Here is a 72,089-nt window from a genome sequence, read left to right as displayed (position 1 = left end):
TCCCTCCCGGTCCTACTCCATGGCCACTCATCGGAAACATTCCCGAAATGATCCGGTACAGACCGACTTTTCGGTGGATTCACCAACTCATGAAGGACATGAACACTGATATTTGTCTCATTCGTTTTGGAAGAACTAACGTTGTTCCTGTTAGCTGTCCTGTCCTTGCTCGCGAAATACTGAAAAAGAATGATGCTGTCTTCTCTAACAGGCCAACGACTCTATCTGCTAAATCAATGAGCGGAGGATACTTGACGACGATTGTGGTGCCCTATAATGACCAATGGAAGAAAATGAGGAAGATCCTAACCTCAGAGATCATTTCTCCTGCTAGGCACAAGTGGCTCCACGATAAGAGAGCTGAGGAAGCAGATAATCTTGTGTTCTATATCCATAACCAGTACAAGAGCAACAAGAATGTGAATTTGAGAATTGCCACCAGGCATTACTGTGGGAATGTGATCAGAAAGATGGTGTTTAGCAAGAGATACTTCGGGAAGGGAATGCCTGATGGAGGACCAGGGCGTGAAGAAATCGAACACATTGATGCAATTTTCATTGCTCTTAAATACTTGTATGGATTTTGCATATCTGATTACATGCCTTTCTTGCTGGGGCTTGACCTCGATGGCCAGGAAAAGTTCGTACTCGATGCAAATAAGATCATAAGGAATTATCAGAACCCTATAGTAGATGAGAGGATCCAACAATGGAGGAGTGGTGAAAGGAAGGAAATGGAAGACTTGCTTGATGTTTTCATAACTCTCCAGGATTCAGATGGCAAGCCGTTGCTGACACCAGACGAGATCAAGAATCAAATCGCTGTAAGACCAAATCTTTCTCCTTCAATTTTCACCAAATCTTACTCCTTCAATTTTCACCTGTATATGTCTATTTTTCTTTCCATATGTATTGTCACAGCATAAACCCACTATCTTAATCCTTTCAAATAGGGATAGGAAAAAGCGGGAAAATTAAATCATAATCACAACTGATTTCGAATTCGATGAAGAAACGGAAAAATAACAAAAAATAGTTAGTTGGCTAGACAGTGATAGTCCTATCCTCCCACACTTGCCCCGAGAGGGTAAAGCAGTTCTTTTGCAATTTTGTTTGCATATAAAAATTTGTCGAAGAAAACAAAATAAATCACTCAAGGCACTGCTCACAGCATCAAAAAAAAAAAAAATCTTTTAGAATCAAGGATACAACTATTTTCTCTTATTTTTGTTAATTTATGTTTTATTTGGAAATTAGACATAAGGGACACGATTTGCAAAATAAACAGAAAAGATTTAATATAATATGTGAAAGTTGATTTTGATACTATCAAATTGTCATAATTGGAGAAAAAAATTGAGTGAGGTAACATTTAATTTATCTTTTTACCTTTTTTTGAGAAAAAAAAAATTTCTACATATTTTGACTTTCAACACAAAATAAAAAGTTCAATTTTCATAAAAGCTCATATTGGATCCCACTTCAAACAATTTGAGCAATATTTCATTATAAATTCAGTAGATATATATATTTAAGAAACTAACATAGATACATGGTTGCAGGAAATTATGATAGCAACAGTGGATAACCCATCAAACGCAATCGAATGGGCAATGGGGGAGATGCTAAATCAACCTGAAATCCTGGCAAAGGCCACAGAGGAACTTGACAGGGTGGTTGGCAAAGATAGGCTTGTGCAAGAATCTGATATCCCCAACCTTAATTACGTCAAAGCCTGTGCAAGAGAGGCCTTTAGACTCCATCCCGTTGCACACTTCAATGTCCCTCATGTAGCTATGGAAGACACTGTTATTGGTGATTACTTTATTCCAAAGGGTAGCTGGGCCATTCTTAGCCGCTACGGGCTTGGCAGGAACCCAAAGACATGGCCTGATCCACTCAAGTACGACCCAGAAAGACATTTGAATGAGGGAGAGGTGGTGCTAACTGAGCACGACTTAAGGTTCGTAACTTTCAGCACTGGAAGGCGAGGGTGCGTAGCAGCTTTGCTTGGAAGTGCCATGATTACGATGTTGCTAGCCAGGATGCTTCAGTGCTTCACATGGACTCCACCAGCGAATGTTACCGAGATTGATCTCACTGAGACCCTCGATGAGCTTACTCCTGCTACACCCATCTCTGCATTTGCTATGCCCCGTTTGGCTACTCATCTCTACCCTACTTCACCTTGAAAGAGAGTGATGAATCTGAGTTCTTAGAACCTTTATGATTTGCAAAACAATAAAAATAAAAATCATTTGGTTATATGTAATTAGGAGGTAACCTTACAGACTGCTTGTTATTGAGAGTTTTAAACTCTCAAAATAATATTTGTGTGGCCACTTCTTCATCTTGTATCTTTTGCAATTGCTCCTTTTGCTATATAAAATTGCCTTATATGAAGTCTTATTTCCTACCTATATACTGTTTTCCACTTATCTTAGAAGTATAGATAGAGACCCTAATAAAGGTAAAATTATTGAGTGAAATCAATGCATTTATAATGAATTTATTAAAATTATTAATTATTACAAAATTCACTTAAAAGAAGTTTTTCGAAATGAAAAACACATATTATTCTTTCTATCATAACCTAGTATGAAATAATCATCTAATGAATCTCATGAAATAATATTTCATGTGCTTATTTAAATTATTAAATTGCTTATATGGTATAGATTCTTTATTTTAAAAAATTTACACATGAATATTTAACAGGTTATTTTTTTTTAGGTGTTAAATAATAATTCAAAATTTTAAAAATATAACTACTATCATTACAAGAAATATTGAATTTAATAATAAAAATTTTTATTATTAAAAATATAAAATTTGCTATCATAAATTTATTACAACAATATATAAATTACTATACGTTAATGTGAAAAAATTATAATCACAAATATTTTATAATAAAATTATAATTACTATAAAATAAAATTATTAGCAGTACTGCTAAAAATTTAATAAAAATAAATAATAATTATTATTATATTTTTTATATACTATTAGCTATAAATATTTATATCTCTGTTATATATTAACTTTATAGCAATAAAATTAATATTATTGCTAATTATAGTGTAATTTTTTTAAGAAATTATTCATTGAAAGATAGCATATAATTAGATAATAGTATGAATTTCATATACATAAACAGTTAGAGGATTTTAATTGTATATTTTGATACAACTGACACATATTAAAAATTTATATACATAATTGATAAAATTAATATATTTAATTAAATTTTTTTTATCATTAATCCAAAAGAATAATAATGAATGTATAAAACAATTAATAAAAAAAATATAGACAAAAAACATAGGAAACGTTTTCAGAGGAAACGTGCGACCACAGCATCTGCCTGCCAACAGAGGATTTTTATGGGCTCAATTCACCCGCTCAATTTAGAAAAAAAAAATCTTATTATTTTTTTAAAAAAATACTTCTTACTTTATATAATCCCTTAAAATAAATTTTTTATTAAAATCTTTTAAAATATTATTATATTTAATAAATTTAAATTTATTAGATACATCACTTATAAACATTTATTATTTTAATTTTTAAAATAAATAATAAAATATAAAAAAATTAAAATTTATTTAATAATTATAATTAATCCCTTCTTAATAGACCTCTTAACTCGGCCATTGTTCCCATCAAATCTGTAATACCCCAAAAATTTTAAATTTATGAGCATTTTTGGTATTTTAATTTTATTTAAATTTTAGAAATTTTTTTGAGATTTTTCGAATTTTAAAAATCGGGTTCGATTTTCCGAAAATATAAACTTTGATGAATTTAAAAATTAATTTAAAGACCACGTGGTAAAACTAAAAATATATTTGGAGTCTAAGTATTTTTCTGAGTTTTCTGAAATTTTTTCGGAATTTTTGGACCTCGTTTTCGGTCTCGAGGCAGAGTAAAAAATTCAAAATTTTGTATTTCGAATCAAACCGACCGAATCGAACCGAACCGGATCGGACCTGTCGAATCGGACCGGCTCCCTTCCCTTTTTCTTCCTCCTGCGCGCGTCCCTTCCCCCTTCTCTCTTCCTCCCGTTTTCTCTCTCCTCCCTCGCCTGCCGCCACCACCTCCCACTGCCACCGACGGCCGCCCCACCACCGGCCGCAACCCCAACGGCCAAAACGCGAACTCCCTTTCTCAAGGCGTTTCGACTTCCCCGGCCAAAATCCGGCCGATCCGGCCACCAATTGGACCGGGTCTTGTGTCTAAAATCATCTACTCGGCGAGAGCTTTCCATAGACACCAAGAACGCCGAAATCCATCGAGCGGTTTGTCCAATTTTTGCTAGGGAAGTTTTTAGCCCATTTCGACTTTTGGGCTAGATTTCTCGAAAACCGTGAATCCCACGAGAAAACCGAGGGTACCAGCACGCTCCACACGTCGAGAGCTTCGCGGAGACATAAATTTCAAATTTTTCCGACACCGTTTTTCGGTGGGTCCCACGAAACTTCGCAGTATTTTTTCGAGCATTTAATGAGCTTAGAAAATTCTAAAAAATTTATGTACTAACCCCCGTGTTATGGGCTTCGTGTAGGTATCCTCAATTCGCGGAAATTCGACAGTTGACCTGGATGCGAAATTAGGCGCATGCACTGTTCTGGAAAAGTCTCCGAATTGGACCGAGGTTTTGGCTAGCCACCCATTGTCAGACGTTCCGAGCGCGTTCCCGAAGTCGGAATTGGCAAAGGTAAACCCGAACCTTGCTTTTTCGTAATTTTCTAGTGCTTAAATAGGATTAAAAATCCATAAAATATTCGTGGTAGCTTAGAAAATTATGATTCTTTTTGCAATAGCCTATTAATATTGCTAAGGACCGCGGGGCAAAGTTTTAGAATTTTTAGAGCTTATTTGGGCAGTTTTTGCAAAAATGGTCAATTATAGAGACTAAATTGAAATTTTACATGTTGTGATGGATGATTGATTTGGTGGGCCCAGGAGGGGCTGTGTGATGTGATTGAGTTGTGGACATATGGATTGTGAATATAGAAGTGTGTTTTGAGCCCTTTTGCAGGTTGGGTAGGTCCTAGGTATAGGGGAGACACTGCCGGATTTTCGGCACGACTTAGGACGTATTGGTCTTTTTCTTTGTTTGTATTGAGTCAAATTTATTAAATAATTGTAATAAAATTGTCAGGTGAGCCGGGACAGCCTTCTTCCTCCGCCCAGCCGCCTCAGTGACCATCGTCAAGTCTGTGAGTAAAATATTAATTTTAATTGTAATTTCACTATTATTATATGTTCAAGCATGCCCATGCATCACTTATATGCATATATTTATGTAGTTAAACTCTAGGCACGATTTATGTTGCATTGATAACTGTTAAAGTGCCATGATGTTGTTGTGGTAATTTGGAGCAGTGAGCGTGTGATGTGGTGTGGACTATGGACAGGACGTAGTCACGCTTGAGTTCTTCATTGGGACCCGATCCTTCTGGGGTAGTCACGCTTGAGTTCTTCATTGGGACCCCGATTTGGTTTATTAAGCGAAAGTCCGCTTGAGTTCTTCATCGGCACCAGTTGGATTTAAGAGAGTCAGATAGGGATCAGCTCCCATATATTATGATTGATGCTACAGGGTGCGAGAGTGCTCCAAATTACCTTTTTTATGTTATGATGTGAGAATATTGTTGATGTTGCATTTCACTCTACAGGGTGCATTAGTTTTAGATAGTTATAAAGATTATGGTTAAAATTGATATTTTACTCTCTGAGTCGAACGCTCACTCCTGTTCAAAAATTTTTCCAGGCCACAGGAGGATATTTTTTAGGTTAACCTGCTTTCTCCCTCGCAGGTCGATTACTAATGTTTGTATAAACTTGTTAAATCTTAGAATTTCCGCATGTGTTAGAAATGTTTATTTGATTTGGGTCTGTAAATTAAATTATTATTTTGGATCTGTAAACTTAATATTCTATGCATGTTTGATGGATTGGATGAGGGAGCTGAGCTTCCATTTATTTTTATGCTGATGAGTATGTGGAGGGTGAGCTGAGCTCCCCAATTGAGTATTTATTGTGTTTACAGGTCGGGTGAGTCGAAAACTCCCCGTTGGAAAGTCCATTTTATGGCCGGACTCTATCCGTTTAGTTTCTTGAAATTGGGCCCAAATGGGCCTTATAATTGGGTAAATGAACAGTTAGGCTTACTACGGGCCTCGAGGGCTTTAGGCTGGCCCAGGTCCTGGTGCCGGTCCAGCCCATAGGTTGGGTCGTGACAAAATCATATTGATAAACTCCATCATTTCATATGTTTAGACATTATTCGTTAAATTAACTGTTGTGGTAACCGAAAAACCCCTTGGACGGTAATAATTTTTTTTTTTTTTTTAATTTTGCATACACCAAATCTACAGCTCGAAATCATTTTGTACTTCTTCTCTTCAATTGATAATGAAGAGAAACTTGCTGAAATCACATTGGAAGAAAACTTGTAATGTAATTATAGTCCACATCAGCATCAAGAAAAGATTCATTATACAAAATGTGATTACACAAAAATGCAAATTTGAAATGAAACGAAGGGCGAAAGCGGAGATTTTCTCACTTTTAATACATAATTGCTATAGTGAAGGAAAACATCAAAACTAACCCAAGAAAACGAATTGCATGCTTCAAATGGAATGTGCAAATCTGCTACCCTCATCTTCCGCGAGATATCTTACTAGCATCCCGCTTATATGATGAATCTTCTCCCCAGTCAAATCTTCTCCTCATTCTTACATCTTCTTGCCTGCGTGTAACCTCAACGTGCTGCCATTCTTCCCATCTCTCATCCAGACCCTCCCCTTCCAGCATTCGTACAATCTTTGACATTGCCGGATAGTCTTTTGGTGATGCTTGCATACAGAGTAATGCAACTTGGATCATCATATTCACTTCCCAAATGTCGTAATTTTTATGAAGGTTACGATCTACAATAGCATCCTGTCTTTTTCCCTCTCCAGACCTTCATAAGAAAATAGATGAGGAGCAGAACAATCAGCGAACAAGAACATGGAAGATTGTGAAACATGAAATTCATAATAATAATAATAATAATAATAATAACCAGAAACCAGGATGACACATGTCAATGGCATATCATGATCCAGACTTAACAAAATAACAAACACTGAAAAATGGAAGCTGAAAATCTGCTTCTTCTTATTGATTGGCTCACTGTTTATAGAATATCTTTGTAACACCCCCGTTGTATAGCCTGGTATATTTCACTGTTCCGGTGACCGGTGTTGGTCCGGACAATTAATGGGATTAGGGCCACACTTAAGACAATTTGAGAAGCCATAAACACAAATAATTAGTAATGTTTAATTAGTTAAATATAAATAAGAAAAACAAAACATAAGAGGTTAAACAAGCCGAGAGTCACAGCGATGAGTGACCTCCTCGGGAACGACTGCGAAGTCGTTTTAAACTCAAATTTCGAACCATAAAAAGTGACGCTGCGGTCCTTAGGACCCTTATGAACACAGTGGAAAAGAGAAAATCATGAAAAAGAACTGTTAAGCCAGTCAAATAATTAGGTCAGAGAGCCGGAAGAAATATTAGATTATTTGCAAACCGGGATGAACCGGCGAGGGGCAATTTGGTCAATTGACCCCGAGAGCTGACTCCTGACCTAACTGTCAAATAAAATCAGAGAAAAGAAAATTTCGGAATCGACAATTAAATTAAAGAACTAATAGAAAAATAAAGAAAAAAAAAAGAAGAGAAAATAAAAAAGTTGAAAAGTTGATGACATCATCATGATGATGTAACTATGACTTCATAATTAATTTTAATTTAATTAACTAGTTGACTAAGTCAAATTAAAGACTAAAAACAAAATTGAAAAGCCAAATTTTTTACTTCTTCTTCTTTCTTTTTTCTCTCTTTCCCGTAGCTCTCTCCTCTCCCTCTCTTTTTATTTTGTTTCACCATTAAAACTTAGATTTAAGCTTCTTAAACTTTAGATTTCACCCCCTAATCCTTGAAAATAATTATAGAAACCATTAAATTGACCCTCAAGAAGAAGATTTGGAGCAAGAAATTAAAAGAATTTGAAGATTTGAGGAAGATTGAAATTCAAAGTTTAAGGTTAGTGAATTTAAAATTGAAAATTATGTTTAATATTTGTGTTCTTGTTGTATATAACTTAGATCTTAACTTAAAATAAAATGAAATTAATTGTAGGAGGACTAAACCTGGATTTTGATCAGCTAGGGTTTGATATGTAAGTGCATGAATTTGATTAGATTATAAGTGTAGGCAAGCTTATATGAAGGTAGATGTGATGTTGGTATGCTTAAATGTGATTAAATGAAATAATTTAGTGTGATTAGGGTTTCAATGCTAGGGTTAGTGAACCAAAATTTGGAGAAATGCATAAATGGCATGTTTGACCTATTATGAAGTGAAATAATGGTCAATTATGATCAAATGGATTGTGTGGGAATGGTAGGAAATTAAACCAAATTCGTAGGTTAATGGTCATGCTGCTGGCAGCATGACCAAACCCACTTTGAAGGACCAAAACTCAAATTTTACAAGTCCAATTGATATGCCACCAATTGGAGATGAAAATAGACATAAAAGAGCACAATTTTCATTAAGGAACCATAGCCAAAAACTGACCAAAACTTGGTGAAACAATTGACCAAAGTGAGTTGATAGCAGGCTGCCACTGCACTAAACTGACCAAATGAACAGTAACTGTTCATTTAGTCATAACTCGAGCTAGGTAGGTCAAATTGACCTGAAATTTTACCAGCAATTAGATATGATATAGACCTAAAACTTTCATGAAGAACACCAACCCAAATTAGGCCATTAACTCATTCAAATCATTGAGCAAAGTTAAATTTACTGTACTGAGATTCTGCAGAATTTTCATTGAGCAGCAATGTTTGGATGGCTATAACTCTATCTAGAAAACTCAGATTTAGGCGATTATTGAACCGATGGAAACCTAAGACATAGTACAACATTTCATATGAAGAAAGTGAGACCAAATTATGAACTTAACTTGATCAAATTATTAACCAAAATTGGACCAAAAATCTGCCAGCACCAAAATCTCAGTATGAGCGATTACACGTGAACAGTAAACTTATTTTGGCCATAACTTGAGCTACAAAACTCCGATTGAGGTGATCCAAAAATGAGAATATACTTAAGACAATAAGGAAGATTTTCTATGAATGAAGTTTTGTCAAATTTCAACAGTAGACCGACCAATAAAACGGTGCAACTTCGGAGAACCAAAACCGAAAATTGGCAATTTTGCCAAAATGACCAAAGCTTTAAACAAATGACCAAAACCAACAAGTTTGGTGACCAAAATGTGGTATGTGGGTGAAGTTGGAGTTCCCATACCTATTAAGCCTTAGAAAGTCAATAATTTGACTTGAATAGTGCAGTGAATAGTAACCCGAAACACAAAATTTTGAGAACGTCGAATTTAACACGTTAGAGCTAGCTAAATATGAAGTTAAGTTTATTTTGGATTTATTTTAAGTTTTAGTACTGAAACATTGGAAAATTTCGTGTTTCAGTGGAAAAAAATACCGGGACAGAACCCGAGGAGTCGAGTCAAGGCCAACAGGCGACTCGTTTGAGGTTTGTGCACAACATATACTTTTATAATCATCTTTTGCATAATGTTTTGAATAATGTGCAATATTGGATTATAGCATTTTTATGATGTTTGATTTAAATTGTGAAAGTTATTGTGTATATTTGAAATGACAATATTTAGCAAATTGTTAAGATAAGTTTTGAAACCACAGTTTCATGACCATATATTTGAACACCTCACTAGCACGACTAGTGGGGGTAATTAGTTTCGAATTTTGATTCCTTCTCTGGAGAAGTGTTGAGGTGTGCCAGTAGAAGAGGATGTGAATGGATATCCATATATTTGAGCTAGCTAGCCTTGTGATATGATTTCTCTTTAGCCTCTGGCTATTGAGATTCTATTTGTTTCGAATGGCGTGATCTAACTGTGGGTTTTATGAAATGTGTTTTGATACTTTGAAATGAACTTGGTTTACATGTAAAATCTTACAATGCATGATTGTATTAAATTTTCATGTTTAGCCAAATTTTTGAATGAATGTGCTTTAAGTTTTGCATAAAGATTATTTTAGTATATTGTGCACCACTGAGTCCTAGTACTCAGCGATAGCTTTATTCTTGTCGCAGAATCTGAGACTAGAGGAGCAGCGTGACGGCTCTTGAGGTGTGTGAAGTCATCAGCTTAAAGCCTTCGGGTATAATTTATACCCTAACTGTAAATACTTCTTTTGATGTATATATTGCACATAATTGTATGGACATGTAAAAATGGGTCTTGAGCAGCTTGTACACAAATTTGTATGAAGTTTGTAATAAAGTTTAGTTTGTGTTTCTTTTGATATAAATTTGTAAGGTTGTGTATAAATTATTTTGTTTTTAATGAAATATGAATGATATTGATTGACAGTATTTTGAGAATTATTGAACTTGTGAATTTTGAGAAATTGATTGAGTTTGATTGTGAAATCGAAGTAGTGGTTGAGAAAAACTTTTAGAAGTGCTTTTTACAGGTATTCGAAGAACGATTTTCTCAAAATACAGAGGAAACTCTGTCAAAATTTTTATAAAATTTGCGGAAAACTAAAATGGCCAAAAATATTAATTAGTTTTAATTTCAACTAAATGTTTTAAATTCTTATTAGAAATGCTCACCACTTGTCAAAAATAAGAAAATTGTTTTAAAATCCCTTGTAGGATACTTAATGAGTTATCGGTAGGTGAAGTGCGGTAGTTCATTAGGTATTCTACGGGATCATGTTATGCCTTACAGAGGGGTAAGGTGTGACATGTTTTAGTGGTATCAGAGCAAATTTTTGAAGTATGTTTTAACATATAAATTTGTGTCTTTCTTGTTAAGTACAACTTCTCAATGTCCATAATTGTTACATACAGTGCATTACATCATGAATATGAACTAACGGAGGGAAATCTCCATGTGTTACTTGTTCAGGAGATACCCTAACTTCAGCCTGAAATGGAAGAAGGGGATCGCTCAGTTGAGCAGTCTATTGAAGCTAAGGCACAAGGGGAAGCCCCAGCTTTACCGAATGTCAGTGGGTCAGTAGCACCAGCCCCACAAATGCCGCAGTTCCCTGCACAATTTGCACAGCAGATGGCTGCGATGTTTCAACAAATGGCTGGGGGTATGCCCGTTCAAACTCCACCACAACCACCTGTGGCACAACCATTGCCTCGGCCGGACAATATGATAAATTATTGAAGTATGGGGCTGCAGAATTTAAAGTACGATGGACCCTTTGGAGGCAGAGCAATGGCTTGAAAGAATGGACAGTATTTAAGAAGCCGACCGCCAAGATGAACTGAAATTTGAATACTGCGTGTCGCCATCGCAAGGGGATGCGTATGATCGTGGAAGACCATCCCCACGACTTTTTGAACCACCAGTGCTGACCTGGGATGACTTCATCAGGGAGTTTAGACAGAAATACATCCCAGATGCATATGTTGATCAGAAACTGCAAGAATTTTTGAGCTTAAAACAAGGGAACCGATCAGTGGCGGAGTATGAGAGGGAGTTCTCCCGCCTGAGTCATTATGCTGAGAGTCTCCTTACTACCAGTAAGGCAAGATGCAAGAGATTTGAGACGGGTTTGAAGCCCAGCATAAGGATGCAAGTTGTGGGATTTCGACACAGCAACTTCTCAGAACTTATGTCCCAAGCACTTGAACTGGAAAGAGTAGAAGCAGAAGCAACTGATGAAGGAAAAAGCTGAGAAATCAGAAAAAGACAAGGGGGAAAGATCAGTTGAACAGAGTTCTGGTGCTACCTCTGGAAAGAAAAAGAAGTTTAGTGGACCTAGCAGGGGTCGAGGTGGAAGATTTGGTAGGGGCCGATTCTGCAGGCGAGAGACCCCTAGGTGCAGTCGTGATCGGCGAGGTTCACATTCTCGCCCATTTGTGAGACTTGTGGCAAGATTCATGGGGGGGAATGTTATTGGGCCACTGGAGCCTGCTTTAACTGTGGAGGTAAGGGCCATATAGCTAAAGACTGTACTAGTGCTCCGAGATATGGTCCAGCTCCTACTACTGCCGAGGGATCTATTCAGAGTCCTGCTCCCAGAGGTTCACGATCGGTTAGCGAGAGGAAGAGGCAGGTAGAGGCACCGCTTGAGCGATCGAGGGCACAATTGGTCAGTCAGGACAAGGAAGTGCTTCAACCAGAATCTACGCAATGAGACAGCGTGAAGAGGCTGAGACTTCTGATGTGGTAGCTGGTATATTCTCTATCTCTGGTCAAGATGTATTTGTATTGTTTGATCCGGGTTCAACCCATTCATATGTTAGTGCTAGCATAGTCAGTTCACTTGCTGTCCCATGTGTGCAAATGGGTTTTGAAGTGCTAGTAACTAGTCCGTTAGGACAAGAGGTCCGGGTCAACAGAATTTATAGAGACTGTCCTTTGGTGATCCAAGGATATGTTTTCCTATCAGACTTGATTGAGATGCCCTTCAGAGAGTATGATATTATCTTAGGCATGGATTGGTTAGCCAGGCATCATACTATGATTGACTGTAGACTGAAGACAGTCACTTTTGGTCTCCCTTTGTATGGTGATGTGGTCATACACGGGGAGAGGCATTTACTGCCATCAAACATCATTTCGGCTGCACTAGCCAGAAAGATGATCAGAAAGGGGTGTGAAGCATACTTGGCACATGTGATAGACACCCAAGTGGGGAGTCCAGCACTAAGGGACATCCCTACTGTATGTGATTTTCCGGATGTGTTTCCTGATGAATTGCCAGGATTACCTCCAGAAAGAGAGGTGCAGTTTGAAATTGATGTTATGCCTGGTGTGGATCCAATCTCCATAACGCCATATAGAATGGCACCTGCAGAATTGAAAGAGTTGAAAGTGCAGTTGCAAGAATTGCTTGACAAGGGCTTTATCCGCCCTAGTGTGTCACCTTGGGGAGCGCCAGTGTTGTTTGTAAAGAAGAAAGATGGCACTCTCCGCTTGTGTATTGATTATCGGCAGTTGAATAAGGTGACAATAAAGAATAGATATCCATTGCCCCGCATTGATGACTTGTTTGATCAGTTGAGGGGTGCAGCTGTGTTCTCCAAAATTGACCTGAGATCAGGTTATTATCAGCTGAAAGTACAAGAGCAGAGTATTTCTAAAACTGCCTTCAGAACCCGCTATGGCCATTATGAGTTTTTGGTTATGCCATTCGGGTTAACTAATGCTCCGGCTGCTTTTATGGATCTGATGAACACTATCTTCAGACCATACCTCGACCAGTTTGTTGTGGTATTCATAGATGATATATTGGTCTATTCGAGGAATGCAGAAGAGCATGATAGACATCTTCGGATTGTACTGCAGACTTTGAGGGAGAAACAGCTATATGCCAAATTGTCGAAGTGTGAATTTTGGCTGAAGGAAATATCTTTCTTGGGGCATGTAGTATCAGAAGAGGGCATCAAGGTAGATCCAAGTAAGATTGAAGCTGTCCTTAATTGGAGGCCACCCAGAAATGTCACAGAGATTCGTAGTTTTCTGGGTTTAGCTGGATACTACCGTAGATTTGTGAAGGGATTTTCCATGTTGGCATCTCCATTGACCAAGCTGCTTAGAAAAGATGTGAAATTTCAGTGGACGGATAAATGCCAGCAGAGTTTTGATGAATTGAAGAGATGTTTGACTGAAGCTCCAGTCCTAACTTTACCCACACCGGGTAAAGAATATACAGTTTACAGCGATGCTTCTCACAACGGGTTAGGTTGTGTGTTGATGCAAGATCGAAATGTCATTGCCTATGCATCACGCCAGCTAAAACCGCATGAGAGGAATTATCCGACACATGATTTGGAGCTTGCAGCCATTGTGTTTGCTCTTAAGATCTGGAGACACTATTTGTATGGGGAAAAGTGTTACATCTACACAGATCATAAGAGTTTAAAGTATTTGGGCACCCAGAAAGAGCTGAATTTGAGACAGAGGAGATGGTTAGAGTTGATAAAAGACTATGATTGTCTGATAGACTATCAGCCAGGGAAAGCTAATGTTGTGGCTGATGCCTTAAGTCGCAAGACTATGGCAAGTCTACGGGTTACTCCTTTGTTTTTGGTACATGAGTTAAGATCATTGCATGCCAGCTTAGGGATTAGTGATGATGGGCAGACAGCAGTTGCATGGCATGTACAGCCAGTGTTGATTGATCAGATTAGAATGGCTGCTCAGAATGATCAGAAGTATCAGAAATTGTTGGAAGAAGTCCAGCAGGGCAAGAAACCAGAATTCTCAATCAGAGATGATGGTTTACTGCTACACCAGGGCAGAATATGTGTTCCTAATGATGTTGATTTGAGGCAGATCATTTTGAAGGAAGCACATGAGTCTCCTTTTGCCATGCACCCTGGTGGCACAAAAATGTATAGAGGGCTAAAGGAGCATTACTGGTGGATGGGTATGAAAAGAGATGTGGCAGAGTTTGTATCCAAATGCCTAACTTGTCAGCAAGTAAAGGCAGAGCATCAAGTACCCGCTGGGTTGTTACATCCACTACCGATGCAGTGGAAATGGGAGAGAATAACGATGGATTTTGTGATGGGACTTCCGAGGACACAGAAGAGTCATGATGCAGTTTGGGTCATTGTTGACAGATTGACTAAATCTGCTCATTTTCTGCCAGTCCGGATGGACTACAGTTTAGAAAGATTGGCCAAGTTATACATCGATGAGATTGTGAGATTGCATGGAGTGCCAGTATCCATCGTATCAGACAGAGATCCTAGGTTCACTTCTAGATTCTGGGGTAGTCTTTAGAGAGCCCTAGGAACTAGATTGAACTTCAGTACTGCATTCCACCCACAGACAGATGGCCAGTCTGAGAGGGTAATTCAGATCTTGGAGGACATGCTACGGGCTTGTGTGATTGAGTTTGAGGGTAGTTGGGATACACACTTGCCTTTGATTGAGTTTGCTTATAACAACAGCTATCAATCAAGCATTGGGATGCCTCCATATGAAGCTTTGTATGGCAGAAAATGTAGAACCCCGTTGTGTTGGGATGACGTGGGTGAAAGAAAAATGATTGGACCCGAAATTGTTCAACAGACTGAAGAGAAAATCAAGGTGATCAGGGGTCGACTTAAAACTGCATCAGACCGTCAAAAGTCCTATGTTGATTTGAAAAGAAGGGATATTGAGTATGCAGTGGGTGAGAAGGTTTTCCTCAAAGTTTCTCCTTGGAAGAGAATTATGAGATTCGGCAGAAAGGGGAAACTGAGTCCTCGTTTTATCGGGCCATATGAGGTTCTAGAAAGAGTGGGTCCTTTGGCATATCGGTTGGCACTACCTCCAGAGTTGGAGAAGATACATAATGTTTTTCATGTGTCTATGTTGAGGAGGTACCGATCAGACCCATCTCATGTACTACCAGTAGAAGAAATAGAAGTTAATCCAGACCTCACATATGAAGAAGAACCCATAAAGATTCTGGCTTATGAGGTGAAGCGGTGAATAAGCGAATACCGTTGGTAAAAGTCTTTGTGGAACCATCATTCGGGCCAAGAAGCTACTTGGGAACGAGAGGAGGACATGAGGAGACAACACCCACAAATGCTCGTGAGATTGATACCAGGTAAAAATTTCGAGACGAAATTTATTTAAGGGGGGGAGAATTGTAACACCCCCGTTGTATAGCCTGGTATATTTCACTGTTCCGGTGACCGGTGTCGGTCCGGACAATTAATGGGATTAGGGCCACACTTAAGACAATTTGAGAAGCCATAAACACAAATAATTAGTAATGTTTAATTAGTTAAATATAAATAAGAAAAACAGAACATAAGAGGTTAAACGAGCCGAGAGTCACAGCGATGAGTGACCTCCTCGGGAACGACTGCGAAGTCGTTTTAAACTCAAATTTCGAACCATAAAAAGTGACGCTGCGGTCCTTAGGACCCTTATGAACACAGTGGAAAAGAGAAAATCATGAAAAAGAACTGTTAAGCCAGTCAAATAATTAGGTCAGGGAGCCGGAAGAAATATTGGATTATTTGCAAACCGGGATGAACCGGCGAGGGGCAATTTGGTCAATTGACCCCGAGAGCTGACTCCTGACCTAACTGTCAAATAAAATCGGAGAAAAGAAAATTTCGGAATCGACAATTAAATTAAAGAACTAATAGAAAAAAAAAGAAAAAAAAAAGAAGAGAAAATGAAAAAGTTGAAAAGTTGATGACATCATCATGATGATGTAACTATGACTTCATAATTAATTTTAATTTAATTAACTAGTTGACTAAGTCAAATTAAAGACTAAAAACAAAATTGAAAAGCCAAATTTTTTACTTCTTCTTCTTTCTTTTTTCTCTCTTTCCCGTAGCTCTCTCCTCTCCCTCTCTTTTTATTTTGTTTCACCATTAAAACTTAGATTTAAGCTTCTTAAACTTTAGATTTCACCCCCTAATCCTTGAAAATAATTATAGAAACCATTAAATTGACCCTCAAGAAGAAGATTTGGAGCAAGAAATTAAAAGAATTTGAAGATTTGAGGAAGATTGAAATTCAAAGTTTAAGGTTAGTGAATTTAAAATTGAAAATTATGTTTAATATTTGTGTTCTTGTTGTATATAACTTAGATCTTAACTTAAAATAAAATGAAATTAATTGTAGGAGGACTAAACCTGGATTTTGATCAGCTAGGGTTTGATATGTAAGTGCATGAATTTGATTAGATTATAAGTGTAGGCAAGCTTATATGAAGGTAGATGTGATGTTGGTATGCTTAAATGTGATTAAATGAAACAATTTAGTGTGATTAGGGTTTCAATGCTAGGGTTAGTGAACCAAATTTTGGAAAAATGCATAAATGGAATGTTTGACCTATTATGAAGTGAAATAATGGTCAATTATGATCAAATGGATTGTGTGGGAATGGTAGGAAATTAAACCAAATTCGTAGGTTAATGGTCATGCTGCTGGCAGCATGACCAAACCCACTTTGAAGGACCAAAACTCAAATTTTACAAGTCCAATTGATATGCCACCAATTGGAGATGAAAATAGACATAAAAGAGCACAATTTTCATTAAGGAACCATAGCCAAAAACTGACCAAAACTTGGTGAAACAATTGACCAAAGTGAGTTGATAGCAGGCTGCCACTGCACTAAACTGACCAAATGAACAGTAACTGTTCATTTGGTCATAACTCGAGCTAGGTAGGTCAAATTGACCTGAAATTTTACCAGCAATTAGATATGATATAGACCTAAAACTTTCATGAAAAACACCAACCCAAATTAGGCCATTAACTCATTCAAATCATTGAGCAAAGTTAAATTTACTGTACTGAGATTCTGCAGAATTTTCATTGAGCAGCAATGTTTGGATGGCTATAACTCTATCTAGAAAACTCAGATTTAGGCGATTCTTGAACCGATGGAAACCTAAGACACAGTACAACATTTCATATGAAGAAAGTGAGACCAAATTATGAACTTAACTTGATCAAATTATTAACCAAAATTGGACCAAAAATCTGCCAGCACCAAAATCTCAGTATGAACAGTACACGTGAACAGTAAACTTATTTTGGCCATAACTTGAGCTACAAAACTCCGATTGAGGTGATCCAAAAATGAGAATATACTTAAGACAATAAGGAACATTTTCTATGAATGAAGTTTTGTCAAATTTCAACAGTAGACCGACCAATGAAACAGTGCAACTTCGGAGAACCAAAACCGAAAATTGGCAATTTTGCCAAAATGACCAAAGCTTTAAACAAATGACCAAAACCAACAAGTTTGGTGACCAAAATGTGGTATGTGGGTGAAGTTGGAGTTCCCATACCTATTAAGCCTTAGAAAGTCAATAATTTGACTTGAATAGTGCAGTGAATAGTAACCCGAAACACAAAATTTTGAGAACGTCGAATTTAACACTTTAGAGCTAGCTAAATGTGAAGTTAAGTTTATTTTGGATTTATTTTAAGTTTAGTACTGAAACATTGGAAAATTTCGTGTTTCAGTGGAAAAAAATACCGGGACAGAACTCGAGGAGTCGAGTCAAGGCCAACAGGCGACTCGTTTGAGGTTTGTGCACAACATATACTTTTATAATCATCTTTTGCATAATGTTTTGAATAATGTGCAATATTGGATTATAGCATTTTTATGATGTTTGATTTAAATTGTGAAAGTTATTGTGTATATTTGAAATGACAATGTTTAGCAAATTGTTAAGATAAGTTTTGAAACCACAGTTTCATGACCATATATTTGAACACCTCACTAGCACGACTAGTGGGGGTAATTAGTTTCGGATTTTGATTCCTTCTCTGGAGAAGTGTTGAGGTGTGCCAGTAGAAGAGGATGTGAATGGATATCCATATATTTGAGCTAGCTAGCCTTGTGATATGATTTCTCTTTAGCCTCTGGCTATTGAGATTCTATTTATTTCGAATGGCGTGATCTAACTGTGGGTTTTATGAAATGTGTTTTGATACTTTGAAATGAACTTGGTTTACATGTAAAATCTTACAATGCATGATTGTATTAAATTTTCATGTTTAGCCAAATTTTTGAATGAATGTGCTTTAAGTTTTGCATAAAGATTATTTTAGTATATTGTGCACCACTGAGTCCTAGTACTCGTGATAGCTTTATTCTTTGTCATGAATCTGAGAGACTAGAGGAGCAGCAGACTGAGCTGCTGAGGTGTGTGAAGTCATCAGCTTAAAGCCTTCGGGTATAATTTATACCCTAACTGTAAATACTTCTTTTGATGTATGTATTGCACATAATTATATGGACATGTAAAAATGGGTCTTGAGCAGCTTGTACACAAATTTGTATGAAGTTTGTAATAAAGTTTAGTTTGTGTTTCTTTTGATATAAATTTGTAAGGTTGTGTATAAATTATTTTGTTTTTAATGAAATATGAATGATATTGATTGACAGTATTTTGAGAATTATTGAACTTGTGAATTTTGAGAAATTGATTGAGTTTGATTGTGAAATCGAAGTAGTTTTAAAATACAGAGGAAACTCTGTCAAAATTTTTATAAAATTTGCGGAAAACTAAAATGGCCAAAAATATTAATTAGTTTTAATTTCAACTAAATGTTTTAAATTCTTATTAGAAATGCTCACCACTTGTCAAAAATAAGAAAATTGTTTTAAAATCCCTTGTAGGATGCTTAATGAGTTATCGGTAGGTGAAGTGCAGTAGTTCATTAGGTATTCTACGGGATCATGTTATGCCTTACAGAGGGGTAAGGTGTGACAATCTTTACATCAAAAATTAGTTACACTAACTAATTAGTGACTAACAAAACACGTGTTAGCAACTACTCTAACAACTTTTAATTAAATATACAACTTTCTCGCTGCTCTGCCATTCATCCAGGATTAGCTACTTTGAATTTTTCAACTCTATTGGCTTTAAGCTTGCTCTAATACCCCCCACACCAAACCCCCCCCCCCCCACCGCGCAAGCTAGAGAATGAATATCAAGCATTCCCAGCTTGTGTTGTAAAGTCAAGAAAGGAGCAGGTGTCAAGGGCTTAGTGAAGATATCAGCTATTTGTGCTGAAATAGAAATAGGAAGCAACTTAATAAGACCTTGCTGAAGCTTTTCACAAACCAAATGACAATCCAATTCAATGTGTTTCGTACGCTCATGAAAGATGGGATTTGTAGCTATATGCAAAGCTGACTGATTATCACAATACACCAAGGCAGGTTGCTTAAAAGACATTTGAAAATCTGCAAGTAAATATGTTAGCCACTGGATTTCACAAGTCACTATTGCGAGAGCCCTATATTCAGCTTCTGAAGAGGAGCGCAAAACAGTTGTTTGCTTCTTAGATTTCCAAGAAACTAAAGAGTTTCCTAGAAAAACACTAAAACCCGTAACGGATCGCCTAGTATCAGGACACCCTGCCCAGTCAGAATCAACAAAGCATTTCAATTAGAGTTGAGAGTTAGCAGGAAAAAATAAACCAAGGCCTGGAGACTTTTTAATATATCGCAAAACACAATGGGCAGCCTTTAAATGATTATCAGTTGGGGCAGCAAGATATTAACTTAGCTGTTGGACAGCAAAAGTAAGATCAGGTCGTATGGTGGTGAGATATAAGAGTCTACCAATTAATCGCCTGTAGGAAGCAACATCAAAAAGAAGAGTACCACTAGTTTGGCTTAATTTCAAAGAACTATCCATTAGTGTCGAAACAGGTTTGGCAGTAAGATATCCGGCATCTGAAAAAATTTCTAAATCATACTTGCGTTGATTAATCACCATGCCTTTAGAATTTCTAAGCCAAGGAAAAACTTTAATGTGCCTAGATCTTTAATGCGAAAAGTTTGATCAAGAAAACTCTTTACAGAAGCAATTTCAGTCATATCATTCCCTGCCAAAATTACATCATCTACGTAAACCAAGAGGACTGTAAAGGAAGAATTAGTATGCTTTAGGAACAATGAATGATCAGACTTGGACTGAGCATAACCAATAGACAATAAGGCAGTAGATAGCTTAGAAAACCATTGCCGACCAGCCTGTTTTAAACCATATAAACTTTTCAATAATTTGCATACTTTATTAGGAGTAGAAGACTGAAAACCAAGTGGCAAGTTCATATAGACTTCCTCATGTAAGTCACCATGCAAATAAGCATTATTCACATCTAATTGGTGGAGACACTAGTCCTGTGCAACAAAAATTGCCAATAACAATCTCACTGTTGTCATCTTAGCTACAGGTAAGAAGGTGTCGAAAAAATCAATACCCTCAGTTTATGTATATCCCTTTGCTACCAAGTGGGCTTTATAGCGCTCAATAGATCCATCAGCCTTTAGTTTGATCTTAAATAGCCACTTACAGCCAATGGGCTTCTTGCTAGTTGGGAGATCAACTAGTTCCCAAGTCTGGTTCTGCTGTAAAGCTTGAATCTCAGAAAGCATGGCATCCTTCCAACAAGCATGTTTTATGGCTTGATTATATGTGCAAGGCTCCTCAATAACGGAAGAATTATGAACAAAATGTTTGTATGATGGAGACAAGCGATGATAGGATAAAACAGTAAATAGAGGATAAAGAGTTTTGGAGGAATGAGAGTGGAGTAATTACAATGATATGCTTGTAAGTAGGATGGAGGTTTACGAACTCTTGTGGAGTGACGTGTAGGAAGAGATTTAGAAGTATGTTGGAAATTAGAATTATGAGAAACAGGAACGAAAGAATCAGTTATAGAAGGATTGAAATCAAAATTAGGAATTGTGACATTTTGAGGTAAAGAAATAGAAACAGGATTAGAAGAATTAGAGTAAGGAAACATGGACTCATAGAAGTAAACATTACGAGACAAGAAGATTTCCATAGTGTTTAGATCAAAAAGAATGTAACCTTTTGTCCCACGATTATAGCCCAGAAATAAACATTTTCGTGCTCGTGAATCGAACTTCGATCTGTGAGCAACAAGTGTACTAGCAAAACACAAAGATCCAAACACTCGAAGATTGGAAATATTAGGAACAAAGTTATGAAGTTTTTCATAAGGAGTTCTATTACCAAGTAGGGGAGTTGGTAATCTATTAATGAGATACATTGAATGAGATGTAGCATATGTCCAAAAAAACTTTGGAAGTTTAGCTTGGAATAAAAGGGCTCGTGCAACAGAAAGGATGTGCTGATGTTTGCGTTCAGCAATAGCATTTTGCTATGGCGTCTCAACGCAAGTGGTTTGATGAAGAATACCTCTAGAAGCATAAAATTTTGGCATGGAAAACTCTAATCCATTGTCACTTCTGATTGTTTTAATTTTGGCAGAAAATTGGGTATCAACAAGTATAACAAAAGATTGAACAAGCTGCTGAACTTCAGATTTATTTTTGATGAGAAAAATCCAAGTATATCATGAAAAATCATCTACAACCGTAAGAAAGTACTTATGACTATGGATACCAGTTATAGAATATGGACCCCAGATATCCATATGAATGAGGTCAAAAATAGCTTGAGAATAAGAATGACTAACTGGAAAGGACAGCTTCTTTTATTTAGCAAAATGTAATATTTCACATACATGACCAGAAGAAAAAAAAAACATTAGAATATAAGTTTTGAATTGAAGCTAATCTTCCTATGGATGGATGACCAAAACGATAGTGCTAAAGATTGAAGTCTGTCGAGACTGAAGTAGCTGAAAAAACGTTGATAAAGGACATGACATTAGGAGAATGCTGTGTAGGATTTATTGGCGCATACAAGCCTCCATGAACTTTAGCTAAACCAATCTTCCATGAGGTACTCAGATTCTGTATGGAACATTGGTCATGACAAAAAATGAGTTCACAAGGTAAAGAAGAAGTAAGCTTGCTGACAGATATTAAATTGAATTTGAATTGAGGAATATAGAAAACATTATATAGAACTAAGGAGGAAGAAAAATGAACTGTACCAGAAAAATGTGAAACAAGATGATTGCTATCTGGAAGTTTAACAGAATAGGCTTAATTTTCTTATAAGTGGCAAAATAAGAAATGAAAAAACAAATATGATCAGTAGCTCCTATATCCAGAACCCAAAGATTAGGAAGAACTGAACAAGAAAAGACAAAAGAATTACCTAGACCAAGATTAAAAAAATTGGAGGAACTGACTTGATTTGTGGAATGAATATCTTTGTTAAAAGGAGATTGTTGAATAAGAGCCATTAATTATTGATATTGCTCCGAAGTAAGAACATGAGCTGTAGAATTATTGCTTTCACCAGCCATAATAGTTTTAACAGGTTTCTCATCTAGATCTGCCTCAACATTATTTGTAATAGAATTATTCCTAAATTTGAATCCAGGAGGGAATCCATGCTTTCTATAGCATTTTTTCTCAGTGTGCCTTAGTTTGCCACAATATGTACACACTTTGTTATTATTATGGGCACTAAATCTCTTTCTTCCATCACTGAAACCTCTACCATAAGAAAAACTCTGATTACTGCCTTGAGTAGCAGATTTGCTAACTAAAATTTCCGAATCAAGAATTGTAGGGAATAACTGTCTCTCCTACTGTACTACCAATGAGAAAACCTTATTAATTGATGGTAACGGATCCATGAGCATAATCTAAGATTTTACATGATCATATTGTTCATTTAATCCCTTAAGAAACCTAATGACATAATCATTCTGTCTATAGGCTTTCACAGTAACAAGAGCATCACAACTACAAGGAGTTATGCAAGTACAAGAAGGAATAGGCCTGAAATTCTCTAATTCATCCCATAAAATCTTCAATCGCGTGAAATAATCAATTACCGAAAGTTCACTTTGCTTAAAACCATAAATTTCCTCTTGCAAATCTGAAATCCGAAAAATGTCTCCCTGAGAGAACCTATCTTTGAGATCCTTCCACACTTCAGCCTCTAAATCAATCCACAAAATACTTTGAGCTATTGATGTAGACAAAGAATGTGTAATCCAAGAAAGAACCATAGTGTTACATCTCTCCCAAACCGCAAACATCTGGTCTGTACTAATTGGCTTCCTGAGAGATCCATGGATGAATTTGACTTTATTCTTGGATTGAAGAGCCATAATCATAGCGCTCGACCATGAATGATAATTGGATCCAACAAGAACTGGAGATACAAGAACAAGTGCTGGATTCTTATTAGGATGAAGAAAGTATGGATTCGAAAGATTCGTCAAATGATCTGGTGTTTGATTTGTAGTTGTCATGGTGAAAAATTATTTTGCAAAGAAGCAATCAGAAAACTGAGCAAGAAAAATGAATAATAGAGACGCAGCAAATAACGTGCTTTGATACCATAACAAAATAACAAAAACTGAAAAATGGAAGCTGAAAATCTGCTTCTTCTTATTTATTGGCTCACTATTCATAGAATGTCTTTACATCAAAAATTAGTTACGCTAACTGATTAATGAGTAACAAAATACGTGTTAGTAACTACTCTAACAACTTTTAATTAAATATACAACTTTCCTGCTGCTCTGCCATTCATCTAGGATTAGCTACTTTGAATTTTTCAACTCTATTGGCTTCAACTTGCTCTAATAAGACTAAGGTTAGGTTCTTATCTCATCAAGCATTTATCATGTAAATAACTAGATAAATATAGATAGGAAACAGAGAAAATTCATGCAAAGAAACCAAAATAATAACATATGGACTTGTTAGTGGTTATCTCACATGGTCGAGCAATAAGACATCATCCTCCTCTTCCAACTGTGAAAAGTTAATTGCCCGTTGAGCTGTTACAAGCTGTAGAAGCGTAATCCCATAACCAAAAACATCTGCTTCTACAAATGACTTCCCAGTAGATAAGTATCCGAGAGTTATGTGGCCTATTGTCCCATGATACATGTATTTCATATAGTCATTTAGATTAAATTTTGTAGTCATTTAATCCATTTGTTAGTTATTTTTAGTTAATTTCATTAGTTATTTAGTTAATTTTTCATAATTATTAATTTTGGATTAATTTGTAATTTTGTTTTTATTTTGTAGATAAATGGTGTTTTTGAGGGACTAAAAGACAATTGTGCAAGTGAAGAGTAAATTTCAAGTCCAAAAGTGCCAAAAATGAAGCCTAAAAATTTAAGATTTTGAAGGCTGTCAAAAGTTGCATAAGGAGCTGCATAGCCTATGCAGCTTGTGTCCAAAAAATGAAAAAAATTCTTAACTTGCTGAAAGTTGCATACTCTAGTGCATAGACTATACACTATCTTATGCGAGAGACTGAAAAGATGTTGCAAGTCTGTCGAAAGATGCATAGCCTCCTGCATAACCTATGCACCTTCACGGAAGATGAACTTAATTTTGTCGAAACATGTATGGCCTCATGCATAGGTTATACATTCGCCTATGCAGCTGACCAAAAAATCTCCCATGATTGCCCAAATATGCATAACCTTCCGTGCAACCTATGCACATGCTTTATGCGCCTTCATGAAAATTCTCTAAAGTTTACTAAAGCATGCACAAGGACTTCATGGCCATGTAAACCTGTCTTCACTTATTCTTTCCAGTTCTGACTTTACATAAGATGCTGCATGAGCACAGTTCCAGCTATGACTTCCTCATTAATTGGCTGAAAGAGTAAATCTTGTCACACGTGTCTAACCTCACCTCACACCATTTTTTGTCCATTCTAGGGTTTATGTTAGAGGGTATTTAAGCATTATTATCTCACTTTTTGCTGTAAGAAGAAAGAATTAAAAGAAATAGAGAGAAAGAAGAGCCGACACTTCATGCCCTTTGTTTGAAGCTTGGATTCTTCTTCATCTCCACCATTCTCTACACTTCTTTTACTAGGTTTCTTCAGTTTTAGTTTTCTTTTCATCTTTTACTTCTTTTTCTTGAATATTTGTATTAAACATAAGTAGTGATTAGTTCTTTTAAGATTCTGGAATTCGGTATATAATATTTAAGATATTTTAAGAATTTGAACTGGTTAATCTAGATTTTATAATTATTATGAAGTTTTATCCATTTTTTATGTGCCTAATGACATGCTTAGTATAGTATCCCATTAAGTTATGTTCTTAATCCTTGGTTGAAAGACCGAAAAGAGAAAACCCAATAATAGATAATTAAGAAATTGAACTTAATTAGCTTAGATCTAAAAATAGACTAAGGATTAAGAGAGCTAATAGATTGATTAAAGAACTTAATAGGTCTTGGTTAATTTTAAACTCCGCGAAAATATGATTTAATTAATCAAGGCACTCTCTGTCTCACTCGAAAGAATTTTCAAAAGATTTGAGAATTGATCACCTTGAAACATATAATTTTCATATGTTGGGCTAACTAAGCAAAATCCCAAAATAACTTAAATTGAAACTCCTAACTCCAGAATCATCTTTTACCATTGTTGATTATTAATTGCTTTTAAGTGTTTAATACCTTTATTCCTGCCTTATTTCATTTAGTTCAATTTATTTCTCATAACTTTAGTAAAATTTTCTATTCAAGCAATCTTTTTATTAAACTTGCAAATATACATTTTAATCCTTCATTTCTTTATTTTATTTAATTAATTGTTAGTCTAAAATTTAGTTTAAATTAGTATATTTTTATATCAAAAATTCAATTTATAACACAGCTATTCAAGAAAATATTTTTTTTTTTCTATACTACTTGAACAACTCGTGCACTGGTAGTTGAGCCATCATCCCACAAACTTGAGTTGTCACATGAGTCTTCCACACATCCAACAACTTTGCTAGGCCAAGGTCACCAACAACTGCTTCAAAATCTTCATCTAATAGTACATTAGCAGCCTTCACATCCCGATGAATAATCTTAGAATTGCACTGTTCATGAAGGTATTCCAGTCTACGTGCTACACCTAATGCCACTCTTTTTCTTGTTGCCCAACCTAAAACAAGCTCCTCGTGTTTACGTTCTACATCCAAGATCTAAAATGTGTCAAACACACACCAGAGAGGCTGCCATAAATTTTATTGGACAATAATCTTTACAGACCATTGAATTGCATTTCCTATATCCGACGATGAAGGTAAAATGTGAAAGATGTGCACAAGATTCATCACACAGGCATCACATCGTTAAAAATTCGATAATATTCCAGGCTCCAACTTTCTGAGTGTAGAAAATTTTAAAATAAATTGTCTTAAGTGAGATTTGGTAAATTCTCGAAGCTTAACTAGTGATGGAATATCAACCCTTCATCAATGGAAAATTCCAAATGTAGAATTAGAGAATCTCATATAATTGAACATAATTATGAATGAAAAAAACCCACTGTCCACCGCCCTCTGCCTTGGCAAGCTTCTACTGGTAGAGCAGGGGAGACCTTTAAACCTCTCAAATTAACATTGTGTTTGGACAAGAGAAAAGAAAATAATGAGAGAAAAATTAAAAAAAAAATAATGATCAGAGAAAAATATTTTTTTTTTCTTATATTTGGATATAGAAAGGAAAATATTAAAAGAAAAGTTATTTTATGAATAATAAAATTATAATTTTACCTATAAGTTAAGAAATAAAAAGTTATAAAATATAGGGATATACTTGTAATTTTCTAGTAATTTTCTATATTTTTCTTAGCTACTCATTAAAAAAATAGTTACGAAAATTACCGATCAAATATACTGAAATTTCGTAGGTAATCAGTGATTACCAATGAATTACTGACGAAATTTTTTCGTCTACAAAAATTAGCGTAGGTAATTTTTTCCTACGAAAAAAGTGTTGTCGCTAAATTTACAGGCGAATTATTTCGTAAATAAATATAAATTTTTTTGTAAGTAATTTCGTTAGAGATTTTACTCTTATAAATTACCGATTATTTACCGACAAAATTTTTTGATGGTAATTACCGACGAAAACAAATTTTCGTAGCTAATTTTTATTTAATATTTTTTAATTTAGTCTTTACTTTTTAATTTTTTTAATTTAAATTAATTTTTAAATTTAATTTAATTTAAAATTTTCAAATTAATTTTTTACTTTTTTTAATTTTTAATTTTTTTAATTTTTAAATTAAATATTAATTATTAATTATTTTAATTTATAATTTTTTAATATTTAATTGACTTAAAAAAAATTATTAGTGGGGCCCAAAGTAAGCCCATATGACTATATCTTAATTGCTCTATATTGGAGAGTAGTTTTCTTTTTATAGACAAATTCACTACCCTCCAATCTATTCCGAAATGATGTGAAAATTTCATATTTTTTGTGATTTACTAATAAATTACCGACTAAATATATTTCGTTGGTAATTACCGATGAAAACAATTTGTAGCTAAAATTTTTTAAGTTTTTTAAATTTTTTTTCTTATTTTCTTCTTAATATTACTTACGAAAAGTATTTTTTTGATAATTACAGACGAAATACTTTTCATAGGTAAATTTTTTTTATTTGTTTAAAAATATTACCTACAAAAAGTTTTTCGTTAGTAATTACCGATGACAAATTTTTTGTAAGTATTTTTTTATTTTTATTTTTTATTTTCTCCTTAATATTACCTACGAAAATTGTTTCGTTGGTAATTACCAACGAAAATAATTCGTAGCTAACATTTTTTGAGCTTTAAAAAAAAAAATTCATATTTTCTTCTTAATATTACCTACGAAATGGATTTCGTTGGTAATTACCGACGAAATAGTTTTCGTAGGTAAAATTTTTTTAATTTATTAGAATTTTTTTTATTTTCTCTTAAATATTACTTATGAAAAGCTTTTCGTTGGTAATTACAGACGAAATAGTTTTCGTAGGTAAAATTTTTTTAGTTCACTAGAATTTTTTTTCTCTATTTTCTCCTAAATATTACCTACAAAAAGCTTTTTGTTGATAATTACCGACGAAAAAGTTTTTATAGGTAAAATTTTTTCAGTTTTTTAGAATTTTTTTCCCTATTTTCTCCTTAATATTATCTACAAAAAACTTTTCGTTGGTAATTACCGATAAAAAAATTTTCGTAGGTATTTTTTGTTAGTTTTTTAGAAATTTTCTTCTCTATTTTTCTTAATATTACCTACAAAAAACTTTTCGTTGGTCATTACCAACGACAAATTTTTCATAGGTATTTTTTTAAAAAAATTTATTTTCTATTTTCTCCTTAATATTACCTATGAAAAAAGTTTCGTTGGTAATTACCGACGAAAAAAGTTCATAGCTAAAATTTTTTTAAGCTTTTTAGATTTTTTCTTCTCTATTTTCTCCTTAATATTACCTACGAAAAGCATTTCGTTGGTAAGTACCGACGGAAAACTTTTCATAGGTATTTTTTTAAAAAATTTTATTTTCTATTTTTTTCTTACTATTGCCTACGAAAAGCGTTTCATTGGTAATTACCAACAAAATATTTGGTCATTATTTTTATTATTTGGTAGCTAATTTTGCCGCTAATGTTAGGCACCACTTTTACCTACGAAATTACATAGTCAGTAAAGTTTTAATTGGTAATTAGTTGGTAATTTCGTCGGTAAAAGTTAGTTTAAATTTTATTTCTCTTTTTTGTTGGTAAAGCGTCGATAATTCGTCAGTAAATTACGAAAGAAATTCTGTAGTCTGTAATTTTCATAGTTATTTTTAACATTTCTTGTAGTGCCACTTTCCTCTCATTTTGGAGAGAAAGTAGAAGTGGACAAAAAAAATTTTATTTTTCTCTCAAATTTTCCTTCCCTCTTTATTTTCTATTAATCCAAACATAAAATGATAGAAAATAAAATTATTTTTCTCTCAAATTTTCTTTCCTCTTTTATTTTCTCTCTACCCAAACATAGTGTCAATCTTAGAGCCCAACTAATTGATTTGATGTGTTATAATTGACATCTTCAAACCTAACATGATTGAAAATAGTGCATAAATTTATGAATATAATAATTTTATTAATTAAATTTTTATAATTTTAAATAAGATTTTAGTTTTTTTAATAAATTATTGATATCTCTTAGTTCATTAGATTAAATTTAATCATATGCATGCGCATTGAAAAAGTCATTATGAAAGTAAAGTGCTTTTAATAAAAAAAATTTTTATTTACAAAGATCGAATATTTAATCTTACTTAAAAGATATAGAGTCTTTTACAGTCACTTATGCTAACCCGTTTGTAAGATTTTAGTTAATTGTTGAAGTTGAAAAAATTTTAATAATATGGTATATGGCATGACCAAGCCGTTGAAAGTAAAGGTTAAAACTGGAATAACATGAGCATTAAATAACAAATTAAATAAGATTCGTTATTTAGTTCTTTAAAAATTATTAGTTAAAAATTTTTATTTTGTAATCAATATTAAATTATATATAAAAAAATTATTATCAATGATATATTAAAATCTAAAAAATAAAAAATAACTTAATTTTTATTTAATTAATAAAATATTTTTTAGTAACTCATTTTTTAATTTCCAAACACTAAAAAATAAAAAAATATTTTCCAAAAGAAATACTTATGCAAGATAATTGACCATGATCCACATGCATGAAACACCATAGATACAAATAAATATTTCATTAATTCTCATATAAATAAATATGCAAATAAAATGAAAAAAAAAAAGCTTAATTTTTATTTTCAAAATTGAAAGATATTTTTATTCAAAATAATTAAATTTTTTTCTTCTAGAGGGTTCCAAACACAAAAAGAAAATGTTAGACAAAAAAAATCCTGAACAATAATTTGTAAAAAACAAATGAGTTGAAAAAAAAAATATAAGAAACAACAGTGCCAAAAGATTGGATTTCTCATCTAACTCACATATGAAGGAGCTACAGGGGTGTACATGGGTTGGTTTGGATAGTTTCGATGTATTTTATCAAAGTAAATCGATAAAATTAGTTTTGATAATATTTAAATTGAAATTAATAAATTAAATTACAAAATTATATCTATTCGATTTTTACAATAAGTGAATTAGGTTTGGTTTGGATAATTTGTTTAATATTTTTTAAATTTTTATAAGGTTTGTTTAATACTTTTTAACCTTATATATATATTAATTAAAAAATAAAATATTAATTTAAAATATATTATTTAATAAAATAAATAAAAATAAAAAATAAAATAAAATTATTTACATACTTCTCATATATATTCAGTTTAAGTTCAATTTTTATTATGTCAATTCAAAATTCAAATTAAAATTTAATTTATAATTATTTTTAAATTATAATTAATATTTAAATATATAAAATTATTAATTTTGATTTAAATTTATTGAAATTGGTTGAGTTAATTAGTTTATCGATTTGCTTGTACACCCCTAATGAGCTGTAACGGAAAATGAACTGTGGACAAGGGGAAGTAAAAGAGAGATAAAGAGGAGATTGAATCTCACGTGCAAAACACATGCCTTCGTCTTTTTCTTTTTTCTTTTTTATTTTTTACTTAAAAAATGAATTTTGTAGAAGCAATTTAACCACGTGCCTAGAAGTTGGTGAGCATTTACTGAATGAATTTGTTTCAGCTTCTGAGTCGAGTCCTTAAGCCTTTACCGCAAAAATCATTAGTTAAAATATTAATGTAAGTTAAAAAAAAAAAAAGAGAGAGAGAGAGAGAGAGAGAGAAATCAAATGGCAATATAAGACTAATCTCTGTCAAATGTATAAACATGTAAATCTACTTTTGACTAAAGACCACAACCATGTATCCAAGATGTTTATTTAAACTAGCAAAGGGTTGAATTCTGCACATGGACATCCAAGATATTGTTCTAGCATAAAAATTTAATAAATTTCTACTCTATTTGCTTTTAGCTATTCTTTCATATTATTAACCCTCCATAAAATTTCATTATAGCAATCTATCAAATACATAGAGACCAAAGATAAATAGCTCCCAATCAAATATAATGATATTACCTGATTGATAAGAAAAGCTTGTTTGAAAGATTGCTGATTCAGGAGAGACTTTCAAATTAATCAACTCTATGAGCAATGTAAGCTTCCAAATCAAGGTGAGTAGGAATAAACAAGGGGTATTTGCAGAAATCAATGGACTTTCTTTCTTCCAAAATCTGAACAGCAACAACTTAATCCAAATTTGCAAGAACAAGTGCAAGCCCTACAATACCCACAATACCAAATTCAAGATTATTACCATCAAACACAGGGCCAAATCCTACGACCACTCTTATTACTCGTATTACCAATAATACCCACCTCAAAATCAATAGCAATATGACCAATAACCACAAAACTACACTTATTACCAACCTAATAATGAGTCCTCGCCTAGGATTTTAGCGTAACAAGAAGCAGCGCAATGGTGAGACTAGGTATCGTTGCAGGCAATGCAGCAATATAGTGTTTATCTTCTGCCATAGAGTTCAGTTAATGTGGTGATTCAGCTAGTGATGAATCCAACAGCGATTGCATCAGCTGACACAGCTTGTGAGCTCAATGAACGCGATGGAGAGGGTAATGGCTAGGTTTTCAACCTTGTCTTCGGGCTTTGAACTGGTTCCAATGTTTCCTCAGGTATGGTGTTTCCGATTTGATTAAATTTATACTGGAAGTTGAGGAAAGAACATAATAAAAAGGATGGTCATTTAGAAAGGGTTTTTATCGGCAGTTACCTTAGAAACACATTAAGACCTTAGGAGTTAGAAACCTCTTAGAAATAGGAATTAATAATATCGGCGAGAGGGAAAAATAAAATTTAAAAAAGAAGTTAATTCATTTACAAGGACTTGTCGTCCTTGTGAAAGACTTAAAAAGGTGAAAAACTGAAATTCATTTAAAATTTTGGATATAACGACCAATATTTTATTCTTTAACTAAAGTATTTTATAATGGTGATTAAAATTTTATATAATTATGATCAATTATATTATCAGTCGTTATTTATATATCATTAACGAGGAAATTTTAATTCTCCCATTAATAATTAGTCGTTAAAAACTATAATTCTTGTAGTGATAGTAACATTGATATCAGGATAGTAAATTTTCAAATTTCAATTTCAATTAAAATAAATTATATTCCAAAAAATTTTAAAACAAAAATTAAGACTCCTTTAGTTAAAAATAGTGTATTTTTCAGAAAGCACTTTTTGAAAAGTATATTTTAGGAAAGTGATTTTCGATAAATATAACTTGAATTAAGGAATTTATTCTCTACATAAAAAGAAAATGAATTCTTGAAAAGTAAAATAATATAACAATTAAATAAGTTTGATTTTTATATTTTTTGAAAATTTCAGTTGTATAATTAAAATAATATTTGGTATAAATAAATTTTATAAAATATTATAGAATTCATTTATAAATCTAAAATTTAGGTGCTTGGTTTAAATGAAAATTTTTTATAATTCTTAATAATCAATTTGGGAAGGGAATGCCTGATGGAGGACCAGGGCGTGAAGAAATCGAACACATTGATGCAATTTTCACTGCTCTTAAATACTTGTATGGATTTTGCATATCTGATTACACGCCTTTCTTGCTGGGGCTTGACCTCGATGGCCAGGAAAAGTTTGTACTCGATGGCCAGGAAAAGTTTGTACTCGATGCAAATAAGACCATAAGGAATTACCAAAATCCTATAATAGATGAGAGGATCCAACAATGGAGGAGTAGTGAAAGGAAGGAAATGGAAGACTTGCTTGATGTTTTCGTAACTCTCCAGGATTCAGATGGCAAGCCATTGCTGACACCAGACGAGATCAAGAACCAAATCGCTGTAAGACCAAATCTTACTGCTTCAATTTCACCTGTATATGTCTATTGTTTTGTCCATATGTACTGTCACAGCATAAAGTCACTATCTTAATCCTTTCAAAAAGGGATAGGAAAAAGAAGAGGGGGGGGGAGGGGAGGGATTGATTCGATGAAGAAACGGAAAAAGAACTAAAAAAAATAGTTAGGTGGCCAGAGAATGATAGTCCTATCCTCCCACACTTGGCCCGAGAGGATAAAGCAGTTCTTTTGCAATTTTGTTTGGATATAAAAATTTGTAGAACAAAACAAAATAAATCAAGTGGACTGCACAGAATAAAAAATAATAATAATATAAAAAAAGAAACACTTTATGCATCAAGGATACATCTATTTGAGCAATTTGAGCAATATTTCTTTATAAATTCTGTAGATACATATATTTAAGAAACTAATATAGATACATGGTTGCAGGAAATTATGATACTTCCAGTAGATAACCCATTAAACGCAATCGAATGGGCAATGGGGGAGATGCTAAATCAACCTGAAATCCTGGCAAAGACCATAGAGAAACTTGACAGTGTGATTGGCAAAGATAGGCTTGTGTAAGAATCTGATATCCCCAACCTTAATTACGTCAAAGCCTGTGCAAGAGAGGCCTTTAGGCTCCATCCCGTTGCACGCTTCAATGTCCCTCATGTGGCTATGGAAGACACAGTTATTGGTGCTTACTTTATTCCAAAGGGTAGCTGGGCCTTTCTTAGCCCCAACGGGCTTGGCAGGAACCCAATGACACGGCCTGATCCACTCAAGTACGACGCGGAAAGGCATTTGACTGAGGGAGAGGTGGTGCTAACTGAGCATGACTTAAGGTTCGTAACTTTCAGCACTGGAAGGCGTGGATGCGTAGCAGCTTTGCTTGGAAGTGCCATGATTACGATGTTGCTAGCCAGAATGCTTCAGTGCTTTACTTGGACTTCACCAGCGAATGTTACCAAGATTGATCTCACTGAGACCCTCGATGAGCTTACTCCTACTACACCCATCTCTGCATTTGCTACACCCCGTTTGGCTACTCATCTCTACCCTACTTCACCTTGAAAGAGAGGGATGAATCTGAGTTCTTAGAACCTTTATGATTTGCAAAAACAAATAAAAATCATTTAGTTATGTGTAATGTAATTAGCGGGGTAAGCTTACAAACTGCTTGTTATTTAGACTTCTAAACTCTCAAAATAATATTTGTGTGGCTACTTCTTCATCTTGTATCTTTTGCAATTGCTCCTTTTCCTATATAAAATTGCCTTATATAAAGTCTTATTTCCCACCTGTATACTGTTTTCCATTTATCTTAGAAGAATAGATGGAGACCCTAATAAAGGTAAAATTATTGAGTGAAATCAATATATTTATAATGAATTTATTAAATTTATTAATTATTGTAAAATTCACTTTACTTAAAAGAAGCTTTTCGAAATGAAAAACACACATATTATTCTTTCTATCATAACCTAGTATGAAATAATTATCTAATAAATCTCATAAAACAATTTTTCACGTGCTTATTTAAATTATTAAATTGCTTATATGGTATAGATTCTTTACTTTAAAAAATTACATATGAATGCTGAACAGGTTCTTTTTTAGGTGTTAAATAATAATTCAAAATTTTAAAAATATAGCTACTATCATTACAAGAAATATTAAAAATTTTACATTAAAAACATAAAATTTGCTATTATAAATTTATTACAGCAATATACAAATTACTTGTTAAACAATTATAATAGCAGATATTTTATAATAAAATTTTAATTACTTAAAAAAATTATTTACAATAATTATTGTTATCGCTGAAAGTTCAATAACAATAAATAATAATTAGTCATTTTTTTATATATCAGTAACAGTAAATGTTTATATTGCTACTATAGATTAATTTTTATAGCAACAAGGTTAATGTTATTGATAATTATTGTGTAATTTTTTGAAGAAGATTATACATTGAAAAATAGCATATAATTAGATAATAGTATGAATTTTTTAAATAAAATATTTGTCATATACATTAACAGTTAGAGGGTTTTACGTGTATATTTCGATACAACTGACATCTGTTAAAAATTTATATGCATAATTGAAAAAATTAATATGTTTAATTAAAAACTTTTTATCATTAATCCAAAAAAATAATAATGTATGTATAAAAAAAATTAATGTAAAAAAAATTATAAACAAATAATTAAGGACGGAGGGAGGTTAAAGCCAAAGGGGGCCCCTGAAATTTTAAAAATTTTTAGGGGTATAATGATAATTTTTTAAAAATAAATATTTTATAGGATAATTTATATGTTAATACTTAATATTCTCACTTTATAATCCATCAATAAAATAGTTCATATTATATCGTTAAAGCAAGTTTTAAAGGCAGAACTAGTTGAAAATAAGAGGCTACCCCCCCCCCCCCCCCCCCCAAGTTTCAAAAATTAAAAAATTATTCCATAAATTTGATATATTTTTTAAAAGAAAAAATTTGATTATATACCCTCTATAATTTTTAATTTTAAGATTTTAGGGATTTTTTACAAAATTATTGTTCATCCATTCAATATTTTTATCCTTATGTAAATTCTATACATAGTTTAGTTTTGATGTCTTAATATTTTATATTTTTATTTTAGTCCCTACCTTTTTATAAAAATTTCATTTATTTCTTATTAATATTTTTTTCCTCTCCTCGGATGATAGATTCCTAATTCCACGTCTGTTTCAATTGCAATAATTAAATTTTTATCATTTTAATAAAACTTACACTTAATCATTGTATTTTTAAAAATAAATAGTTTCTCACTTTTTAAATTATATATATCTCCTAGACACATGTGAGTGATAAAATATATCTAAAATTAGGATGATTAAAATAATTTTTTATATTTTTTTAATTAAATTTACTTTTCATTTTTATTTAAAAAAAAATAAATTTAAGATAAATTAGATAAGTTTTTCAATTTTAGGTCATTGTAGTAATTTATAATATAAAACATTTATTATATTTTTAAATTAACAATTCTATTCAATTTTTAACAAGTTAATTTTATTAAAAAAATTAAGATATTTAATTTTATTATTATAAATTAATTATAATAACATATTAACTTTTAAAAAAAAAATTATCAATTTTAATTTATTTAATAAATATCACATTTTAATTAGACCCTCTAAACTAAATTTCTCACTCCATGACTGCAAATAACGGAGGAAACGTTTTCAGAAAAAACGTGCGATCAGCACACCCTCTCGAAGTCTCCACCATACGATTAAAATAAATAACACATTAAAAATATATCATTGCTGTCCATAGCATCTAACACCAACAGCGGAGCCACATGGGTCAATTGATATATATATATATATATATATATATATATATATATATATATATATATATATATATAAACTTTTCATACAAAAAAATTTTTTATTAAAATTTTTAAAATATTATTATATTTAATAAATTTAAATTTATTAGAATACTTGTAAACACTTATTATTTTAATCTTTTAAAATAAATAATTAAAATTTATTTGATAATTATAATTGATCCTTCAACTCCGTTCTCATCAAATCACATTGACAAACTCCGCTCTTCGCTAAATTAATTGTTCTAGTTACTGAAAACCCCTCGGATGGCAACATTTTTTTTTTATATATTTTGCAGACACCAAATCTACATCTCCACAATTGATAATGAAGAGAAACTTGCTGAAATCGCATCGGAAGCAAACTTGTAATGAAATTATAGTCCATATTAGCATCAAGAAAAGCTTCATTATACAAAAAGTGGCTACACAAAAAGGCAAATTTGAAATGAAACGAAGGGTGAAAGAGGAGATCTTCTCACATGAGCAACCAATCATATGTGAAATCATTTTTAATTCATAATTGCTACAGTGAAGGAAAACATCAAAACTAGCCCAAGAAAACGAATTGCATGCTTCGAATGCATTGTGGAAATCTGCCACCCTCATCTTCCACCAGATAGCTCAATAGCATCCTGGTTATATGATGAATCTTCTCCCCAGTCAAATCTTCTCTGCAGCCTTTCATATTCTTGCCTGCGTGTAACCTCAACATGCTGCCACTCTTCCCATCTCTCAGCCAGACCCTCTCCTTCCAGCATTCGCACAACCTCTGACATTGCTGGACGGTCTTCTGGTGATGCTTGGGTACAGAGTAATGCAACTTGGATCATCATCTCCACTTCCTGAATGCCGTAATGTTTATGAAGGTTGCGATCTACAATAGCATCCAGTCTTTTTTCCCTCTCCAGCTTTTTGACCTTCATATGCAAATAGATGAGGAGCAGAACAATCAGCAAACAAGAACATGGAAGATTGTGAAACATGAAAGTTATAATAATAACTAGAAACCAGGATGACACGTCAATGGCACATCATACTCCAAACTAAGGTTAGGTTCTTATCTCATCAAGCATTTATCATGTAAATAACTAGATAAATATAGGTAGGAAACAGAGAAGATTAATGCAGAGAAACCAAATAATAACGTGTTGAAATGTTAGTGATTATCGCACTTGGTCGAGCAACAAGACATCATCCTCCTCTTCCAACCGTGAAAAGTCAATTGCCCGTTGACCTGTTACAAGCTCTAGAAGCATAATCCCATAACCAAAAACATCCGTTCTTTCAGATGACTTTCCAGTAGATAAGTACTCAGGAGCTATGTGGCCCATTGTCCCACGAACTTGAGTTGTCACATTAGTCTTCCTTACATCCACCAACTTCGCCAGGCCAAAGTCACCAACAACTGCTTCAAAATCTTCATCTAATAGTACATTAGCAGCCTTAACATCCCGATGAATAATCTTAGGATTGCAATGTTCATGAAGGTACTCCAGTCCACGTGCTGCACCTAATGCCACTCTTTTTCTTGTTTCCCAACCTAAAACAGGCTCCTCAGGTTTACGTTCTGCACCCAAGATCTAAAATGTGTCACACACCAGAGAGGCTGCTATAAATTTTATTGGACAATAATCTTTACAGACCATTGAATTGCATTTCCTATATCCAACAATAAAGGTAAAATGTGAAAGATGTGGACAAGATTCATCACACAGGCATCGCATTGTTAAAAATATTAAAAATTTAATAATATTCCAGGCTCCAGCTTTCACGGGGGAAAAATAGAGCATATATAAATTCAATGCTATTTTGGTGTTCATTGGGGCTTGCTAATAATTGTCCTAGATAGGTCAGCACTAAAACTAGTTTTAACTATATTAGACAGCCCAGTTAAATTTACATTCCTGTATTCAAACATCCAATCTCCACTAATAATCCACCCTCCCAAAAATATGTATTCAACAGTGATTTTTGTTGCTGCTACCACATAATAATGAACACCGTAGAATGCCATATGAAGTTGACAGGAAATTTATGACATGCTCTGAAATTATCTATTTCAGCAGCCACAGGCTCTTTACACTGGAGGCTTGTAACATGAAGCATTGTTCATAGTGAGACTCAAAAGCAAATTTCATAAAATTTCTCTTGCACATCTTCGATAAATACATTATCAAGAAAGAATTTTAGCCAAAATTTAATTACAGAAAACAAAAGGATTCTTTAATTCCCGAATCAGGTTATAACAGGCATGTCAAACAGCCGTCCTCAATTTGCTAGATACAGATGATCCACCCACTCCACAGTCCACCCTTCTAAACCCACACTGCCTTACGAGGGACTGACCATATATTGCATTATGAATATGGTTGCCATATGCTTACAGAAGTATATAAAATTAGCAACAACTGTGATACAAAAAAAAAAAAAAAAAAACCCAACTATTAGAATCTTTATTCAAATATCTGGTACGAATAACTAATACCTCTTAGACGATAAGCCACACTTAAATTTGGCATAAATGGATACACCAAAAGCCGCTCTGATGGTGTAGTGCAAAACCCTATCAGCCGTAGTAGATTCCTGTGAACAGCTACACTTATCATCTCCACTTCACGTTGGAAAGCTGCATCTCCTCCTGGACTTTCAAAATCAGTCAAACGTTTAACAGCCACTTTTGTGTTATCTTGAAGCACTCCTTTATAAACTTTTCCAAAACCCCCTTGTCCAAGAATATTTTTCTCATTGAAGTTGTCTGTTGCCAGCTGTAATTCCCGATATGCAAATCTTTTCAATTGACCAAAAGCAATTCTTCGGTCAACTTCACCTGAGCACAAGAAAGATGTTCAATGAAATTGAATATTCATATTTTAATGAAATTTTCACAAATGTGCAATTCATTTTTAAAGTTTGTTAAATTATCCTACAGCATTACACATCAAATTAATGGGACACTGATTACAAGGAAGAAATTCAAAAAAAAAAATCCAGCTAAAATAAACAGGTTAGAATTTTAATCTACTCCACTGAAAACCTGAAAAAGTAGGTGAATCCAATCTACATGCAAGGCATGTTACAGGCCAAAAGCCTAAAACAATCATGAAAGAATTGTTTAAAGAAAAAGGGCAAATTATCACAACCAAAAAAAGAAACAAACTATAATCATTTTCTTCATGTTAAGGGAAATATTGCAGACTCAGTGTTCAGTCTCTCCCTCTCTCTCTCTCTCTCTCTCTCTCTATCTCTCTCATCAAGAAAACCATTTGCATTATGCACAAGAAAACTCTGACCAGGTACATACTAAGAGGCACTTACTGCTCAACATAAGTTGGTGGTCTTGGATGTGAGAATTTACAGATTAGCTGGAAAGAATCAAAGAACTGAATATTGTTGGAATTCCAAGCCAAATAGAATTAGGTTTACAATTAAATAGGAAGTTAAAATTAATTATAAGTTTAAGTTAAGTTTATTTAGGAAGAAATTGAAAAAAAAAAGTTTTGTAGTTAAATTCAGTAATCACCTAATTATAGTTGATGTAGGAAACTAAGTCCAAATTGGACTTGTTGTTCATCTTCTAGTGGCCTATAAAAGACAAAGGCCATAAGGTCATAGCGAAGTAGGGTCATAAAGTGTGGAGTGCAATCCATTGAGAGGACTTGTGAGAGTGGAGAGTTGTGATTTAGTCCATTGAAGTGTGAGCATTGTTTGAGTGTTGTGTGAGGTAATTTGTGAGTGATTTGTGGGTGAGAAAAATAATTAGTTATAATTATTTTTCCTTTTATTAGTGGATTTATTGGTAGAGTAGGCTTAAATCGAACAATGTCAAATTTTGTGTTCTTTATTTTGTATGAGTGTTATTTTCAAAACACTAATATACAAGAGCAAGGCGGTGGAATTTAAAAGGAGAAAAGCAACTGAGATTCAAGGTTGAGCTCCTAAAGCACTGAACATGGAATTTTGACACAAACAAATACCTGCGGACAAAGATGGAAACTGAAACAAGGAACAGGGCAATAGAGGTGCTAGATGAGTTGAAAGGCAATGGACTAGCTTCAAAAGAGGTTTGCTTGTGGAATGAAGAAATGCGCAATGGACTACCTTCAAAAGAGGTTTGCTTGTGGAATGAAGAAATGCAAAGGGCAATCAAGACTAAAGCATGTTTGAATGGAGTGCATGAAGGTTTTTTCAAGTAATGAAAGGTAAGGTATCAAAATCTCCCAACCCTCCAAATTGGTGGATTGAAATTTTGAAAGTTTTGAAACCTCCAAAAACCTTACCTCCTTTGATAAACTTCTTTCCAAACAAACCCACTACTTTAAAAACTCACACCTTACCTCCAAAAATTTCCTCCCAAACACACTGTAAAAGGAAATGGTACAAGAGGCTGCCTAAATGCGACAAAGGAGATTCATATGATCAATGTAACAGCTGAAAAGGAAGCAAAGGCGGCACTGACTATTTTTGACATTCTTTTGAATTGCAAAAATGGCATGGCAATGGAGACAAATTTTCAATTAAAAAGTCATTTATTTGCAATTGGTCCCCTTCATGCACTATCAGAAAAGAACAAAAAATGTAAACTAAAATGGATGGATAGTGCTGGTATAATGGGTGAGATAGGATTAAATAAGATTTGGGTTAACTGAGATTGAGTATGGTTTTTGATGGTATTATGGTTTAGATGTTTTGAGCAAAGACATATTGATGATGATAATGATGAGAAACAGTTTCACTTATGAAGGTGTGGCACGCTGGATTTTGTAGACGTGCCAACATACAGCAATATTTTATAAAATACGTCTATCTGTGTCATGTCAGTGCATGTGTTTTCACATGCATCACTGAGGCATCGAAATTGATTTTAATTTTTTTTAAAACAAAAATTTCTGGTGCTCAATAGGTTAATATAAAAATACAAGAGTAAACAGGTTTTCTCATTGGAATTTTAGAGCTCCTAGATAGGCTACTTCTCATTATGCACATAGTATCAACCAGTGGCTGTCATTCATTTAGTTTTCTACATGCCAAAAAATAACTCAAACCTGCAACATCCACAAACACTTCACGTTTGAAACCTTTGTGTCTACCCTTGCAAACAAAAAACAGAAGTCCTCCAAAAAGAAGAAGAATTATAGTTCCTCCAACAACTCCAACTATAATACCAATCTTTGGCTTATTTGAAGCACCTGCCAACAAAGAAAAGGATAAGCATGAGCTGCTCAAAAAAGAAAATTTCAATGGTTGTAGTTCAGTTTAGCTACCTGAATCACTACTATCAGATTCACAGGGTTTGGGAAAGTTTGCACCACAATTTAAGCGATTTCCAGTGAAACTGTTATAAGTGAACCCAAATAAAATTTAAATTAAATGCCTACAACCAATGCCACAAAGAGAGAGAGAGAGAGAGAATAAATGGGCAGAAAAATATAAAACAAATTAACAATTCATAAGCAGAGCCATTGTGCATGCCAAAAAAGAAGGCAGTAACTATTATATATACTGTTGTTCATACTTGTATTTTGGAATTTGGAACAGATGCTCAGGAATTTGACCACTGAGATTATTTGAATCGATTAGACTGCAAAGAAAATTTCAACCATGCCATTAAAAACTTGTAAAGCTGCCCATGAATGCAAACATTTTATCTTTAACACTCAATCTTATAGAAAAATGTTGGATCATCTTGTAAAGCTGCCCAGGAATAAAAATATTAAAGCAAGTTGCAAATTTGTCACTTACATATTAATCAACTTTTGAAAACCAGAAAGTGATTCAGGGATAGCTCCAGTGAGGTTGTTTTGACTCAAAGTCCTGTTTACATAATATTAAAAAACACACACCTCTAATGATGAATTTATAATGAACACAGATATATTACAAAGCTCAAAACATAAGTAAAACATAGATGACGTCACTTACAAAAATTGAAGCCTTTCAAGATTGCCAAGGGAAGATGGTATCTCGCCACTTAAACGATTATTTCCCAAATCTAAGCTGGATAGACTCGACAAATTTCCAAACTCTTTGGGTATCTCACCAGTTAAGCCATTTCCTTTCAATGTTCTGCATGCAATGCACCCTATATATATTAGCACTTTACTTGTGAACAACTGCTTGAATTACTTTTTCAACTAAGAGAACAACCCAAAGGCATGTAACTAAAAGCTCTATGAAACATGAACAACACAGATGGTCAATCAAGACAAAGACCACAAAACATTTGTAAGAAAACATTTCACAAAACAAATATGAAACTATGAGAAGCTTCAAGTTGCAATATGAAAACAGTTTCTATATCTGCTGATAAAAATTATTATATAGTCTTAAGACTGGAAAATAGCCTAACAAAGTTAAATGCATCAAGCTATAAAACTAAAAACTGAAAACTATATTCTCATTGTTGCAACATTCTGCATACGTACAGTGTAGTAAGAGCCTTCAGAATTCCTATTTTAGGAGATAAGGTTCCAGAACAGTTCATGCCAGATAATGTTCTGCAAACAAGAGAAACATATAAGCAAGTACCGAATAGTTAAGAAGTTATGCAACTAGAGTACATAGTATTGTGTTGAATTATGTTATAAAAGTATTATCGTGTAGCAATGTCCAAAGAGTTAAAACTGCTTCAAAGAAGACATACACAGAAGTGACTTGATTACTAGGGTCACAGATAACATTTGACCAAGTGCATGGGTTGACTTGATTTTGATACCAATTTGATAACTCATTGGCTGGAGCACCCATCGAAAGCTTCAATTGATAGAGTGCATCCCCTGAAAGCACAGATACGAACATTTACCATCTAATCAAGAAACCACCCCACATTTATTCAATCAGCACGAAAATGTAAACTTATGGACATTGGACAGTGCAAAAAGAAAAATTATATATATATATATATATATATATATATTTATTTTTTTTTTTTTTTTTTTTTTTTTTTTTAAAAGAGCGCAACCAATCAATACATTCTCATGTATGTTCATTATATCCATCTAATCATTAAGATAATATTCTATACTACCAATGCAGGATGTGGATCATTACATTCTCCCTTTCTTTCCCATATGGACTACAGATAAACAAATACAAATGCAAATCACCCTAGAGCAACATTTTAAATTGGGTTCATAATATCAAGTAGTCACAACCAAAGTATAACAGTTGCAACCCACACTATAACAAAATTTTTAACATCATTATGTCACACCTTAATATATGCTCAATCATTCTTTCCCAAGATTTTAAAACTCACAAGATTGTACCTATGAAACTTTAGATATCAAATTTATTCTTATAAATAAGAACAAGAATGCTCTCTCTACACTGATCAATCATCTTCTTTGTTTACAGTATCTTTTATGATAGTTCAGGCAATCATATGATACCCACCTACACGGCTACACCAAGCACTTTCAAACTTCTACATGGCTTCCATAAGGCTTTTTCTCTTTTGCTTCAAAGAATCTAATCCTCCATAAACAATTAACATTCATTGTCACCTTTTAGCTGGGGTAGTAAGATCTCCAAAGTCAAAAGTCATCTAAGTTGATACCATTTCGTCAAAACTCTTTCTTCAACTTTCATTGATCTTGTCTTCTCCAAGAAAGATCTTGTCAACCTCACCCTTAACACAATTATTCAAGCCAATTTGTTCATATCTCCTCCCTTTCTCATGTCCCAAGAACTCTATATAGCTTTGAAAAGAATTTAGCTTTCATGACTATATTTTCGGCATCCCTCTTAGCAAACACTTGAATATCGAGCAAGTGGTATTTTGATCAATGGTTTCTGCTCAACCTTACATTTTAGGTGCTTTTATAGGAAATAGAAAATATTCAATTCCAGACATCTTATTCCCACAAAGCATCTTCATGCCATCTAAATGATTTATCGTTTAATCCAGTATATAAAACTCCTTCCTCTATTTTAAAGCACCTAGTTCTGGGAAAGTACTAAATTGGTAAAGTTCAAAAGTAAGTTACAAAAACCCATGAGGATTGACCTAATACAGATTTCAGTCCCCCCATGTTCAGAATCAAACCCTTTTGATCCCTGAGTTCTATAAAAGTGAACACTTAGTTCTTTTATAGACCATACAATGTGTTTACAAGAAGAACATTGATTTTAACTTATTTTCAGCCAATTTAGGACCAATGCGTTTGCCTCTTTTAAAAATAGAAGACCAAAACTGTTTGACTTTAAAAGAAGGAGAATCAAACCTCAAGGGATTTTTCTATAATTTTCCCTAAGTTCAATCTCTTCAGACCAAAAAAGATTTTAAAAAAGCGATTTTAGTTTTTTTAGCTTTCTAAGATAACACTTCTGCATACAAGGCAAACTCTCACTGAAAAGAAATATTATCAAGTCAAATGGCTTTAGAACCAAGCATACACCAAATTTATTTGAAAAAGTGAGAAAGAAACAGAGAGAAATATTGATATTCACCAGAATCTGATTCACTTTGTCCATTATTTCCTAGAAATATCAAAATTACACATCAAGTGAAAAGCCTCTAAACGTGAGAACAGTTGCTACTCTCAGAATACCATATAAGGACCATTATACCTTGCAAATCAGACAACACAAAAGCATGTAAGAGTGCCAGTAATAAAGCTCCAAAAAGCAGTTCCATCTTCAATGACATCAACTTGAGTCAACAATGCATGGAAACACATGAATCCGAATGAAGATATGATTGAAGTCCATCTGTGAAAAAACATCCACACTTTAAATTATAAATGTATATCATGATACACCAACAAATTGAAAGAAAATAATATAGATATAAAAGCAGCAAAAAGTGCCTAGCTGCAATATAAATAGATAGGAAGAAAACATGTTTCTGCATGCTTGCATGCATGTGCATGTATGCTGATAGCATTCCCTACTAGCTGCTACTTTTGTTCACAGGGACAAACAAGATGATAATATTCTTAAATTTACTTCCGGATGGAAGTTAAAATCCCTGGATTCGAATATAAGCTTTTAGCTCAAATTGTATAAATATTAAATAGCTAACTTCTAAAGAAGGGGCGAAAAACATGCTTTGACCTAACCTTGTATTTTTAACTTCTAAAGAGGGGAAAAACAAGCTTTGACCTAATCTTATAGAGTGCATTTGAAATTGCACCCTTTTTTTAACCTGTATTTCAAATTCATCCTCAATCAAATTTTCATCCATATCGATGACCTAATTTCCATTCATGAATCTAGGCAATTAAAGAAAGCTGGAAAATATATATATATATATATATATGCATGCTAAATCTCGTTCAAGGAATTTAAAGTTTTAAACTTTTCCCATCCAAATCCTTTCATTCCGCCACACAATTTACAAAACTTAGACTATCAAATTAATGGCATACATTATTTGACATTTAAAAAACAGGGGAAAAAGGTCCACTGCGATCATTTCATTTTTAGGACATTTTCCAAGTACATTGGAGGTTAGTTTGCAAAGTTCATTGCATATAAATCCTGCATGTCATTCCACGTTCTTAGTGTTTCTGAGTAATCATTCCCTCTAGCAACAGGCTTACTCCCAATATGAAAAGAAGAAAATTCTCCAATTATTTAAAAATTGTGCAGTGGAGTCAATACAAAAATAGGAATTGGATCCTTAAGACTTTCAAGAATACCAAATGGAGTAAAGAATAGTTGACTAACAAAGAAGATTGCATCTAAGTTAATGATTTTGCTCTCATGTTGTAGGATAGTTATAACGGAATTTTAACAAGTTTCATAGAAAATTCAAGCAAACTATTATTGCCATCAAATCTTCCTCTACTTTCAGGGGAAAATGCAAAGCCCCATCCCAATACAATTCTAAGCCACCGCTAAACATCCGTCAATATAGATTTAGCAATTAAAACCAAACAATTAAAGCCAAAACATAAATCAATAGCAACACAGCAATAAGTAGAGAAACACGAAACGCACAACAAGAAAATACTTCAAAAAGAAAAAGAAGGTAAAGGGCAAAAAAAAGCACAAATTTGCAATAACTAAAAATGCATTCACGGACAATTTCAACTAATCCCAATCATTCCATTTGGTAGCTAAAACTTAATTGAAAAGCTAAAAATCATAGCTCTTTTCCTGTTCTCCACATTTTCTCAGAAACCAAACACTGCCAGAAGCTTGAAAATTGAAATCAAGACCAAACAAACCAAACCCAAATAAATAAATAAAAAAATCAAGAAGCACATGAGAAGGAACTTCAATGAACACAAGGTACCTTTTTTAGGAGAAAATTCAGGCTGGAGGAAAAAGAGAAGGAATTTCCATGAGGCAAAAGTACATAAATGGGTTGGATTGTTTGATTGGCTTAGAAGAAGCGAATCAGAGTTGGGGCTTTTTGGAGGGATTGAGCTGGCTTGCTAACTAAAGTGTGCTTTGGGTCATTGTCTGCTTCTCTGTGTTGTTAAACAGTCAAAGAAAATCAAAAGTGAAACCTATGTCTTTCTGCTTTCGTTCTTTTTCTTCTCTTTGTTTCTCTGTGTTGGGTTCTGTTTTTGGTTTCTCTGATATCTCGCGTTTTGTTGTGTCAATAAAATATTAAACCATCAAATGGATTTTACTTGAAGGAAACTTTTGAGATTATTAGTTTATTACAGCCGGTCTTTCAATTGACTTCCAAACACTGTCTTATTACTGTCTTCCAAACACTGCCTTTGCTTTTCTAAGAGGGATGTCTTTTGTACGTTATTATGCATCAGTTAATGCTAAATTCTCTCTCTTTGTTCGAATGCTCACTCTCAATATTTAAATGTTAATTAATATGATAGTTTATAATTTAGTGTTTAAAATATAATAAATAATAATTTAATTTTTAATTAAAAAATAAATCAATTTTTAATATTTATATTAATAAAATAATTCTCTAATTTACGTTTTAATAAAATGACAATTAAGATTTCACTATATTAGTAAAAGATGATTATTTTATCTTTCTTCATCAAGAGACATAAAACAGAAAATTGTTAACATAGAAGAAAAATCAACTGATATAAATTTTAAAAAAAATTATAAAAAAAAATATCCATAATTTTATTTATTGTCACTTCAGAATTTATAATTTATTTATAATACAATAATACATTAAAATTTTACATTATTAATAAATCACTATTTTTCGTCTTTTATCGTTAAAAGCTGTTAACATGGGTTAAAAAATTAATTTTTCAGAAATATAATTTTTAATAATTAGAAAAAAAAAAAAAAGAAAAAGATGAACACACCCCGATTGTTGTTGTTCATCATAAGTTAAATCACCGTTCACTAAAAATATACCTCTAAAATTAATAAAAATATACCTCTAAAATTAACATGGGTATATTTTATTAATAAAAATATACCTCTAAAATTAATTTATTTTTCTTTAAAAATAGATAAACCAAATTTATATTCTTCCATATTTTATGAACTAACTTATAAATTAAAAATTCATTTAATTAATAAAGTGAAAATTAAATAATTGTTAAAATTACACTAAAATATTTTTAATTCAACATAGATTAAGGCAATAATAATGGAATGGGCATCTATTTTCAGATTTCAAATCCAATCCAGTACAAATTGTAACACCCCTCACTCAACTACAGTGTAGCCGAGCAAAGCGTGCTACATTCGGTGTCGGAGCACCCTAACTTATCTTACTTTATTTATTTAAAAATTTTGTTCTCGTTATATTTAATATCGATTATTTTTCGACGGAGAAACTAACGGAGTTTCCCTTATTTTATTTTCGTTTGATTTGTTTTACTATTCACCTGTTTGAAAATTCACTAATATTTTCTAAGCATAATCTCATCCATACTCATATCATCATTTCAAATCTCATCCATACATTTCAATTTTATAATCATTTCCATACATTTCCATTCATACTCAATTCATATGTAAACATTCTCAAATTACATAAGCCAAATTTTCAAATTTCCTTAATTTACATAATTTAAAAAATAATTACAAAATTTCATAATTTACATGATATATAAATTAATTATATATGAAAAAACTAATTTATTAATTTACATCGCATTCCTATTAATTACCTGTTCATAATATACATTACAATACAATATCTAAGCATTTTATACAAAATATAAAATATGATCTATATGGGCCCTATTTCCATGCATTGCTGAGGAGGTGACAACCTTGAATACTTCAGACACTTCTGCAGATCATAACTCCCAAAATTCCCAGTCAATCGTCCATTGGGTTCTAGCTTCAGTACCTGCGCGAAGGAAACAATTCAATCGGGCTAAGCATTGCTGCTTAGTGGTGTAATAATATAAGAAAAAAAATAATATGCAAATAAAGATAGAAACAAAATTCAGATAATTAAGATTTATTTATACTTCACATGCGGTTTCTAAAATTTAATATATTTTATCCTAATTTAGTATTCTTTGGAAGTGTTTATTTCGCCAATGTACAGTAATAATGTGCAAAGAAAAATGATCTAAAAATAATAAATTTATGTTTATATTATTATATAAGTCACATTTGCAATATTTATTTATGTTATAATTTTCTTTGTTAATCTTTTAGCATTTTCTCAATACTTACTAGATTGTCTCAGATTATCTCATAATAAGTAAATTTTAATATCGGTCCAGTTCATTTCGATTCTTTCTAATAAATAACTATTCTAATTTATTTTAGGTCATCTTACTCATTTATTTTATTTAATTTCTAATATTTTTAATTAATAATATTCTTAACTTATTTCAATAAATTTCACTGCCCAAGTAACCTATGACAGGCTGACTAAACTGGATAACGGGTCGTTGGCACTGGACACCACGGTGCCTCTCGGGCTGTCATACCATGGTACGCGGAACGTCAACCACGTATGCAGTCAGTATGGCTAAAAAGTCATAATATCACATAATCGGGCATAAAAGCCATGAATACGGGCATAAAAGCCATGAATACGGGCATAAAGCCATAAATATAGGCATAAAGCCTTGAATACAAGCATAAAGCCTTTCGCAATACTGCTAAAACAATACCCTATTGGCATGTCAAACTATCCAATCTGACACACATGTCTAGGTAATATAAGGGCACATACTATCATTAAATATTAATATATTATGTTTTATGACTTCATTATTTCATGACAAATTCCATAATTTATACATTCATCATAATATTCATATATTCCTTACATTATTCATATTGATCACAATTCACAACAATGGTGTTCTTGTACCATTGTACTCAAAACATTCTTCCTTTCTCTTTTATAAAGAAAACTAATGTTCCATTCATATTTTCATGTGATTCATTTATTCATTACAATATTTATATGAATTCATAACTCATACAAGCTGTTATTATCTTATTTGTAATGGAAACATAAATCCTAATGTAAACCTCATCCCATTTATACTCAACAATCCATCTAGGTTAATGTCATTTCATATTTAAGTGGTATTACTTATGTTTTATTAGACCTACTAGTAATGAAAATAAATCTTAACTATATACTCACATAACTTAAATGTTCATTAAGCCATTTAGGTGAATTACTATTCCTATTTCAAGTAATCCATGAATGTTTCATGGATTCCAAATTTCATACCTTAATTTCCTCTACCAATTTAGTTATTATACTTTGTGTCTTTGTATTACTATTCACATTACTATTCACTCAAATTATTGACTTTTTAATACATAATAAATTTATTGAACCTAAGTTCTCCAAGATACCACATTTTGCATTCAAAATTTGTTGGTATTGGTTGCCAATACCATTTCCAAGCTTAATGTTAATTGGGCAGAATTTTCAGTTTTCATGTCTTGTCTTTACTGTTCTATTGGTCAATTTTGCAGTGGGAATTTGGTAAACTGATCAACATAAAAGTTGTTCCTTATTTTGTCTAGTTGTATTTCATTTTTTGAATCACTCTATTTGGAGTTTTGTAACTCAAGTTATGGTCATTTTACCATAACTGGCCGGAGTGACCTGTATCCAGATTTTCTGGGCAATTTGGTTCTGCCAGATTTGGTGACCTAAGTTTGGTTGGCAATTTGACTAGGTTATGGTCAGAATTTTGATTTGTGTTCTTCATAAAAGTTGTTGGTCTATATCTCAGCTTGTTACTGGTAAAATTTCAGGTCAATTGGACCTTTCTACATTGAGTTATGGCCAAATGACCAAACACTGTTCATTTGGTCATTTTGCCCAGGCAGACTGCAGGTCACCCTGATTGGGGCAAACTTTTGGTCCACTTTGTTTCGTTTTCTGGGCATGGTTTCTTCACCAAAGTTGTGCCATTATGTGTCTAGTTTCATGTCCAATTAGTCTTGTACCAATTGAACCTGTAAAATTCAAGTTATGGCTGCCCAAACCTGCTGGACTCATGTCCAATTCTGTAGGTCACCATGGGCAGCCACACCAACTGCAATTCTCACTAATCAAACCACCTCATTTCTTGTTTACACATAATCAAATGGTCACTAATTGACCATTAAAACTCACTTTCATCATTACATGATCAAAGTCTCCATTTCATGCTCAAACCCTAGCTCCAACAATTTCAATTCTCTATATACATACAATCCATGAATTAAAACACCAAAATCATGTTTAATGGTAGCCATACATAACTATTATGCAATCAAATTGTTGAAACCCAAGGTACCCTAAGGCTGCCAAAATTTCATGAGGCAAGTTCATGCATCTTTAATTCATTTTTCATCAAATTTTCAACTTAACTAAACTTAAATTCATGCTTAGAAAAGAATGGAAGCAAGAAAATTAGCACTAACCTATTGGATAAATTTTTACCATTCACTTTCCTTCACTTTCTCCTCTTCTAATGGCTGCCCAAGTCTAGCTCTAGTGGTAAGAGAAATTTTTTGTGAAGAGAGGGTGAGGTTTATGGTGTAGTTGGTTAGGGAATCAAGCTTATTTGGAGATTTAATGGTGGTCTTCCTCTCTTTTTTTTTCTTTGGTGCGGGAATAAGAAGAAGGGGCTGCTAGAATTGTTTCATTTTTATCTCATTTTTATGTCATTTTAATCCCTTTTAATTTGCTTGTCAAATAGTGATTGGGTGGAGAGTGTTTAATGACATCATATGATGTCATAATTCATAATTTCTTTCATTTTTCTTTCATTTTCTTTTCTACTCATTTCCAATTTAATTTTTAGCAATATTTATTCATATTTTAGATCATAATAATTATTTACTTAACTGGACAAGTCGGTCAAAAATCATCTCTGAAGACGAAATGACCAAAATGCCCTATATTTGGCTTAACAGACTAAAATTGTCTGTACCGATTGAAACATTTTTTTAAACATTTTCTTGACATTCTAATGTCATAGAAACCTCAATGACTCTTCTCTGGAGTCTCAAAAATTATTTTATGAATTTTCTCCCGAGTCTAGGGCTCCTAGTTGCGAGAATCGCAACTTCCCACTGGATTACCCATCGCTAGGGCACCAGTTCATTTAACTTGGTTGTATTTTATTTCTAAAATTTTTTTCTAAATTTTTCTTATTAATATTTGAGTTATTTATGACTCCTCACTCTAGTCTAATTATTTTTCCAGACGTTCTAACTGTCCGGACCGATACCGATCACCGAAACAGTAGAATATACGGAATTACTTCAGTGAGAGGGTTACACCAATATTTCACAAATTCAAAATGTATTTTTGCATGTCAGTCCTCTTCATAATTTTCCAAATCAAACTTTCTATTCACGTCAAGGTTTCTCACCATCCATTTTTCTTATCTAATATGTAGGTTGTATATTCTCCCTTGACTAATCTCACTTCATTTGAGCTCTCTCTCTCTCTCTCTCTCTCTCTCTCTCTCTCTCTCTCTCTCTCTATATATATATATATATATATATATATATATCTTCCTTTGATTTGTTGAATGTCCTGTCAGCAAAGAATAAGAGAATTCATTTCGCATCACACTTCTAATAAAAATTAGGAGTATTCATAAAATTAATTCTAAATTATTGTTTAATTCTTAAATTAAAATTTATGATTGAGTTGATTTACAAATATTAATCAATTTAATATTGTAATTAAACTATATTTATATTTTATCTTATCATTTTATAAATATTTTTACGTGGAATTCTCAATATGCAAAAAAGTGGATTAATTATTTAGTGTTTGTTAAAGATTATGCTAATCAGAAATGAAACAATAAGCAATAAAAATTAAAATTAATGCAAAATTTTCATATCACTTTAGGCATCTTTTGGATTTTATTTCTTTTAAAATAATTAAAAAATAAATATTTATTTTAAATATAAGAATTGATTAAAAAAATTAAGTAAATTGAATTTAGTTCTAGTAAGAGCCGTTGAATTATAATTCTCAATAATTTAGATTTTTAATAATTTTATTTTGATCCGTTTGATACATCAATTTATTTAAAAATAAAAAAAATAAAAATAAAATTTATGTCAATATTATAATAATTAAGCTGTTGTTATGATTTTGAATAGTTTAATTTTCGATAATTTTAATTTAATTATATCTAATTTAATCCGTCAATTTCTTTAAAATTAAGAAAGAAAATAAAATAAATCTCTATCTCCCTAATATTTAAACCCTATTTATTTTGTAAAAAATATTTTCCTTGCATTTTTTGCTTTTTTAGCGTTTGAATTATTTAGAAAATAGATCAATTTAAAATATTTTTTTGACTAAAGAGAAAAACAAGACATTTTTAAAGAAAATGATTATTTTTTTAAATTTTGATAATTTTATTAAAATATAAAAATACTTATATATACATAATATAAAATACATATCATTAATTTAATATTATAATTAAAAAATAAAAAATATTTTTATGACAAATATTCTTTTAAAAATAATTTTCATAAAAAATATTTTATATATATAAGTTATTTTTGTTTCACGGTGCCTTAAAATGTGATAAAATTGACATTTTCAAATTGCAATTAAAATTAAATTATTAATAAAAGTTGAGATACATAACTAAAACTATAATAAAATAATTATCACATGTGACTACTTAATTTTATAAATATTTTTATTTTTATAAAAATCGCTCAACTTTAATTTATTTTATAAAATTTATTTTACTTTAATTTGATTTCATCATTGTAATTATAAATTAAAAAATTTTAAGCTATCGGTTAATTATTTTATAAATAAAATTACTTAATTAATAATTATTATTAATAAAAAGTAAAAAAATAAAAAGAATTTACCGATAAGAGTATATCATAAAAGTTGAAATATAGTACTAAAATTTAATAATTGAATGATTATTTTTTTTATTTTTTAAAATTAATAAAGTAAAATAATATTATTTATTAAATAATTAATACATCAATAAGTTAATATAAAAATAAGATTAAATTGAAGCACAATAATTTTTATAAAATTAAATCTAAATTATTAAATTTTTTTTTATATGAGAAATATATATATATAAAATTTAGTGATGTGAATAAATTATTATTAAAATTATAATAATTTTAATAAAAATACATATTTTTATAAAAGATATGAAACGCTAAAATATTAACTTACAGAATTAACCTTATACAATATATTTTTTATTTTTATTTTTTTATGAGGGAAATGAGAAACACACACTAGATTAGCGGGGGTAGTTTTGGGATACATGAGTGTAAAAGTACAAACAACAATAAAATAAGGATCTGAATCCGCCCACTCGCAGATACGGTCAAAGATTTTTTTTTTTTTAAATGAAAAAAAAATGCGGTCAAAGATGTGGAGCTGAATTCGGAACAGACTTGGAAGTTAGCAATGAAAAATACCTATTTATATTTTTTTATCGGAATATACCTATTTATATTTGAGTGTTTATATTTTATTAATTTATATTATTTAAATTAATTAATTAATTTTACTTTTATGAATATAATAAAATATAATCAATTCTAAATTCATAAAAAAGAAATTATGATACATCAATTTCAACTAAAATTTAATAATTTTTCTATGATGAAAAATTTCTATTATAGAATTGAAACATGAAAAAAAAATTTATATAATAAATTTTAATTAATTTAAAATTAAAGTTTAATTATTATTATTATTATATAAATTTTAAATTAATTATAAATTTTATTTAAAATGATAATAACTCATATTTAAATTGTAATTTAAGAAATCTTTTAGAATTAAATTTATAAAGAAGTCAAAATCAGTGGAGAAATGGAGACGATTAAAATTCCATTTCCACCATTATTCATTAAAGTAGGCAATAGCATCAATTCGCTTGTTTAAATTTCCAATAGATGGGCCCATGGATTTGTTTGTTCTTTGTACAGCCAGCCGCCAGGCCACAGTAGCACCTATGGCAGCTCACGATGATGCGTTGTAAGGATATTATGCGACCGAATTAATTTTTTAATTACAAGTGGATAATAAATATCTTTATAAGTGAATTTAAGATATATATATTTTTATATTATGTGACATTTTTCTTAATAATATGTTTTTTTAAATAAATTTTAATAGTAATAGGACATGTGGCAACGTGATAATAAATTAATGTATTTATAATAGGGCCAAATGACTGAATCTAAAAAGATAAAACTTTTGTGAGGTTTTTAGTCAAATCTTGTCGTCTCTCTAAATTTTTTTTTTTCTTTTTCTTCTTAAGCTTTGTTTAGACGGATAAAGAAAGGATAATTAATAAAAAAATAATAATTTTCATATATCTATTTTATTTTGAAATAAAATTATATTTATCATTAATTTATTTAAATTTTATTTTATTTTTTTAGAGAATTTATTATTTTATATGAGAATTTAGTATTTTCCTCTTTATAAGAATTTATTATTTCCTTTATTATAAGTGTATATTTTTTTTTATTTCTTTTTTTTATGAACTTATCATATGTTTTACTTTATTATTTGAATAGAGATATAATTACAGAAAGCATAAATTTTCTTTTCATCAGGATATTAAAATTTGATGATTTTAAATCGGACTCATAGAAAAATTATAGGGTAAAACAGTAGTAGATTATCACTGAATGAAATGTGTTTTATACTAAATGACTAAATAAAATGCTCTGTCAATGAGATTACATTATTTAAATTAAGATAATTATTATTATATTTTGTATACTAAATAGTTATCTTTTTGTGTTTTTTCTCCTAATATTATGTAGTAGTACTCTTAACAATTTTATTTTCTTCAGATTATTTGACTCTCCATAATTGAAGAACACTGATATCTAGGCTTATATTTAATACTTTTTTTTTAATCAATTTTAATAACATTATGAAATATTTATAAGTTTGTATTTTTTTTTAGAAGGAGACCTCTTGTAATTGCTAAATTAAAATGATAAATATTTCATAATAACATTGAAATTTATAAAAAAATATATCAAAATATAAACCTGGATATCCGTATTCTTATATCAATAAAGAGCCGAATTACCGTAAGATAATAAAAATGTTAAAAATACTACTAAATAATATTATGGGAACAAAAATGAGAAGATAACTAACTGAAGAAATAAATGAATATAGTAAAAGAAAATAGTAAAACTCGGCTGGTCTTTTATAGATGAAAATAGTCACTAAAAACGCCATTAAGAGTGATATTTTCATATGCTTATGAAAATGTCATTCCTAATTGCGTTTTAGTGATATGACGTGACTCTGAAAATGCTACTTTCAATGACGTTTTTAAGAATATTAACCTCACATTTTATCAAAAAGTTAGTAATTTGACTTGTCAAATAAAACTCTATTCATAGTGGCATTTTTAAGAGTAAAAAAATATTTTTTGTAGAGCCTCTGACACAAACTTTAACACAATTAAAAATTTTATTAGGAGTAGCATTTTATTTATTATAAACATTTATTTGAAACCTCTCTTTCTAATGGCCCTTTTAAGAAAATACTAATTTTTTAAATAGTTTCAAATTCACATTATAATTGTAAATAGTTTTTTTTTTACATTTTTTTAATAATTAATCTTTTTTATGTTTTAAATTGTTAAATTTTGTTTAATCTGTTAGGCTTAAATTTAAGATAAAATGGCAAATAAATAATTTCAAAGACAAATATGATTACCTATTTCAAATAATATTAATTTTAAACACTATAAAAATAATAATCCTATTAGGATCTTTTTCTTTATATAAAAGCTTATCACCTTCATGCCATCGGGTTGATTTCGAATTTAAATCAACAATTTTAATTTAAAATTTATAAAAATTAAAATTAGATCATAAAATTTTTAATTTAAATATGACATCGGTTCAAGATTTTTTAAACTTTTTAAAATAATTTTCGACTTAAAATAAAATCAATCGATTTTAATTTGATACAAAGCCAATATTAATTAATTAGTTTTAATCTGACTTCAAATTAAACTAGTCCAAAATTGACCCTCCACCTAATCTAATTGGATTTTGTTACTATCATACATGTGCTTATATCTCTATTGACTATTGATTTTAAAAATTCTAACTATTAATGAATTTTGTTTTAATAATATTAAAGTTATTTAATAAAAAATTATTTGTATTGCATATAGAATTAATTACATAATCAATGAGCAAAGAGTGTCACACAGCCAAATAAAGGCGCCTAAACCATTGACTAATTATAAAGGAAAAATTTCTTAGCACCGCTGCAAGTTGGAATTGTAAGAGCTGGCAAAATTAATGGCATGGCCACCGCAGTCCATTAAGCTTGAGTTTGAGTCGAGTCAAGGTGACAAAGCCTATCATTCAATTATATTTACATCAGTGATGGGTTCATGTCCACTCACTGGCATATCTTCACTGGTTATTTATTTATTTATATAATTTTTGAAATCAATTGTAGGACCAAACAATTATTATTCATTTTTCCACCAGTGGGCACGATCTCCATCCAGTGGGCATGGGTCAGAAGAAGCCCAATTAAGGGTGAAAGCCAGTATTTGTAATGAGTAAAACTAACTTTTTTAATGTTGCATGTGCAATATGAGTCACAGACAAGATAAGGGTTCCCTCTAAACAATGAAAGCTTCACAGTCTCTGAGTGGACAAATATAAAAAACCCAAACATTTGCTTCTCTGCTGATATGTCATTAATTTTTAAACTTAAAAAATTTCAACTGGTCAATTTAAAATGAAGAAAATAAGAAAAAGTTTAAAATTTTTTAAAAAATATGGAATATAAATGAAGAATACTGATATTTGAATTTGTATTTTAATATTTTTTTAATAAATTTTTATGTTATTATTAAATATTTATAAATAAATAAATAAATATATATATATATATATATATATATATATATTTATTTATTTATTTATTTATTTGTAACCTTTGCTTCTCTGCTGATATGGAATCCTGACAAATTAATCTGGTCCAAAAATAAATGTTGCAAAACACATTAAGTGTAGTTTGTGAAGAAACGGAAGCGTGAAAAACACAAGTTTATATCATTGGATTCAAAAAATTTTACCTAGGGTCACATGCACCATGCAAGATATATTTTTATCTATTTGATTTTAATGATAAACAACATATTGAAACTCTTTTAATATGTTTTTGGATTTGTATTTGCCATTTAAAATTTTAAAATTAATCAGATTAATTTTAGAACCCTAGATTAAATAAAAAACGATTACACTAACCTCTTGATGCACTGCAGCGTGTCTGCGCCTTTGAGATTCGTATTCAGGACACCAGATGTTGTCCCTCTAGCTTGTCCACACCAAGAACACCTATGGCAGCCCTTGAACAGCCTCTAAAGCTTTTTCTATTAATTAGAAATTCAAGTTCTGCCTTTTAAGAGATTAGAGATGTAAACAAGACACTAGAAACAATTTCTAGCGTTCTTAATTCAAGAGATTGATGGCTAATCTCTTTGAATTGATGAGAGATGAAGAAGAATAGATGAAAAGCCTCAAGGTGGCGTGACAAAGGAGAGGAGTGGCTGCTGGTTATTTTTTCTTTTCATAACCACATAGCTAGGTTAACACATTAAACCCTTGCCACATGTCACCCTTTGATTAGCTCTAGGTTTAAGTGACCCAATCACATTGTGCCAAGTGTCAAACCTATATTTAATCTTGATTTTAATCATCTTACATGATTAAAAAAACATTTGGCAAACTTATGCGTAATCCCATATGTCACCATCTCATGGTGCCACTTGTCACACTGTGAAATGACCAAAATGCCCATGTGTCTTAATTTTGAGTTCTTAACCCAAAATAATTATTTTTCTTCTTCTAATTAATTTATATCAAATATAAATTAATTAATTAATCTCTATTAATTAATTTCTCATTAATTAAATTCATATTTAAACACTTTAAATATAAATTTAATTTATACTACACATCCAATAATCTATATTTGGTTTCAAGTCATGCTAGGGACTTTGCAATTTAATTGCAAACCAAACCTATTTAATTAATCAATTAAACTCTTTAATTAATTAATTAAATCATATTTAAATAGGTAATAACTTGTGTATGTGTGTGACTTACTAGGCTCATCACTAATTGGCAATGAGACATGATATCGACTCTTAATATCATCAGAACTCTTTCTTACCATAAATGATTTCTCTAAATCATTTTATGAACCTCATAGACCATGGTTAACACCTAGCATAGCATGCCATGGCCACCCAATTAGTAATAAGGTTTACCTTAAATGAACCTATAATCATATGTTACCATGCACTAGAATCTCTCTGTTACAAAATTCCAACTCAAGCTGGAGTCATGGTTTATGTCAAACTCCATTTGCTATGAATATTATGTTCTCTTTTAATTCCAGTTCTTGATTAAAAGATTTTCTCATCAGAAACTCTTTTCTGAATAAATCTATCTGTCTGCCAGAACTTGAAACATCAAGAACAATTAAATGAACATAGGATTTTATCTCTATTTACTTAGAGGAACAGATTCCATCTTGATCAACACCTACCTCCATATATAACTAGTAGGAGCCAACACATACCCATATATCCATACATAGTACAAGTATGAAAGCAGTATCAAACTCAAACTACCTATATACAAGATAACTGTGCTATCTCAGGTCTAAAGATTATATGCACTAATATGATTTATGACAAAACATTGACAAGAGTAAACTCCATGTGCTTATCATAAGTGTCACTGGTTCGGCCTACTTATCATTTATAAGTGCCTATCATGTTTGTTATATGGCATGAGACTCACCATTCTATCTTATTTATATCTCATATAAATAACTTGGAAACAAACATGAATACAATCTTTCTGGATAAGTCATGTCCTTATTATGAAGTATCCTCGATTGTGAACCTATTTATGATACTTTGTGCTAGAAATATTGTCACTCATATTCTTAACAACTTAAGAATAATATTTCTAACAAAATATCAATGGACCTTTTCTATTACACATAAATATATTATGTAAACGGAAAAGTGGAAATGCCTTTTATTAATAAAAATATGTACAAGATACATACTAAATGATATGCTCTATGGCATACTACTAACAATCTCCCACTAGCACTAGAGCCATTCATTACAATATCTTAGACCTATCTTCTCAAGATGTCGGTCTAACTGAGTCTGTGACATAGGCTTAGTGAATGGATCAGCTGGATTTTCAGCTGATGCTATTTTCTGCATGGCTACATCGCCTCACCCAACTATTTCTCTGATAATGTGGTAGCGCCTTTCTATGTGTTTGGATTTCTGGTGAGACCTTGGTTCCTTAGCAGTATGATCGCTTGCTCCATTATTGTCACGATGTATTGGAACTGCGACTCAATGGAAGGAACTACTGTAAGTTCGTCATGAACTTCTTTATCCAAAGCGACTTCCTTTGCAAGATCTCGATGCAAAGAATATACTCGACCTACGTAGTGGAATCTGCAATGCGTGCTCTATTTGGAACTCTTCCAACCGATCGCACCTCCATTACAAATGAACACATATCCAGAGGTAGACTTTCTATCATCGATATCCGATTGGAAATCGTAATCGATAACCATCCAATTGCAAGTCTCCACTCCATAAATCAAGAATAAATCCTTAGTTCTTCTCAAGTACTTAAGGATATTCTTGTGACTATCGATGTTTCAAACTGGATTGGATTGATACCGCTAGTCAAACTAACGATATGCGATATCCGGCCTAGTACACAACATTGCATACATTAAACTTCCAATAGCCGAAGCATATGGAATCCTGGCCATCTTATCTCTTTCTTCAGGTGTCTTTAGAGACATCTCTTTAGAAAGGTGGATACCATGTCTCACTGGTAACAATCCTCTCTTGGAATCAAGCATGTTAAACCTCTTTAACACCTTTTCCAAGTATAGACTTTGGGATAAACCAATTATTCTTTTCGCTCTATCTCTATAGATGCGAATCCCAAGAATATAGGTTGCCTCCCCTAAGTCTTTCATGGAGAATGTAGTTGACAACCATACCTTTATAGTCGTCAACATACCTGTGTCATTACCCATCAACAGTATGCCATCCACATATAAGACAAGGAAAGTGATAGCACTATCACTAACCTTCTTATATACACATGGCTCATCCTCATTTTTGATAAAACCAAAGGATTTAATGGCTTCATCAAAATGGATGTTCCAACTCCTCGAAGCTTGTTTCAACCCATAAATGGATTACTTTAGCTTGCATACCTTGGAACCATCTTGGGATTCAAAACCCCTAGGTTGTTCCATGAAAATGTTTTCTTCAATATATCCATTGAAAAAAGCTATTTTGACATTCATCTGCCAAATCTCATAATCATAGTATGCAGCTATTGCTAATAAAATCCTAATTGATTTAAGCATAGCAACAGGCGAGAAAGTCTCCTCATAGTCGATTCCTTGCCTTTGGCGAAACCCTTTCGCTACTAGCCTTGCCTTATAGGTCTCTACCTTTCCATCAGAACCAATTTTCTTCTTGAAAACTCATTTGTTCTCTATAGGTACAATACCTTCAGGTGGATCAACAAGATCCCAAACTTGATTCTTATACATGGAATCAATCTCGGATTTCATAGCATCAATCCATTTTGAAGAGTCTATATCTGATATAGCTTCTTCATAAGTAAGTGGATCATCTCCATGATCTACTTCTTCATGAGTAGACAACTCTTGTTCTTCTTCATGAAGAAAACCATATCTCACTGGTGGGTGAGATGCCCTGGTTGTTCTATGAGGAACAGCTGTAAATGTTTCATCAACGGGTATAGGTTGACTAGATGGATCTATATCCATCTGATATGTTGGTTGGTCAGAATTCTCCAATTCTAACTCTATTTGCCTTCCTTTGCCTCCTTCTTGAACAAACTATTGTTCAAGAAATGTGGCATCTCTACTTATCACAACCTTTTGTGAAGTAGGCAAATAAAAATAATATCCAAAACTATCTTTTGGATATCTAACAAATCGACCTTTTTCTGATCTGGTCTCCAATCTATCAGTGTTCAGCTTTTTGATATAAGCTGGACAACCCCAAATCTTAATATGCTTAAGACTTGGTTTTTTTCCATGCCATATCTCATAAGGTGTGGAAGAAACTGATTTTGATGGAATCCTATTCAGAATATACAAAGCTGATTCTAATGCAAATCCCCAAAAGAAGATTGGCATATCAGTATAGCTCATCATACTACGTACCATATCCAATAGGGTACGATTTCTCCTTTTAGATACACCATTCAGTTGTGGCATTCCTGGAGGAGTCAGCTAAGAAACAATGCCATGCTCTCTCAAGTATTCATCAAATTCAGTACTCAAATATTCACCTCCACGATCTGATCGAAGAGCTTTAATACTCTTTCCTGTTTGATTTTCTACTTCAGATTTAAATTCTTTGAACTTTTCAAAAGATTCATGTTTGTATTTCATCAAATACAAATACCCAAACATTTATTTATCATCAATAAAAGTAATAAAATAATGAAAACCCCCTCTAGCCATTTCTTTAAATGGACCACATACATCACTATGTATTAGCTCCAAAATATTTTCAGCTCTTAGCCCTTGTCCAACAAAGGGTGATCTAGTCATTTTGCCCTGAAGGCAAGATTCACAAGTTGGAGTAGGCTCAGAGCCCAATGAGGATAGAATCCCCATTTTCTCCAGTTTTGCAATCCTATCTTCGCAACATGACATAACCTTAAGTGCCAAATATATTTTGAACTTGAGTTGGTTTTCACCATGGCATTACATTCTTTTAGATCACTTGCATTCAATTTGTGTTTGTCATTATTATCCAAATAATAAAGACCATCATTCATATAACCTGAACCAACATATTTGTTTCCAAAATAAATATTGCAAACATCATCTGTGAACTGAAATTCATAGCCATTTCTAGTCAAACTAGATATAGAAATGATGTTCTTAAAAGCATCAGGTACATATAAAATATTATCCAAACACAAAACATGTCCAAACATGTAAAAAGATTTAGATCCTATGGCTAAAGCTTCAACAGTTGAGCCATTGCCAATCCGGACTCTAATATCTTGAGAACGCAAGCTGCTACTGTTTGCTAGTTCCTGCATATCATTAGAAATGTGAGAACTGGCACTAGTATCTAAAACCCAAGCTGTAGATGAACTATGAGTATCATCAGAATCTAAATAATAAGATATGGACATACCTTCCGAAGGTGTATCCTTCTTGTCCTTCAGAGAAGCAAGATACTCTGGCCAGTTCCTTTTCCAGTGCCCATCCTTTTGGCAGTGGAAACACTTTTCTTTGCCTCCATCAGCTTTAGTCTTCCTTTTCTGTTTAGCTATTTTCTTGGAAGGACCAGGAATCTGAGGTTTCTTTTTCTTATTGCCCTTCTTCTTGTTGGACTTTCCAGCAGAAGAAGATGCAACCAAAGCTACCTCTTTTCCTTTATTGCCCGGCATATTCTTTTGGGCAATAACCAGCATGTTGAGTAAACCAGCTAAGGTGCATTCCTGTTTAGTCATATGAAAATTTGTCACAAAATTCCCAAAAGACTCAGGAAGGGACTGAAGGATCAAATCCGTCTGTAGTTGGAAATCCATGTTGAAGTTAAGATGTTCCAACTGCTCAATCAGCCGAATAATCTTGTGGACATGATCCCCAACATTCTGTCCCTTAGACATCCTCATACGGAATAGCTATTTAGATATCTCATACCTAGCATTCCTGCTGTGCTCACCATACAACTCTTGTAGGTGAAGGAGGATCTCACTCGCACTCTACATGTTCTCATGTTGCTTCTGTAACTCATTACTCATGGAAGCAAGCATGTAACACTTAGCTCTCATATCATGCTCCTTCCACTTGTCCAAAGTTTCATGTTCCTCTTGTGTGGCCTCTGGAGGTAAGGGACCAGGAACATTTGAATCTAGAACATATCCTATATGTTCAAGGTTCAGGACAAGTTTCAAATTTCTTAGCCAATCAGACATTAGGTCTGTCAACCTATTGTGATCAAGTATGCTTGCAAGGATATTAGATGGTGGTGGTTGTTTTGTGCTCATTTTTATCAGAAAATTAACTGCAGAAAATAACCAGATTAATTAGTAAATGTATCATGTAATTAACCAAAATGATTATGGTCTTTTAATCAAATTGGTCTTCCCACTAACTTAGCAAATCCTACACTTCCAAAGTAGAAAACGGAAATCCTAGTTGGATGGATTTCTAGTGGGTGATTGAATTCTTATAATTCTATTGATCATCCTCAGGTACATCCATTATTGGAATTATAATAAACTATAAGTGAGCAACTCATTGCCTATCACATCTCATGTGAGGTTCAATCCTTTACCTGGCCCCTAATGCTCAAAATCTCAGGTACATCCATTATTGACTTATCATGCATTAGTTAAGTTGATCCCATTGAGCCAGTAATTATGCAAATAATTTTAATGTCCTCAGGTACATCCAATATTGGCCACTAAACCATTTACATATTTACAACATCTCATGCTTAACAATTATTCTTAAGAAAATCTCTTAAATTAATTCCATCTTATGCAACTATTTAAAATTTCTTAAAATAATTGCCCCAATGGAGGGCCTATGTTATAATTACTTTAATTATAGCATTTCCAACTTAATCATTTGTTTGGAAGATTTTATGGTCATTCTAATTACTATTAAGGTCTCACTTTGCACATTATCCAATTAGCATGCATATATCATATAATAGCATACATTCACATACATCTCATGCATTCATGGATAAGCAATAAATATGGTATGATCATGGACTTTCTAAGGGATTCAATTCTGAGCCACCAAGAATTGAATCAGGGCATTCCTAGGTGCATTTCATTCATTCATTCATTTTACAAGAATTGCTGAAGGAGTACATAATCAACACTTGATATTGAATTCCTCCCATTGGTCCCACCAATGCTTTTGACCTCCTTGAACTTCTTGCAATCCAATATTACATGGTAATCCTTGGCATACCAAGGCGAATTTACAAGAACTTAAATAAATGAAATTACAACCCAAAAATTATTACAAACTTAATAATACATGCCCAAAATAAATTAAAATTAATTAATTAATTTACAATCCCAAAGAAACATAAAAGAAATAAATCCAATCACATTGGTCTTTTATAGTCCATGATCATCCATCATGCATATCACTATTTAACAATTAAATAAAACATACATACTTAAATTAAATTGAATATCTCATATTTAACTTAAAAATCCAGATTTGAATATGATTCAAATAAATTTAAAAATTCAGATTTGAATCTCATTCAAACAACTTTAAAAATTCAGATTTGAATCACATTCAAACATTTTTTAAAAAATCAAATTTGAATCACATTCAAACATTTTTTTAAAAAATCAGATCTGAATTTTACTCAATCAATTTTAAAAAATCAGATTTAAATATGATTCAAACAACTTTAAAAATTCAGATTTGAATCACATTCAAACAACTTTTAAAATTCAGATTTGAATCATAATTTAATTTTGTGATTAAAATTACTAATTAAACACTTTAATTAGTCAAAGAATAGGCCTTAGATCATACAACAATTGCAGAATTAAAAGCCAAACCTTGAACCACCCATGGTAGCCAAACCATGCGCACCATTGATGGTGTTTTTTTTAAATATGCCGCCACCTTGCTTTGCAACCAGCAATGATCTTTTGATCTCATGATCAAAAACACAATTAAATCATATAATCAATAATCTAAATGGCAAATATAGTGGCTCTGATACCAATTGAAGGAACGGAAGCGTGAAAAACACAAGTTTATACCATTGAATTCAAAAATTTTTACCTAGGGTCACATGCACCATGCAAGATTTATTTTTATCTATTTGATTTCAATGATAAACAACATATTAAAACTCTTTTAATATGTTTTTGGATCTGTATTTTCCATTTAAGATTTTAAAATTAATCAGATTAATTTTAGAACCCTAGATTAAATCAAGAACGATTACACTAACCTCTTGATGCACTGCAGCGTGTCTGCGCCTTTGAGATTCGTCTTCAGGATACCAGATGTTGTCCCTCTAGCTTGTCCACACCAAGAACACCTATGACAGCCCTTGAACAGCTTCTAAAGCTTTTTCTATTAATTAGAAATTCAAGTTCTACCTTTTAAGAGATTAGAGATGTAAACAGGACTAGAAACAATTTCTAGCGTTTCTTAATTCAAGAGATTGATGGCTAATCTCTTTGAATTGATGAGAGATGAAGAAGAAAAAATGAAAAGCCTCAAGGTGGCGTGACAAAGGAGAGGAGTGGCTGTTGGTTATTTCTTCTTTTCATAACCACACTTAAATAGCTAGGTTAACACATTAAACCCTTGCCACATGTCACCCTTTGATTAGCTCTAGGTTTAAGTGACCCAATTACATTGTGCCAAGTGTCAAACCTATATTTAATCTTGATTTTAATCATCTTACATGATTAAAAAAACATTTGGCAAGCTTATGTGTAATCCCATGTGTTACCATCTTATGGTGCCACTTGTCACACTGTGAAATGACCAAAATGCCTCTGTGTCTTAATTTTGAGTTCTTAACCCAAAATAATTATTTTTCTTCTTCTAATTAATTTATATCAAATATAAATTAATTAATTAATCTCTATTAATTAATTTCTCATTAATTAAATTCATATTTAAATACTTTAAATATAAATTTAATTTATACTACACATCCAATAATCTATATTTGGTTTCAAGTCATGCTAGGGACTTTGTAATTTAATTGCAAACTAAACATATTTAATTAATCAATTAAACTCTTTAATTAATTAATTAAATCATATTTAAATAGGTGATAACTTGTGTATGTGTGTGACTTACTAGGCTCATCACTAATTGGCAATGAGACATGATATCAACTCTTAATATCATCAGAACTCTTTCTTACCATAAATGATTTCTCTAAATCATTTTATGAACCTCATAGACCATGGTTAACACCTAGCATAGCATGTCATGGCCACCCAATTAGTAATAAGGTTTACTTTAAGTGAACCTATAATCATATGTTACCATGCACTAGAATCTCTCTGTTACAAAATCCCAACTCAAGCTGGAGTCATGGTTTATGTCAAACTCCATTTGCTATGAATATTATGTTCTCTTTTAATTCCAGTTCTTGATTAAAAGATTTTCTCTTCAGAAACTCTTTTCTGAATAAATCTATCTGTCCTGGCCAGGAACTTGAAACATCAAGAACAATTAAATGAACATAGGATTTTATCTCTATTTACTTAGAGGAACAGATTCCATCTTGATCAACACCTACCTCTATATATAACTAGTAGGAGCCAACACATGCTCATATACTCATACATAGTACAAGTATGAAAGCAGTATCAAACTCAAACTACCTATATACGACATAACTGTGCTATCTCAGGTCTAAAGATTATATGCACTGATATGATTTATGACAAAACATTGACAAGGGTAAACTCCATGTGCTTGTCATAAGTGTCACTGGTTCGGCCTACTTATCATTTATAAGTGCCTATCATGTTTGTTATATGGCATGAGACTCACCATTCTATCTTATTTATATCTCATATAAATAACTTGGAAACAAACATGAATACAATCTTTCTGGATAAGTCATGTCCTTATTATGAAGTATCCTCGATTGTGAACCTATTTATGATACTTTGTGCTAGAAATATTGTCACTCATATTCTTAACAACTTAAGAATAATATTTCTAACAAAATATCAATGGACCTTTTCTATTACACATAAATATATTATGTAAACGGAAAAGTGGAAATGCCTTTTATTAATAAAAATATGTACAAGATACATACTAAATGATATGCTCTAGGGCATACTACTAATAGTTTGTTTTGTAAAATATATTTTTTGTATTTTTTAACGTTTAAGACACTTAAAAAAATAATTTAATAAAAAATATTTTTTAAATTAAAGTGAAAATAAAGTAATTTTTAAAGAAAATAATTTGATAATTTTATTAAAATATTAAAATATTTATATATACATGATATAAAATATATAATTAATTTAATATTATAAATAAATAATGAAATATATTTTTATCTTAAAAAATAATTTTTATCTTAAAAAATAATTTTTATATATAAATTATTTTTTATAAAACAAATAAAATTAAAATATCTTAATTATGTTACTCAATCAGTGGATTCTGTATAAGAATAATATGAGAAATGAAATATTGGAAAAAAAATAATAAAAGACAACAAATTTATTGAATGAATTAAAGTGTAGCCCTTATAAAGAGAAGGGGCAAATTCTTTGTGAGTATCTAACAGGTGCATTGGCATATATATTAAAATTCTTTATGCTTAACCTACGTGTTTGGTATGAATAGTAATACTTAAGTAAGGTTGAGTGTGTTGATCATTATTAATGGAAAAAATCTTCATTGAGAGTATTTCACATTTATAATGAATCTTTTCGACGCGATCAAATCTAATTTAATAGATTAGAAGATAACTATGATTTACTAAAAAAAAATCTTAATTTTTGATGAAGTTAGTGTTCCCAATGTGAAAAAGATAAATAGTAATAATTGCATATGAGAGGAAATCCAAATAATTTTTAAAAATTTCTTTAAAAATTCAAAATTTCCTAAAAAAAATAAAAAATTGTTTAAAGAGAGACTCTTGCAAATATTCATACACAATGAACTTTATTGTCTTGTTTGAGAACTAAAATTTCCTAAAAATTTAATTTAATTAATTTCTTTTTAATTAATTTTCATATTGAAAATGAAAGAATTTAATTCTTTTCAATTTAAAAAAATTATTTTAAAAAGAAATAGCAATAAAAAATGGTTGAATAATTTTGAAAGAGAAAAATGAAGAGATTCGAATTCGAAACCTCTCCACCCTCTGTACTTTTAAAGCATAGAAAGACCAACTATATTACTCCTAATTGGTTTTCTTATAAATGATATATTCCAAAAGAGGTCTGTGATTTATATTTTTAAAGTTATAATTAATGATAAAAAATTAATAATAAATCATTATTAATTTTTAAACTTAAAAAATTTCAATCAATCAATTTAAAATGAAGAAAATAAAAAAAGTTCAAAATTTGTAAAAAAATATAAAATATAAATAGATTTATTATTAAAAAAAACAAATGAATGAGTAAAAAAAATCTAGTGGTATATTAATTCTTAACTTTAAACATGAAAAATCTAAATTTATAATTATATATCTTTATTTCCATTTTTAATTTATTATATATATATAAAAAGTTTATTATGAACAATGCTTGGGATGATTTATCACCGTATCCATAGAAGATAAGAATTTTTATTTATTTTAACTTAAAGGCTTTCCATTTACAATTATAATTATTCTTTTAATTATTATAAATTTAATTCATTAGTAAGTTATCACATTAAAGAAATTTTTTTTGAAAATAGCTATGTACAATGAAATTTTATAAAATGAATTTTTCCACTGATGTAATTTATATTTTAAAATTTTTTAAAATATATTTGTAATGATAAATAAATATTAATTTTTAAAATTGAAAATTTTCAATTGATTTAATTAAAACAAGAAAAAATCTAGAATTTCTTAAAAATAGAAAGATAAATGCTAAACATAGAGAGATTTTTTTTTTTACTTTAATTATAATATAGATATATAAAGATATAGATAAAAGAAAATAGATTTATTACTAAAAAACTTAATATATATATATATATATATATATATATATATATATATAAGTTAAGGATTCAAAACTTTTAACTAATATTTGACATTTGGCTTCACTATTAATTTATACTTGGCATATATAATTAATAAATATAATAATTTTATATATCACTTCAATTCATAGTTTTTTTTTAATTATAATTATAATTAATATTATTATATAATATTTAATTTAATAATTTTATTTTAAAATATATAATTATTGATATTTGAAATATAAGATAAATAAAGATATAAAATATTTAAATAATAATTTATTTAAAAATATAAAATATTTATAATTTAAAAAGGATAAAACATTTCAAATTTATTTTTTAATAAATTATATATATATATATGTATGTATAATATTTTAAATCTAAATCATTCAAGATTTACAAAAGTAATTTATAGTGATTTCCTTTTAAATTTTTAATTTATTAGATTAAAATAGTGTTAGTAGTAAGCCCTAGAGCATATCATTTAGTATGTATCTTGTATATGTTTTATTAATAAAAGGCATTTCCACTTTTCTGTTTACATAATATATTTATATGTAATAGAAAAGGTCCATCGATATTTTGTTAGAAATTCTATTATTAAGTTATTAAGAATATGAGTGACAGTATTTCTAGTATAAAGTATCATAAATAGGTTCACAATCGATGATACTTCATAATAAGGACATAACTTATCCAGAAAGATTGTATTCATGTTTGTTTTCAAGTTATTTATATGAGATATAAATAAGATGGAATGCTGAGTCTCATACCATATGACAAACATGATAGGCACTTATAAATGATAAGTAGGCCGAACCAGTGACACTTATGACAAGCACATAGAGTTTACTCTTGTCAATGTTTTATCATAAATCATATCAGTGCATATAATCTTTAGACCTGAGATAGCACAGTTATCTTGTATATAGGTAGTTTGAGTTTGATACTGTTTTCATACTTGTATTGTGTATGGGTATATGGGCATGTGTTGGCTCCTACTAGTTATATATGGAGGTAGGTGTTGATCAAGATGGAATCTGTTCCTCTAAGTAAATAGAGATAAAATCCTATGTTCGTTTAATTGTTCTTGATGTTTCAAGTTCCTAGCCAGGACAGATAGATTTATTCAGAAAAGAGTTTCTAATGAGAAAATCTTTTTAATCAAGAACTGGAATTAAAAGAGAATATAATATTCATAACAAATGGAGTTTGACATAAACCATGACTCCAGCTTGAGTTGGGATTTTGTAACAGAGAGATTCCAGTGCATGGTAATATATGATTATAGGTTTATTTAAGGTAAACCTTATTACTAATTGGGTGGCCATGGCATACTATGCTAGGTGTTGACCATGGTCTATGAGGTGCATAAAATGATTTAGAGAAATCATTTATGGTAAGAAAGAGTTCTGATGATATTAAGAGTTGATATCATATCTCATTGCCAATTAGTGATGAGCCTAGTAAGTCATACATATACACAAGTTATCACCTAATTAAATATGATTTAATTAATTAATTAAAGAGTTTAATTGATTAATTAAATAGGTTTGGTTTGCAATTAGATTGCAAAGTCCCTAGCATGACTTGAAACCAAATCTAGATTATTGGATGTATAGTATAAGTTAAATTTATATTTAAAGTGTTTAAATATGAATTTAATTAATGAGAAATTAATTAATACAGATTAATTAATTAATTAATTTTTGATAAAACCAAAGGATTTAATGGATTCTTCAAAATGGATTGATGCTATGAAATCTGAAATTGATTCCATGTATAAGAATCAAGTTTGGGATCTTGTTGACCCACCTGAAGGTATTGTACTTATAGGGAACAAATGGGTTTTCAAGAAGAAAATTAGTTCTGATGGAAATGTAGAGACCTAAAAGGCAAGGCTAGTAGCGAAAGGATTTCGCCAAAGGCAAGGAATCGACTATGAGGAGACTTTCTCGCCTTTGCCATGCTTAAATCAATTAGGATTTTATTAGCAATAGCTGCATACTATGATTATGAGATTTGGCAAATGGATGTCAAAACAGCTTTTCTCAATGGATATATTGAAGAAAATATTTTCATAGAACAACCTAGGGGTTTTGAATCCCAAGATGGTTCCAAGGTATGCAAGCTAAAGCGATCCATTTATGAGTTGAAACAAGCTTCGAGGAGTTGGAACATCTGTTTTGATGAAGCCATTAAATCCTTTGGTTTTATAAAAAATGAGGATGAGCCATGTGTATATAAGAAG

The 72,089-nt window shown here is 31.6% G+C and overlaps 2 protein-coding genes and 1 pseudogene across 2 annotated transcripts in view; 2 read left to right on the top strand and 1 right to left on the bottom strand.

The window, feature by feature from the left end:
- The window catches only part of LOC110660829 (valine N-monooxygenase 1), a 2,694-nt gene extending 291 nt beyond the window's left edge, over positions 1–2,403 (top strand). Inside the window, exons 1-2 of the mRNA XM_021819265.2 lie at positions 1–824; positions 1,563–2,403. The exon at positions 1–824 is cut by the window's left edge and continues 291 nt beyond it. Coding sequence (XP_021674957.2) covers positions 1–824; positions 1,563–2,192 — 1,454 coding nt within the window. The 3' untranslated portion in view covers positions 2,193–2,403. The remainder of the gene's footprint in view (positions 825–1,562) is intronic.
- A 29,570-nt stretch (positions 2,404–31,973) lies between these two features.
- On the top strand, positions 31,974–34,365 carry LOC110649555 (valine N-monooxygenase 1-like; annotated as a pseudogene).
- A 2,643-nt stretch (positions 34,366–37,008) lies between these two features.
- LOC110652008 (probable LRR receptor-like serine/threonine-protein kinase At5g10290) lies at positions 37,009–47,211 on the bottom strand. Its single transcript, XM_058150320.1, has 12 exons — positions 46,886–47,211; positions 45,214–45,354; positions 43,286–43,418; positions 43,068–43,139; positions 42,565–42,708; positions 42,385–42,456; positions 42,158–42,223; positions 41,907–41,977; positions 41,688–41,831; positions 39,131–39,472; positions 37,818–38,212; positions 37,009–37,562 (listed from the first exon to the last, which is right to left on the bottom strand). The coding sequence occupies exons 2-12, from the start codon at positions 45,290–45,292 to the stop codon at positions 37,248–37,250; spliced, it is 1,833 nt and encodes a 610-aa protein (XP_058006303.1). The 5' UTR covers positions 45,293–45,354; positions 46,886–47,211; the 3' UTR covers positions 37,009–37,247.
- Between the last annotated feature and the right edge of the window lie 24,878 nt (positions 47,212–72,089).

Source organism: Hevea brasiliensis, chromosome 7 (assembly GCF_030052815.1).
Source record: "Hevea brasiliensis isolate MT/VB/25A 57/8 chromosome 7, ASM3005281v1, whole genome shotgun sequence".
Classification (NCBI taxonomy): domain Eukaryota; kingdom Viridiplantae; phylum Streptophyta; class Magnoliopsida; order Malpighiales; family Euphorbiaceae; genus Hevea; species Hevea brasiliensis.
This window is presented reverse-complemented; position numbering and strand designations above follow the sequence as displayed.

Coding starts and splice junctions, on each gene's coding strand:
- LOC110652008 (XM_058150320.1), bottom strand. CDS start 45,292: ATGTCATTGAAGATGGAACTGCTTTTTGGAGCTTTATTACTGGCACTC. Junction 41,978..42,157: donor TTCCAAATTCCAAAATACAA/GTATGAACAACA, acceptor CACTTATAACAG/TTTCACTGGAAATCGCTTAA. Junction 41,832..41,906: donor ATCTGATAGTAGTGATTCAG/GTAGCTAAACTG, acceptor CTTTGTTGGCAG/GTGCTTCAAATAAGCCAAAG.